The sequence below is a fragment of the Trichogramma pretiosum genome, unplaced genomic scaffold (genome assembly GCF_000599845.2).
Source record: "Trichogramma pretiosum strain Unisexual culture from Peru unplaced genomic scaffold, Tpre_2.0 scaffold26, whole genome shotgun sequence".
Classification (NCBI taxonomy): domain Eukaryota; kingdom Metazoa; phylum Arthropoda; class Insecta; order Hymenoptera; family Trichogrammatidae; genus Trichogramma; species Trichogramma pretiosum.
This window is the reverse complement of record NW_019641640.1, coordinates 2,039,583-2,111,671: the sequence shown is the minus strand read 5'-3', so window position 1 is coordinate 2,111,671 and position 72,089 is coordinate 2,039,583. Positions and strand designations below refer to the sequence as shown.

The following is a 72,089-nucleotide window of genomic DNA, read 5'->3' as shown; positions in this document are numbered from 1 at the left end:
TGAGACGCACGCATGTGAACGTGTACACTGTATCAGCTAACCTTCCTTATATAATAAATATATATATACACTAATTCTTCTCTGTGTACTCATTCACAATAGGTTATGGGCCCAGTCCCGCACTAAAGTGTATAAAGTATCGTGTATAAAGTGTCGTAAAATTTTTCTCTCATTTTGTATAATCAGCCAGCCTTGTGCAAAAGTGCAAAAGTGTTATCAAAATGGAGAGTGGTGACTTGTTGAAAGTTGCAAAGCTGAAAAACGCTGACAATTGGAGCACGCGGAAATTTCAATTACGTGTGATACTAACTTCACAAGAGGTATACGATGTAGTGACTGGTGAGACACAAAAACCGAGTGCACTTGCTGCAGATGCAACAGCGACAGATCGTACATCATTTGAAACCAAGCAAAAAGAATTCATGAAGAAGGATGGAATAGCGCAGAAATTTATCGTTACATCAATGGAGAAGCAACCGATGATGCTTATTTTAAATTGTGAAACAGCGAAAGAGATGTGGGATAAACTTCAAGCTGTTCACGAAAGTAAAAATGAACTGAGTATGCATGCATTGCAACAAAAGTGGTTCAGCTTGAAAAAAGATCCATCAGATGACATAGCTACGCATATAGCCAAAATCGAAGATTTGTGCTGTTCACTCAAAGCCATGAACGAGCCTGTTTCAAGTAGCATGATGTTAACGAAAATAATAATGACTCTACCTAAAGAGTATAATCATTTTGTATCAGCATGGGAGTCCGTGACTAATGAACAAAAAACGATTGAAAACTTAACATCTAGGTTAATCATGGAAGAGGTACGGCTCACCGAAACAAATGCTGAAAGTAATGCGCTGATGTCGCACCATAAGCATTCGAAGAAACGTTCGAATTCCGGAAATGCTTCGAAGAGCCACCGACAAAATAATAAAGGTGGCTGTTGGAATTGTGGCAAAGCAGGACATAAGCAGCGCGACTGTTGGAGTAAGCCGAAACAACGTTCCACAGAAGCATCAAGCAAAACTCCAAGTGAAGGAAACGCGCTTATTGGAAGCCTACTGACATCAACGGACACAGCAGCGTACACATCGAGCGATGTTTGCCCCGAAAGTTGGCTGCTAGACTCAGGCGCTTCGCAGCACATGACAAGCAGACGCGAATGGTTTTCCAGCTACACCAGGTTCGACAACAAACACTCTATACAGCTCGGCGACAGACGCATTCTTACTGCAGAGGGCAAAGGCAGCATCGATGTAAACGTTTCTGATGGAAAGAAATGGACTTCTAAGTATTTATCTGATGTATTATACGTACCGGGTATATATTTTAATTTGTTTTCGATGGGCGCCGCTCTAGCCAAAGATCTTAGTTTCAAATGTAACAATACAGAATGCTATTTTTATCGCGACTGTAAGAATTTTGAACCAGTAGTTGTCGGAAGAAAACGTGAAAATGAAAAGATTTTTAAAATGAAAATTGAGGTTATCAATCCGGAGAAATCTTTGATTGCACAAAATAATAATACGAATGGTATTAATTCACTAAGACTTTGGCATGAGCGATTAGCTCACCAAAACATTGCGCATACTAAACAATTTTTGCGCGAAAATAATATTGAATGCTCCGAAAAGGTGTACGAGTGCGATCCATGTACACTCGGTAAAATGCACCGTTTGCCATTCCCGAACAGCACAAGTTGCACGACTAGAGTCGGTGAAATCGTCCACTCAGATCTTTGTGGTCCCATGGAAATAACGTCGATCGGTAAATCGAGATACTTTTTACTTTTTAAAGATGACTTCTCGGGATATGTCTCCTTGTATTTTCTTAAAAATAAATCGGAAGTCAAAGACTGTTTTATTAATTACTTGCAACGATTGGAAAAAGAGACTAAAGAAACTATCAATATATTGCGAACCGATAACGGGCTTGAATTTGTGAATAGAGATCTGAGTTACGTGCTGTTCAAGAAAGGCATCAAGCATCAACGTACGTGCGTGTACACACCGCAGCAAAATGCCAAGGCCGAACGAGAGAATAGAACTCTGGTCGAGGCGGCGCGTACGATGCTTCTGGCTAAAAATCTTTCAAAGAATTTGTGGGCTGAAGCTGTAAACACAGCCGGCTATATACTTAATCGCTCGAGAAAAACTCACGTATCTAATACGACACCGTATGAACTGTGGCATAAGCAGAAGCCTGCCGTGAAATACTTTCGTACATTTGGTTGTGATGTATATGCATTTATCCACAAAAATCAAAGAAAAAAATGGGATGCAAAATCCAAGTTAGGTAAATTTGTTGGTTATGATGAGAATACTAAAGGCTATAAAATTCTTTGCTCGAATACTAAAATAGAAATTCACCGCGATGTTTCATTTAAAAATGAGTTACACGTTGACGAGAATACGCAACAAAATGCGAACGATTTTGAATTTGTCATATTTAATACTACCTCTATACAGAATGAACCGATAAATTATATTGTTAATACAAATGTAAGCGAATTAAATCACACGAATGAAAGTGGAAATGAATTAGTAAACAATAATGATAGAAATAATGAGAATGAACAGATTGATGAATTTGATGAGCAAAACGATAGTCCCGAAAATGGATTGAGTGATGCTGATGTTGGGTCGCAGAATGAATTACCTAATGTGAATTATGAGCCACGGTACAATTTACGAAATAGACAAAAGCTTAATCCTCCTGATCGAGGAGATACTGTAAACAATTTTATTTTTGATTCAGAAAATTTTGAGGATGTTCTTTTGTATGCTTACAATGACACGCCTAGTAATTATTCAGAAGCAACCCAATCAAAATTTCATAAGGAATGGAAGAGTGCGATGCGTGATGAGATTTTAGCTCTTAACAAAAATGAAACGTGGGTCAAAGTGAAACCTCCTGCAAATGTAAAAATTTTATCCAATAGATGGGTGTTCAAAACTAAAAATGATCCTGTCACTAACAAAATAAAATACCGAGCACGTTTGGTTATAAAAGGTTTTTTGCAAAGAAAAGACATTGACTACAAAGATATATTTAGTCCCGTCGCACGGTATAATTCAATTCGAGCTTTTCTGGCTATATCAGCTGCACATAAATTAAAAATTAAACAATTCGATGTCAAGTCCGCCTTTTTAAATGGCGATTTAAAAAAAAATATTTACATGCAGCAGCCAGAAGGGTTCGATGATGACTCGGGTATGATTTGTCATTTAAAAAAGAGCTTATATGGATTAAAACAATCGGCAAGATGTTGGAATGAGAAATTTGTTGAGTGTTTGAGAAAATTCGATTTACATTCATCTGATGCCGACCCGTGTGTGTTTACAAGTAATAAAAATGGAGAAATATTAATGTTGATTATCTATGTCGACGACGGTGCTATTGCATGTAACGATGAAAGTAGAATTTCAGAATTATTAGCACATATTAGTCAAAATTTTGAAATCACAAGCAGCATAATGAAATCCTTTTTGGGCATTGAAATAGATTTTTTGTCTGACGGATCAATGATCATACATCAAAAAACTTATGCTGAAAAGATAATTGAGAGATTTGGCATGCAGTCAGCAAACCAAGTAGAAATACCTATTGATCCAAACACTATAAAGACAATTTTTGAAAAACACGGGGAGAATAGTGTGTTAAATGTGCCTTATAAAGAAGTAATTGGGAGCTTGATGTTTTTAGCCAATATTACTCGTCCTGATTTATCTTTTTCAGTGGGAGTTGCTGCATAGGCAAAGGAGTCGTGCAGAGCCTGGGTTCGAGCAGCTTTATAAGTAAGCACACGTGGAGGCTGCCTGCGAACCGCGCAATGGTGACGTCGATTTGCTTAGAACGTGAATAGATTGGCCAGCAGCCTGGGTGGCTGGCGTGTTATGAGGTTGACAGCGAGGACAATGATGTTCTCATCACGTTGCCTTTGCGCTGACAACCAACCCAACGCCAGGTGATAGGGGGTGACATGAGCTCTGTGTGGTATGGGTTACCGACTATTCAACCTTTTGACAAATCAACCCGACAATTCATCCGGGATATTTCAACCCGAAGACAATTCATCCTATGACAATTCATCCGGACGACAAATCATCCCGAAAAAAAAATTGTGAATAAGTACAAATAAATGTTGAATACAAAAATTTTTGAAAGTATACAAAAAAATTCACTAATTTTCAAGTTCATGAATTTTTTTCTCGAGAAACATCAACTTTAGGAAAAAATTACCAAGAACAAAAAAATTTTAGAATTGCCCAAAGAATACACTGGAATTTTTTCAGAATTTTTCGAGCAATTTTTAAAGTTTTGCAAAATTATGCAAATTGCGAAATTGTAAAAATGGCTCGAAAAATTCTGAAAAAATTCCAAAAGAGGCAAAAAACATTGGTAGTAAATAGAACAGGGCTTTTGAATATGCAGCTTTTGGTCTGCGATAAACTATTGCAAGTAAAAGTTTAGCGTGTGTTGTTGTAACTGAGTAGAAGACATACATAGGTTTATTCGAGAAGCGCGGGTTAAAAGCTTCTAAAGCTTTGATGAGAAGGTCATTCCGGGCGTAGAGAGGAATTCCGCCACCTTTTTTGCCTATCCTATCGTGATGGTGAAATGAATTAATAGCCAGGTATGGAGAAAATATAAATGTGCTATCGTACTTACATAGCAGGCGAGAGAGAGATTGATTGAAGTTTATCACAGTGAAATCATCGCTCTCCATCAGATGCAATTAGGGGATTCTTGTGTCAACTCTAAAATATTGGTAGTGAAGGCAACTCAATTTTATCCGGCGAAAGCCTATTCCATATTCCTACCATGGACATTCTACGAACGAAGCTTGCATTTGGTGACGATGGTTGAAGTTGCGGCAGCCACTCACGTACACGTACAACGTGCTGACGCAGTCGAGATTGATTCAGTGCTCCGAGTAATGTAGCCACAGTCTTAAGGTTGACTGGTGCGCTTAGCGGCAACCCACGGTATCGCACTTTGAAAGAGTCTATATCATCCGGGTGTGAGAGGCCAGCACTCACAGTATTATTTGGTGAAATGAGTTCACTGAGGCTCTGGATCTGGGACGATAGCTGCATCATCGAAATCGTCAATTTTGTCGTCAGTAGTCAACGTGAGCAACGACTCAGATGACGAGAGCGTATCAGCATTGACAGACACGATGTTATCCCCACTAACGCCGAGACCCCTGCGTGCGTCCCCACTCAAACGACGTGCACTGTTGCACTCATCCCCACCTCGCGGCATCAGCCAATCAGCGCGTGGTCGCTGTGTATATAAGCGAGCCACTTGGGCCGACTAGAGACAGTCGTCTCTCGGCAGCCAGCCAGAGCACATCGACTCTCGTCTTCGCGTTCGCGTCGACGAGCACCCGAGAGTTTTGACCTAGGGCCACTTCTCAATAGTGAACTTTGTTAATTTCAAAATACTCGCCTCATTATTTCAATACCTTTCCCCACCTTTTGACTTTCAAACTTCCGACTCGGCCGCCGAGTGGCGCTTCGCCATTGAAAAGTCGTGTCTGCAAGAGGAAAGGTCGAGTTCAGAGTACTAGTATAAGTGCCTTTCGACTAGCTTCAATCAGCTTTTGACTGTTCGACTTGTTACAAGTGAGAATAGAAAAGTGATTGGACTTTTGTCTTTTGACTTTTGACTGTTCAACTTTACAAGTTGGACAGAAAAGTGATCGGCATTTGAGTCACTCCACTCTCACGAGTCATGAGACAGCCAAGCAGCCCCAGCCGACAACGACGTCATCGCTCATCCGACCATCCCCTCCATGACGGTCAACATCGGTCACAGCCGGTCAACGTCGGTCATAGCTGGTCACCGCTGGTCACAGCCAGTCCTTCTGCACAAATCAACAGCCTGCATCAAAACTAGTCCTTCTCAGGACTAAACGTAGAGTTTGCGAAACTTGTAAACTAAGAGGCAACAAATAACATCGACCCTCCTCAGGGTCACTTGTCATACTCCAGTCTGGTGACTGTCAAGAGTATTTCTACTCTGTCTGAGTAAACGTGTACGATGTCGGCGAAACTCTGCAAAAACTCGCAGACTTGCTCAAATTCGTCTCCTCCACAATCCATTGTACAACAATGAGCTTACTAGTAATAGTCGCCAAATGACTGCAAATTGAATTTGCATTCGTGTGCAGTGCTCGCAAGCTCGAGCGCGAATTCACGGACGCAGACTGCAGTCGGGGAAGATCCTCCTCAAGTCATGCCATGGAGTCCAGGTCAGGCCTCGTAATCATTTCAATGTGTTTGCCACCACGACTCTTACGAGCGTAAATACGTCCGTCATCTTGCAAGCTTGCAGCTTCAACGCACATTGAGCTTCAGGCATCGAGATTTAATGCACATCTTGCCTCTGCCATCGAGCTCCAAAGTACATCAAGCCTAAGTCATCGAGCTCTAAAGCACATCAAGCTTCAGTTATCGAGCTCCAACACGCAACCAGCTTCAGTATTCGAGCTTCACCACATCTCCGGTTCCACACTACAGGCATTTTTCTTATATTACGTTCATTCATATGCATTGTACACCTTCTGAGTTGTATGAGTAATGTGTGAGTTTGATAAATTCTTGAACATTAGTCAGTATACAACGTTATAACTTGAATTGTCGCGTATCGAGTGTGAGCGTGTAATTATCGGTCAGTGGATTGTCTTGGCTGTTCTGGTCGCGCAGATCGTTTCGGGGTGGTCTCGCGTTGTTCCCTCTTTAGTTTCATAATTTTTTACTTCTCGCTTCTCATTTGAACATGGCCGAGTTTAAGAATTTGTACAATGAGCATAAGATCTAAGCTACCAAGGTCCAAAATGCGTACATAAATTTTACAAAGCTTGGTCAAAGCAAGATGACCCGTGGTCAGGCCAGGGGCCGTCTCGGTCAATTTGAACAGACATATCTTCGAGCCAAGGAGATTAACCGGGCTATTTTGTCTTTGGACTCAGCTCAAATCAATCTTCAATACTACTACTTCACAAAGGATAAATGGGGCCAACTCGAAGAAAAATACTATGAGAAATGGGATTAGTTTGATCAATATCTTTCGAACACCGCTTCAGAGCTGGTTAAGGAGACACACCTGTGTTTATGCATATAAATAAAAAACATGAAAATTAAGAATTACTATTAAAAGTTTTTGTTTCTGATGTAAAAATATGTTTTTATAGGTCTTTTTACAACAAAAAATATGTGTGTGGTTCCTCTTATCATTAAAAATCATCCATCAAACATGCATATTGACTTGTGATTTCTTAGTCATTGACCGCATGATTTTGAATGCAATTTTTCATCAATTCAGATCCTTGTGGTCTCAAAAGTTTTGTAATAAAATTCCTTTACACTTAAGTGTAGCAGATTTTTTTTTAGTTTTTTTTTTTAATCTACTAATCTCCAAATATAGCAATAAGCGTTATTAAAATAGCTATTTTTGTCATTTTTTTTTGTACTTGAGAATGAAAAAAATTTTCCATGCCCTTTATTTAAATTCTGTTACACTTAAATGAAAAAAAATTTAATACAAAACTTTTGAGACAGCAGGAATCAGGATTGGTAAAAAATTGCATTCAAAATCATATGGTCAATGACTTATAAATCACAATTAAATATACTTTTTTGATGGATGATTTTCAATAATAAGAGGAACAAGGGACATATTTTTTGTTGTAAAAGGACCTATAAAAACATATTTTTACATCAGAAACAAAAAATTATAATAGTAATCCTTAATTTTCATGTTTTTTATTTATAGGTATTAACATAGGTGTGTCCCCTTAAAGCGCACGAAGCTACCCTTGCTACTTCTTCTGACGCTCCCACCTCTTTAGCTGAATTCATGCCCCAATGGTTGAATATGTCTTCATTACCTACAGTCAACTTGCCTAAATTTTCTGGCAATTTTGATGACTGGGAAAACTTCAGAGATACCTTTAAGGCTATCGTTCATGATAGGAAGGAGCTGCCACTTATATGAATTAATCAAGGGCATTTCAATTGCCGAAGGAGGATATCCTCTCGCATGGACCACCCTTTCCGACTTTTACGACAATAAACGTCGTTTGGTTGCTACTCATGTTACATCCCGTAGTCGAGATTTAACAATAAACTATTTATTTCTTAGACTTGTTGCCGAGTTGGAGTGATAATAAAGAAAGACTTAATTATTTTGGTTGAAGTTAATATATTATTTTGATAGTGAGATGGTTTGCCATAATAATAATTATTGATATTTAACAAGCAGCATGGTTCGCTACAGATCACACACGCATACTCATACTCATACTGTTTGCGTCCTAGCTGCTTGGAGTCGTTGGCTGCCTGCGATGTCGCTTGCCTGGTGACGTCGTTGGCTGCCTGCGATACTCCTTGTCTGGTTGAAGTCTGGATGATGGCTGGATCGCGCAGATGCACTTGCCCGTGCGGTTACGATATTTTTAATCGCACGTCACACCCGTTGAATAGAACAATATTTTATATCTCATTGCTGACTATCTGCCTGAGCAGAAGTACAGCGTTGGATGGTACTTTTCGTCGAAAGACTATGAACGTTTAATCACATTTTCGAAAGATTCAAAATCTAAGAGTCTACAGCAACGAATGGCGACTGACTGTACGCCGTATAAGAAATCGGAAATGACAGAGCTCACGATACGTGGTGTGCGATTTCGTAGATATGAAGGAGAGCTGATCCTCTTTTACTGATGCTTATATACACCTAAAGTTGCCCCCGCTTCAGCGGTTGCAGCGCATGTAGCGAGCTCGATATGGGTCAATAATTGACACATATCCTGCACGCGCGTGTATATTAGTAGACCCGGGCCCGCTTTCTTCCCGAAATTTGTGAAGTCGCGGTCACCGCAGTTTTACAGCTTTTCTCAGATATTCATTCACACTCGCGGCCGCCCGTGTTCATTTCTTTGCCGTGCGAATTATATTTTCGCAAGAGTTTAATAGCAGAGGCCTAATAAATAGGTAATGGATTTTAGGCCGCTCAATTCGGCATTGTTTACGCTGGCTGGTCGTGTCCAAAATGATGTTACTTTCTGTCGTGTGTGTCATCGAAATTATGCATAGAAGATGCGCGAGATACATTGAATTGTAATACATGTGTGGCTGCTCGCTAGCTGCTTCTCACAGTTTTATTGGTTTCTTTTATAATTATTTTTTATAGTAAAAGGTTGCATCACAGGCTGTAACACTCACACTAAAGCTGTACTCAGTTGCTAGACCATGAAAAACAACTCGTACATTGAACTCAAACGAGTCTCTCGAGAGATATTTGGCCCTTACGACTCTCTCGCCTCTCTTGGTCACCAGTTCGGTGATGGGGACTTTTTTGTCGCCGCAGTCACCAGCAAATTTGAAAATCAGACTAGCAAAGATTGGCAGCGTCATCTTGAAAGCGCTAAAGCCCACCCACTGTCGAAAAATTACGCGGATTTGTGACCACTCAGATTATTACTTTAGAAGTTTGCTCTAATAAATTGGCCCCTCCTTGGGATAATACTTAACAAAGTTCGCATAATAAGCCGATCAAAGCTGATTGATCATCTCATGTAAGTACCACCACTACCAATGGCGCTGCAAAATGTTCTTTGTGCCCTGAGAAGCATGCCTTGCACTTTTGTGACGCCTTCAAAGCCAAATCATAGGACGATAAGAGAGCTTTTCTCCAATCTTAAAAATTGTGCTTCAATTGTTTCGGTCCACATCTCTCCAAGGACTGTACATCTAGGTTTTCTTGCTCAAATTTCAAGCAAAAGCATCACACCCTATTGCATCGTAAAAACGTATCGGTGACTAATGTATCTACTACAGTAGATGATCACACCGTTCAAGATCTTGAAAATGTTCACATAGATAAAAATGATGTGAGCATCATCGTACAAGTTCAGGCACCTTTGTCAAATCAGCGCTTAGCGTCTGCCCTCTTGGCAACGGCCAGAGTCTATGTAAAGGGACCGAGCGGTGATCGTACCCTTGTTCGAGCATTAATTGATCAATGCTCACAATCTTCAATCAATTCTCACAAAAGCTCTCGCAAAGGCAAGCTCCGACGATCCAAAAGCTTTCGTGAGCTTACCAGGCGCCAGCAAGATCAAAAAGTTGGCACCTAGTTTGGTTGATAAGCTCATACGAGTTGGCGGTAGATTGCGCAATTCTCTGCTAGACTCGTACGCAAAAAATTCTCTTATTTTGGCAGTAAAGGATCATCTAACCAACCTTTTAATCGATCATTACACCATAAATCATATCTCCACGGCGGAGCGCAGTTGATACGAATCTCTATGCGCCAATCTTACTGGCCGTTACGTGGTGGATTTACTGTTCGTACCGTGGTCAATCGATGCCACCTATGCCTTCGATACAGAGGTCGACCTCTTGGCCAAATAATGGGCAATTTACCTGTCTCTCGTGTTTCGCATTGTCCACCCTTTGAACGCACGGGAGTTGACGCTGGCCCTCTCGCTGTGCGTTTGTCCAAGACTCGCGGCAGAGGAACCTTGAAAGGCTATATTGTAGTTTTTGTCTGCATGGTAATTTGAGCTGTGCAATTGGAGGTCGTAGTGGACTACACGTCAGATTCGTTCTTGGCAGCTTTCCATCACTTCACTTCTCGACGCGGTCATTGCAGGAACTTATACTGCGTGGGGGCAGAATCTGAATTGAGAAGATTGTGGAAAACCATGGGCTCGTCAGACTCCTTTCATCAGAGTTTGAGCTCTATTGGCACTCAATGGCCCTTTAACCCTCCTGCGGCGCCTCACTTTGACGGGCTGTGGGAGAGTGCCGGGAAATCGGCCAAATTTTATCTCAAGCGAGTTATAGGCGAGCAAGTTATCACGTTTGTTGAGCTTTCGACACTCTTGTGTGGAAAAGAAGCATGCCTCAATTCACGCCCACTCGCCAGTCTTAATGACGATCCTAATGACTTGACCCCTCTAACACCAGCTCACTTTTTAATCGCTAGACTCTCATTTTTGGTGGCCGAGCCAGATGTCCTACACGAGAACATCTCAACCTTAAAACGTTGGAGATTGCTGACAGCGTTCGCTAGCTGTGGGCGACTTCGTTCTAATTAAGGGTGAAATTACAAGTCCAAGCAAATGGCCTCTGGGCTTGGTGGAGGAGATTTATAGCGATCAAAATTCTCTTGTGAAAGTGGTGCATGTACGGACTGCAAGCTCTCCATTTATTCACCCTATTCATCGATTGATACTATTGCGCGACACCGCGGATCTTGACTCCGGTTCAATTTAGCGGGCCCAGTTCAGCCAAGAAAAAATTTGATGAATTTCGCAAGCTCTGATGCATCAACACCGGGAGTATGTTCAGTGCGATGCCATCTTTGCAAGCTATGTACGAGTGTATGTGTGTGTGTGGGGGGGATAACGCCACCAAATTCCTGTGCGCGCTCTCTGTAAATCAGTTGGCTGCTATCGGCTGAGAGAGACGTGTCGTTTCAACGAACTACGCAAAATTGTACTAGCGAAAATTAAACGCAAAATACCACGCGTCTTTATCAACATTTTCCTTATCTAATTATTATTCAAAATTTCATTATTCATACAATTACTTAAAGTGTACTACTTATTGTATTACTTGATTTTGTCTGGGTAAGCTGTGTATAAATCTTCGTTGATTTGAATAAGAAAAATCTTCATCGATAGATTTCCCTTTGCCAAATACTCTTTAATGTCAGAAACGAACACTTGGAAAACCCAGTCTTTAAAATTAAACTTCGTAATAGTCTTATTAGATGGCGAAAATACAGGTCAAAATTATTAGTCTTTTTTTCAAAGCTCATGAATTTTCTGAACGATAAACTAGCATTGGCTTACATATGTAAGTTTCAGTGGCATTCGCACATAATAATGAAGTTAATCCATCTTCTTATGCTATATTAGTTCGAGGAGGCAGTCTTTTCCAATAACCACCCGGTTTCATTGCAATTAAAAATTTGTTTCGAATCATCAACTTTTTCTCGAATTATTAGTCGAACTTCAGAAGGAAATTTATTGGCAGCATTAATCTGTAAAAGCCCCTCAACCTTGAAATTTTTAATAAAAACTTTAATCGATTAAGCTTGGTTCAAGTTCTATGTATAAATATTATTGACACCTGTGAATTTAACAATATCAAGATGGAAGCGGGTTTTAAATTTCGTAGGACTCTCATTTTCATGGTGATTATAATTACGAGGGCTTGATCTCATATAGTATTGATTAGAATAATTTTATAGCACTGCGTTGCATAAGTTCACATTTATGTCACGCTTTTCTATGATATAAGTTGCATATTCTGGCAACGGCAGCGTTCGCATCACGCTCGCATACGCTCGTGAGTTAACCTCAATTTGCGGTACTAGAAAGTGCGACTCATGGTTTGCAAAAGGGGGCATAAATGTAAACTTGGCACAGTACTATAAAATGTTGTACGATACTCGGGTCATAGGGGAAACTTTTCGGCCCAGCTATTAGGACCCTTGCTGTGCTCGGGCCCTAAACTATGCCGCGCCAAAAAGTGTTACTTATGGCACTATTATCGTAAATTAATATTATGGAACAGATGTTGTAGCCACATCAATATCGTTTCTTTCGATTTTGTAAGGTTGAGATTTTTCACGCCATGATCCGACTACGTAGACCGGCAGATAGTAACCGATAATAAGTGCTGATTTTTACACTTATGCCTTTGAAATGTCTGTAAGTTATATCTATAACAAACTCAAGAAACGGAATATTATGCCATATTAGCGTGGCAATATATTTAAAAGTGAATATCGATTTTTAACAAATTTTTGCTTTGTGCCCTCATTTTTTATCTTATGCCATTATTAATAGATGATAGTGTGACGGTGCAAATTGGCCTTATCGGGTAAGGCCCAGCTCAAATGCCGTCGACAAGAATTTTATTATTGGGACCTCTTGAACTCACGCTGACTTCTCCGAGGAGGTTCTGGGCCTATCGCCGAGTTTGGGCCGAGCTGTTGGCCCCAGTGACTCACCTTTCGAATTGGCCGAGGAAATCTCGATCTGTCGCGAACTCCGCGAAAATCCGTACAATTCGGCAAAATTACTCTACTCTCTGAAAGAAGGAATCTGGGAAATTTACAGCACGAGGGTGAATTAATTATGACTCGCGATATCAATTTCAAAATCTAGTCACTTTTATTCAACTTTCAACAGTGGCCACCAGGTGCGCTGGTGGCGTTCTTGTTTGCCTTCCGTGGCCGAACCTTTGTCACGCGACAATAGGTTACGTCGTGATTTTCTTCTACTGCTAGGCCAAAATGGCCGTCACTGTGGGGTAGTGATTTCTCAATTCATGCCTTTGAAATTGCTTGAGAATAACAACAAATTGAATACTTTTTTCGATTGGCATAACGAATGGAGGTATCTGCATTGAAGGCATGAGTCATTTATGTGTAAGAAAATTGATAGGTAGTGTTCTGATTTATACACTTATGCCTTTTTGCATAATTGTAAAAAACTTTGAAACAGATTTATTTTGAAAAGGGCATAAGTGACAAGCGTAGATGAAACACTCGAAAGTATGATGGGATATTAATTTAATATGAAATTTAGCTCCTGCGCTGGTATATTTGAATTTTTAATAGTTTTTGATGTTTGCGAACAGCATAAATTCTAGGTTGTACTCAGGTTAGTTTTCGTAAGCTAAAATATGAGTTTTGATAGTAGTCAACATTAATTTCGTAAAAAAAGTAAGAAAATATTACGATGTATGTAAAATCCATGGATATATATTTAGAAAAACGATCAAAAATCATGAAATGACAATAGTGTCTCCAATAGTCTCTAAATATTTCAAGGGTTGATACATAGCAAAATTTAGCACGATTTGTTTGAGTTTGGCCTGAAGTTTTAACCACTTCATTTTTGGGGCAACCTTGAATCTTCGACCACGCGATAACTCGACCAAAGCAATTTCAGGGTCACCCTGTTCCTTGACCATCTCACGGACCAAGCTGAAAAGTCAGGATGATTTTTCCCCATTAAAAGCTGAAACCGATTATGCCAGTCTTCAGACACATTATTGATTTTCGCTTGTCTCTTTAACACAGCGTCGTAGTGATTCCAAACTTGAATGGGATAACGTTGAGTAGCAGCTACTCTTCTACTTCGAGCTTTTGTCCTTTTTACATAAGTTGTCTTAAAATATATGCAATGTCAGCTATTTGAGGTTGTTCAGTGGGAGCCTTATTTTTCAATTCACCGAAATAATTGATGACGTCAACAGGAACGAATGCTAAAGCTGCCAACTGATGCGTAAACTTTTTTATGCTTCTATTATCCGGGTTATTGTAAGCAGCTTGTAATTTTTCATCTTGGATATTCTTGTATAAGCTTTGCTGGAAATGAAAGTAGCATCCCGAATATGGTGCATTGGGAAATACATCTCTGCAGACATTTGAAATGGCCAAGTTCAAAGTCGCTCATCACTTGATCTTGCACGCAATCAGCTATTCTATACTCACCGCATTTATCAAGTACCACTTTTAGTACCTTGAAATATTGAACGGTCTCTTTGGAAGATAGCTTTTAAGTATCGGTATAAGTTTTCGATGATTCCATTTGATCATCGTCATACATATGGTAAATATGAAACATAACATACAATCAATCAGATATATTATTCTTACAATAACAGATCCAAACGACGTATGTATTCTCATGAGCGAAAAGCATCATTTATTTGTGTATTGATCATGCGATACACGTAAAGTTTATTAAAATATATATCATTACTATTACAAAAGAGCCGATTATCATTGCTCACGCGCTTGGCAAACAATATGCTGCCGCATCACTGCATCAGGGGGGGGGGGGCTATGGCGACTAATTATGAAAATTTTCAACTTTAATTAAAAATAAATGATATCTCATAATCAGTGGATTTTCGAGATTTGTGGCTATGATAATTTTTGCTCAGGAAATCAAAATCTATCTCCTGAAAAAGTTTGATCAAAACTAACGAAGAACTACAAACCCATATGAGATTTGCAGAGTCCTTTGAAATCACATTAAATTTTACATTAAAAATTGTGATTAGATTTTTAATATTCACTCCAGCAAAGCAGAATAACAAGCTTAGTAACGTCAAAAAATTAAAATTTAACTTTTAGCCCCTGTATATCCACGAACAATGAACCTGAAGGGCTGAAATTTTTAGAATTTTCATTGTTGAATGTACTCTTTAAAAGTTAAACATTTTTCTGAATTTCATGGCTTTTTAACTAAAGTTCTTACGTGTTTTTTTGGAGATTCAAGAAAGTTATTGAATCACCATATCCTGTGAAGGCGTCTTCAGATACGACAGATATATTATTTGCTCTCAAATCAAGATGCCTTAAGCGATGTAGTCGTCGCAAAGCATCGCTTGGGATTTGATGTAAATCGTTATCTCCTAATTTTAAGTATTGCAGATTTTCTGAAAAAATTTTTAAAAGTATTGTTTATGATACCATTTTAAAAGTATAATTATAACACATAAAAAAATTACGATTATGGCAGTAAAATTTGTTTTGAAAGACAAAATTTAAATTATGGTGAATTTAACTTTACTTGTGACTCTAATTTCCCGGCTGTCGCGATGAAATTCAAAATGATCACTCTTTACAACTATAATAAAAATTTACAATAAAATTAATGAGCTTAAATGAAAATTTATAGCTATTTTCCCAAAAGAATTCCTTGAAATTTATAGAGTACGTGATATTGTAGGGTCTGTATAAAATTTGATCCAGGCAGCCGGACGGGTAGGGTCATAAATAAAGTTAAGCTTACTATAATTCTTATAAACAATATAATTAATTATTAAATTATCGTATTAAAAACTTGGCAGTGTGGTTATAGATTGAAAAATAAAAATTTCAGTTATGCTGAAAGTATATTAGTGGTAACGATCGTTGCATCAAGCTGAGCATTTATATTACGCATTATTTCTAATATTAATTAGCATAATATTAATTAGCATTTGTAATAAATATAAAAATTTATTTTTTAATTTAAATGCACTCACAAGGAGACCTTCTCACCTTCGGGTCATGGATTTGGCACAAACTTTTTCTGGTGATTCAGAACAGTTAGAAAACATACCCTGTTATGTAAGGTTGTGTGAATATGCTCTATAAGCGTTAGATAAAAAATAAACGTTAAAATAATAAAAATAATTATATTAAGCGCAATTAATATTCAATTCCTATCCTCAAAGTAATTTAGGTTACTTATTTTAGACACCTGGATCTTGAAAACATTATATTTTATTTTTAAGAAGTTGTTGGATCTCACTCGTGACCCAAAACATTGCAATATTGCACAAAGGCATGGCATGAGATCATGGCAAATAGTGGCCTTATGTGCAAATATTATTCACCTCGTCATATCATTGATAAAATTCAACTCTGCGTAGGTACTTGAAGTGTTGAATTAGTCAGTGAAAAGTGTTTTGATAAGAACTTGTAAAATCTCCAGTGCTTGTATTAAAATAATAATTATTTTAAGCGTTTGAGGCCATAAGTATTGATAGTAAACACTTTAATTTGACAATATTGCAATGTTTTGGGTCGTGCGTGAGATCCAAGAACTTCTTAACAATGAAATCTAATATTTTCAAGAACCAGGTGTCTAAAATGAGTAACAAAAATAGTTTGAGGGTAATAAAGGAATATTTATTGCGCTTTATATGTTTATTTTTATTATTTTAACGTTTATTTTTTATCTAACGCTTCTAGGGCATATTCACACAACCTAACATAACAGGGCATGTTTTCTACCTGTCCTGAATCACCAGAAAAAGTTTGGGCCAAATACATGACCTAAAGGTGAGAAGGTCTCCTGTCAGTACTTCTTGCCACTCGCGCAACAGCGTTTTTGAGCGAAATTGCTAAATTTCTAACTCGCTCTAAAAGTACCTACACGAACCTGGGAAAAATACCTAACCAGTGATTTCGATTGAAAATTTGCTTAGCTTTTCGATGGTAGGGTTTGATTTTCCGGAATTTCCCATTTTCACCTCGGAAAATGGAAGTAAACTACCTCTTAAAAAAACCTAAAAAGGAAGTAAAAAAACCTCTGCTTTCCATTAAAACGATAAAAAACGCTAAAAACGACGCATTTTGAGATATTCGAGTTTGAAAGTTTACTTGCATTTTCCGAGGTGAAAATGGAAAATTCCGAAATATCAAACCTCACCTTCGAAAAGCTAAGCAAATTCCCAATCGAAAGCACTTGTAACTTATTTTCCAGGTTCGCTTAGGTACTTTTAGAGTGAGTTAGAAATGAAATTTCGTTCAAAAACGCTGTTGCGCAAGTCGCTAGGAGTTTTGAGAAATTTCGCCCCATATGTTTAATTGTTTCAACAAATCTGAGATCCCATAAACTCTTTTTTTTAAAAGAACATGTATCAGCAATTATCTCCGTCTTATTCTTATATTTTTGTGTTCCTCAACAATTCAATTGTTAATCTCAAATCGTAAATGATAATCAATATTTTGGCTATAATATTAATGAAATCAAATAAACTCTGTCCAGTATTAAACAAACTAACAATTTTTTGTTTCAAACTTATAGCCTACTGAAATGTTTACAAGAAAATAATTCAAAACCGTCGTAATACTTTTTTCAAAAGTTTAAATAGGGGCAAGTATGACAGTCTGATTCTTTTCATTTGAACTTAAATTTAAAATCCTTTTGTTTTTCAAATTGTTTAAACTCTTAATCTCAATCCACCATTTATTAATTACTTAGCTATGATAGTATGAAGTCAAATATTTTAAGAAAAGTACTCACGCAGATGTAATATTTTGCTTCCTCATAACGGAAGGCTCGAAAACGAGATTTTGAACCAGACCTCGTAGGAAAATTTGGTTTACATTTTTGTAAGTTTATATTTCGAACATGTCTTTGAATCAAAATATAAAAATGAAATACGAAGGTTCCCTTTCATAACCAAACCCTTTCATTAATATGATTTTTTATCAGGAAGCTTTTTGCCAATAAATTAGTTGCGATTTTATTTCTTAAACCATAACGATACTGCAAAGTCGTAACACTGTATAAAATTGTACCCACTGTATACACTGTACATTATATGCAATTGTAAATTGAATAATAGTTATTATGAATTTTAGCAATTATATTAATTAATTGTTTTATTGAATTATTCTATCACAAACTTTGCATTGTCGTTATGGTTTAAGAAATAAAAATATTACATCTGCGTGAGTACTTATCTTAATATATTTGATTTCATTACTACCATAGCTGAGTAATGAATAAATGATTGATTGAGATTAAGAGTTTAAACAACTTGAAAAACAAAAGGATTTTAAATTTAAGTTCAAATGAAAAGAATCAGACTGTCATACTTGCCCCTATTTAAACTTTTAAAAAAAGTATTAACACGTTTTTGAATTATTCTATTGTAAACATTCCAGTAGGCTATTAGTTTGAAACAAAAAATTATTAGTTTGTTCAATACTTGACGGAATTTATTTGATTTCAATAATTTCATAGCCAAGAAATTGATTATAATTTAAGATTTCAGATTAACAATTGAATTGTTTAGGAACATATCTTAAAACAAAGATATAAGAATAAGACGCATGTACTTTCTCATACATGTTCTTTTAAAATAAAAAATACATGGGATTTCAGATTATTCTGGATTTAATGTTAGTATGCTTATTGCTTATGCTACACGTAGAAAATTTAAAAAGACATATTGACGATATTAAAAAGTAAAAATACATATTGATGATATTCGTGCCAAAACATCGCAACTTCCCGGAGAAAGTCATCGCCAAGCACGGGTGTTGACCTTAGTGCGCCAAGCGGATTACGCGAAGTGATATTTCTGCCGCTAAATCGCAGCGTCCTGGATAAAGTCGTCGTCGATTCTGGATAACAACCTAAGGCTCTGAGCGGCCTTTCTAGGGTTATATTTTTGCGTGAAAACCGTATTTCGTGGAGTTAGTCACTTTCAAGTTTTGAGTTCGACCTGTTGCCCTGACCGGGCTACCCAGGGTAACTGCGAGTATCTTGATAAACATGTACATTGTTCAAAATACATACAAATCAAATGAATGCGAAGCGTCTATAGGTAGATATATTTGGCCTAATGAATCCATCAAATCGATGATATGAAATTGGCAGTGAGACTGCGTTTTGCGTGAGACCGTTTTTTCGTTGGGGAATTTTTCTTTTATCACTTGTATTCAGTCAATACTGCGTTTTTTGGAGACAATGAATACATTATTTTGTGTCACTTATTACGAGGAATCGATTTACCGAATCAGAATTATCGTATCTTTCATAGATTTCAAATGATAACGTTAGGTTGTTTTCGCGGGTCCTCAAATTGTGATTCTCGTATATATGAGGAGCGTGGAGTAACGCTGCTAACGTCTGCCATACTTGTCATTCGGAGCACGACACGCGCTCCTCGATAAAATATAAATATATGGATAAGACTCAGAATTGTTTAAATAAACCTGCGCTCGTATGTCACTGATCTTGACGCGCTTTTGGTATGTTATATTACATGATACAAACCGCTGCCAATTTTTTGGCAAAGAGCTTCCTCATAAAAAATTATATTAATAAAAGAGATCAGTTATTAAAGTAAAAAGCCGTATTTAAATTTTGATTCACTATTTAGGGCCCTAACTACCATATGTACACACACACACACACACACACACAGACACACACACACACACCATTCGCGCTCGGACCAGAAGACAGGCAGGACGTGTGTTGCTCGCGCTCCTGCTTCTCCTCGATTTCTAGTGCGGTTTTACGTAGTGCCGAAGTGTCTTTGTGTGCGCCAAGTGCGCAGCTTGACGCGCGGCGTCGATACATGCGTGTACAGTCTTGTAGCTGTGCGTGCACGGCTGTAGTGGTGCCTTTTTTACTCTGCCCAGTGTTTTCCCGCTTACCGAGTTGTCGGTGTGAGCACCGCGTGCTAGTGTGAGTGCTTGCCTGGCACTGTGGTGCGAACACAGAAGGCGCGTGTAACTCGCGGCATGTCAGCAGCCGCTAACGTCTCCTTACACAATGGTGAAGGCGATTACGGCGAAAATAAACGTCGCTCCTTTGCAGTGCAAGGAAAAGGATGCCAAGCTCCCGTCTCTCGCGGAATTCGCGACCGGGACCTTGAAGGACAAGCTGGAGCGGATGGACATCCTTATACGCGGTCTTGGCCAGTTCATCAAAGGCAAGTCCAATCTTCATAAGGAGGTGATCAGCTATCAGCTGAGCCTTGTGATGGCCTTCTCAGCGCTGGAGAAGTTATTGGCGAGCCAATTGCCACCTCGCCCTCCCGTAGCAGACAAGGCGGTTTGCTCTTCCCCTCTGTTCTCGGCCAGTGCAACCAGTAAGCGGCCTGCAACGTCACCGCTAGCGTCACTCTCAACACCTTAGCGCCATGTCGTAACAGCCGCATCCAAGCAGCATGACAAGAACAACAACGAGGTCGGAGACAAAGACGAATTCGTACTTGTCGACCGCCGACGTCATCACCGGCGTAATCAGACGGCAAAAACATCTGAAAATGTCCACTTCCGACAACAGCCGAAGCCATGACCAGCGCAGCGTAGAGCGCACCACCGACCAGACGCAATCGTCATCAACACGAAGGATGCAACTAAGTACGCGGACATCCTGCGATCTCTCAAGTCAGACCCGACGTTGCAGCAGAAAGTCGGCAGCAGTGGGCATGGCTTCTTTAAACACCATAGCCGACGCTACGACCACAATCAAAGCGCGCAATGCCCGGTCTGCCCCTCACCCATCGGGAATGCGGAGCACGTATTTTATCACTGCCCGAGGTTCAGCGACGAAAGAGAGAGACTACACTCCCTGATCCACGAAGCCATGACGCCGGAAAACACCACCAGGCTCATGCTCGCGAGCGAGCCGAACTGGCTCGTGGTTGAAGACACCATCTTAATCAAGCCTTCACGAAGCGCATAACGCCAACCCCTCCATCCCCGTGAAGTAATGCCTAACGGCGGTTTCCGCGGGGATGGAACAAAGGGAACTTGATGTGGATGTATTTACATAGTCTATGTACCCTTAAGCAATATGTTTCATTCTCACTTCTATTGATACATTTTACCTAATGTAAACTTCTATTTCCACTTTCTGCTAAATAAAATATATTAATACATCCAAAAAAAAACATCGGCCTCCTTGGCTTAGTGGGTATAGTGCTTGCCTGCTGATACAAGGTACGCCGTAGGGCGTGGGTTAGATCCCCACCAGACGAATTTTCGAGGTTCGTTTTTTCGCCTGGTGTGGAGCCCGTGCCCGAGGTAGAGAGGGTACCATTCTGGAAGAAGACCCGGGCTATGTCATCAGCCTCCGAAGCGGTAAAAAACCCCGATCACTGTGCGAGCTGGAAGCGATAGGATAACCATAAGTAGGAGCCCGAAGCGAGGACTCACAAGGCTGGCAATAGATGGAGCACAACACTCCCATGATAAAGTTGGAAACGAGAACCACACTCACAAGTGGGCGCCGGATGCGAGAGCCAAGGCTCTGCTGGAGCGCATGATGGCGCCTAAAGCGAGAACCACACTCACAAGACGACAACAGAAAAGGAGGAGTATCTAAAACTCACGGAGACTCACAGGGTAGCGCCGGAAGCGAGAACCACACTCACAAGATGGCACTAGACAGCGAGTTCTAAAAAGACGTCTAACTCAGGAGGAGATGCCAACAATGTGTGACCACTCTGAAAAAAGGAAATACGACAATCGACGATGGCATCGTGCAGGATCGGAGGTTCACCAAGCAGAAAGAAGATGAGTCCCTGAACCCCTAAAGGTCGCATATCACTATATGCGACGGATGGGGGATGTATGAAAACAACGACTAACATAGAAGTAGCAGAAATGCTCAACTAACCCCGGCCTCATATATGTAAAAATTGGTTTTAATGATTTAAATAAAATATTCAAAGCTTATTTGGCACAATTCATTAAGGGGTAACACCACTCTAGGATTTTGGAAAATTGCTTAAATTTACGAATTTTTTGTGGGGGCCACGATGAATATTTTAATTTGAGGTTTTGAGGACTAATAATACATGCAAAGAACTAATCACATAGCCAGTACTAATCGTCGATTAATATCGTATCCTTTTTCGATGAAAGGGCAGCTAGGAATTTCAATAGCGACACAATTATTGCAAGAAATCACAAGTTTGAAACCCAAGCCTCGCTTAGATGATTCCGTGAATTTGATATCAGACTTGCATTTCTTACAGATAAGGACGTTTGATATAGTATTAAATACTGATAAAAAACACAAAATTCTGTATCCAAAGCTTTCGACCACTTTAATATCACCCGATTGGGCTGCTAAAATCTTCTTGGCTGACGCACTAAAGCTGTTGCCCAAACTCGGGGTTTCCAACTCATCTATTCAGTGGTCGTCGGGTTCCGATTTTGCGTCTTTTATTATACCCGATGTCTCCATGAGAGCCTTTTTTACTCTGGTAAGGGCGCTTTTTGTTACTCATTATCACAGTATATCGCACGAATTACGAGAGTATAATTATTAGATAATTTTCCAACACGTGGTACTCTCAAAAATCATTTATAACTACTGACAAGGAAAGCCTTTCATCTGCGGATCACAGATCCTTACCAAACTTGTGTAGGGATCTTCTTGTACATAATAATGAAGCCCCCTATAGTTACTTTATTCCAATGAGCCCTGGAAACCCCTATAAAGCACCATAAAGAATATATTATAATATAATGTATAAAATACCATATATTAACGTATAATAATATCAGGTTTACACAGTCAAGTCTAACTGATTGAGAAGTATTTATACTTGGAGTTTTTAAAGTCCAAAACACCTTTTCAATCAATAAATAATTTAACTCAATTGGTTTACTGAAATTCTCAAAGAGCGAATCAATTCAAGCTAAAATTTATGCATTTATCAACTAATATTTATATTAAATCATGTAAAAATGTTTTCATTTATAAAACTTACTGTTCTTTCTTTATCACCTATTTCTGGCCCTCAAAACATATGTAAATTCACTCCAGATGAGTGTCAGGAATAGGTGAAGAGAAGGGAGTTGTACAAATAAAAAACATTTTCATATTATTTACATCAATATTTATTGTTTGGTACGTTAATTTTAGCTCAAATTGGTGCGCTCTTTCAAACATACACAGCAAACCAATTGAGTTCAATTGTTTATTATTTGCAAAAGTATTTAGAATCCATAAAGGTTCATGTAAAAATATTTTTGAGACAGTTAGACTTGACCGTACAAGGCCTGATACCAATCAGTGGTATTTTAAACATTATATTATATTATATATACTTTATGTGGCTTTATAATGGTTTCCAGGGCCCATTGGAATGAAGTAACCGTAGGGGGTTTCATTATTATGTACAAGAAGACCCCCAAACAAGTTTGGTAAGGATCTGTGACCCGCACATGAAAGGCTCTCCTTGTGAGTTGGCTAGTGAAAATTCATAGTATTGGAGAAAAAATTGCGACCTCTACAGGTCGTTTTACATATTAAAAGCTACTTTTCACTCGTACAATAATGTACTTACATGAAATTTTAGCGGCAGTGTTTAAATAGAAAAAATTTATTGAAATTCACTGATTTTTCGAAAATATGATCGTAAAGACCCTTTCACTCAAATTGAAAACTAAGCATCTTATAACTTCGTCTCCCTTATAAAACTAATTAGGCATCATTCTACACACCCTAAGGGAGCTTTTTATGCAAAAAAAAATCGATTTTTTGAAAATCCTAGAGTGGTGTTACCCCTCAAGAATTAACTCCTACATTATCATTTATTCAATTGACGAACCTAGAATCTATTCATTTTTACAATCATTCATATAGATAAATCGACACTAGATAGCGAACAAGTATTTTTTAGCGGAACTCGCAAGTGGCAGTGAATTTTTCAGATTGCTATTGTCACTGGGAACCGCGAAGCATCAGCATGCTTATTGCTGACTTCGCGCCTCGTGACTTCCTTTCTTCGCGACCGGCTCAAGTGGCAATTGGCCACCTATGCCGACAGCCCAGGCAGTTCTCGTTTAAGGTTCGAAGTCGATGCATGAGCTCTCTCTTCCCCTTTTTGGCCATTTAACCAGTAATTCCTCCAGCATTTATTATTTATTATTCACCCTCTCCTATCCCCCACGTAACACTATATATACGATATTTTTACGTAACCTCTCCATAAGCGTTTAGATAGGCAGAAATTAGTACGTAGGTTTACTAACAAAGTATCATTAGGTTGTAGCGTTCAGGTGGCAAAGTCTAAAACAAGCGTGCGTCTAGATATACTAAGTCTTGCGAATTAGGTTTCTTAATGAAATATACATATGGTTCAAAATAATACTTTTGCCTCACGTTTTTAAACTTTAAAAATATATCGAGACCGGTTCCCGTTACTTTTTGGGCTTCCTGGGCACGGCTTTTTTCATGTCAAACCCTAAACTTTAAGCTCAGCCTTGAGCCCAGGCAATACCAAAACTTTTTGCAAAAACGGCACGGTCTAATATATATATGGGTCAAAATAATACATTTTTACAAAACCGTGCGCACGTATGTCACCGATCATGACGCGCTTTTGGTATGTTCTAGTACATGGTAAAAAGGTCCCAAAAACAAAATTTTAGACCCCCTCCCCCCTCCTACCCCACACTTCCGGTATAAACGTCCATTTTCGATCTATTTTTTTTCTGAGGACATGTAGTAATTATAAAATCTGAAAAAATTCACAAAAATACTTTTCAACAATCCAAACAACCTTAAATTTTTTCGGTTTTTTTGAGTGCTTCAGGCCTTCAGATAAAATCATTAAAAATTCTGAAAATCGAGATACGGTGATATGAGCCGATATAGTAAACAAAAATTTTTTCAGTTTTTTATCGCATTGAAAAACATTTCCTCAATTTTTTTCAGATTTTTTCAAATGACCTAACGCACTTTTTGAAGCCAAAAACCGCTTTTTTCAACGAAAATAATTATTTTAGGACGGTACGGAGCTCAGATTTTTTAATTGAAGGCGATAGCTTCTAGGGCTGAAAAATGCTATTTTTAACAAAAAACAGTTCCTAGAACCCGATGGTTCCGTTTACTAATTTTCGTTTACTATATCGGCTCATATCGCCGTATCTCGATTTTCAGAATTTTTAATGATTTTATCTGAAGGCCTGAAGCACTTGTGTTGTTTGGATTGTTGAAAAGTATTTTTATGAATTTTTTCAGATTTTTGAATCACTTTATGTCCTCAGAAAAAATAGATCTAAAGTGGACGTTTATACCGGAAGTGGGGGCAGGAGGGGGGAGGGGGTCTAAAATTTTTTTTTTTGACCTTTTTACCATGTACTATAACATACGAAAAGCACGTCAAGATCGGTGACATACGTGCGCACGGTTTTGTAAAAAAGTATTATTTTGACACATATATATGGGCTAAGCCATAGTTAGCGTGATGGTAAAAAAAAATTGTTTCTCAAATTATGTACTTTTAAAAAGTACATTGAAAAGTGAATATCCAGAATATTGATATATTTTTAAAGTTTAAAAACGTGAGGCGAAATTATGTGGAGATCGTAAGCTCGACGATAGCTTGCCAGTTATAGTTGTATCGCTATGATTAATTTAGACAATACATTTTCTTATGTATTTTCGCCTTCAGAATTCACTGGTCACGTCAGTTGAGCGATTTGATTACATCTAAGCACATAAAATTTTCGTAAATTCTCTTTAAAACCGATAAGAAAACGGGTATAAGAAATGCTAAAGATATGCAGGTTACGTTAAAATTTAGGTTTTTTTAGTACAGTCGAGTGAGAATATTAGTTTTAGTCTAAAAAATTATTTTAATTGATGAAATCGCAAGTTTTCGATTTTTTTTCTAAAAATCATCCTAAAATTGACGATTATTCGCTTGCGAAGCAGCGAATGAAAAATTCGATTTTTTTGTACACACTATTAAATAAACGAATCATAAAGAGTCTCAAGGATTATTTTCTCATGCTGAAATAATTTCAAATGTCTCACGCCGTGCCGCGTGCTGCAGTCACATGCCACGACCGGAAGACTAATCACGCGTCGCCTGTCTCTTTTGATAGCTTGGCTTCGAGGTTATAGCAACATCTTCCTTGGCACAAGTTGTGAATTAAAAGTTCATTGAAGTTAAAGGTTTTTAATTTATACAAACATTTTGGATTCAGATTTTGGATTAAGGCATTGAAATGATTCGAGAAGTTATTGATCAGATAAGTTCTATTTATGACTTCTAGTCTCTACAAGTAGAGAATTGTACTTTATATAAGAAAATTTACTTGGTGTTAATTTTTTTCAAATTCAAAATGGAAATTTACAAAACGTTATTGCAAGAACATAAAGTTATTTACAGCTGTATTATGAGCAGGGTGTACTTTTTCTGTTAAAAAAACCATTTAACAATAGTTTTTGCCATTGGTCAGGATCTTGTGTCAAAGAATCAACAAACTTACTACACAGCGCAACCGCACGTTCTGCTACATCATTTACAACTTGCAATTTTTTACAAAGATCTTGTCTATTTATATAATCTTTATTTTGGGCCCACGTACTCGGATGTTCATTGAGGAATGATGGTGAAATTCCAGTGATATTGAAAAAATTCATACTCTTTTCAGTAATACATTGAGACAAGGTGAGTTGTTGAATACTTTTCTTGTCAGTTGTAGCCTTTAATTGTCGTTCACTATCATTTTTAATTTTAAAATTTTTAACCATTTTTTCTTTTTCTACACATTCAATATTCTCATTGAAAAGTGAAATATATATGAGATCTTTAGAAATATACCATAAGTGTTTTCTGAACTTGTCTATCATCTTTGTTGCTAATTTTGAGTTAATTTTTTTAAAACCATCTAGTTTTTTTAGAAGTTTTATATTACTCACAGCAGCTTCGAGCGGTAATCTAGTTTTATACCAATAGGGGATGTAAATAAAAACTATAAAAAGGGACATGTTTTCCAGGTTTGTGTTATCTTCAGCTGTCAATAATAACTGCTTGCGAAAGAGAAACAGCTTCAATGTATATAGAGCTTTAGCCATCCACCAAGCTCGATGCAGACCTCCTGGTATTTTGAAAGCTTTCAAACATCCATGTCCAAAAAAAGTATTGGCAAGTTGAAGAAGCTCTCGGGGTGGGTTTTTTCTGCAGGATAGAGGAGGAGGGTGTAGTGCATAAGCACTTACGTATACACCCAGGTTTCCCTTGCTCCACAGGTCCTTGGGCCTGGGCAAATGCGAGACAGTAGGGGGAGGGGGTTAGTAAAAATCTCAACTGCGCACGGGCCATATAGCCTCCTGCAGGACTTCTTAGGAAGTGAAAGAGAGAGAAAAAAAAATTTTACTGAGAAAATCGTTGAAAAATTTTATTATAATAATTGTTGATACGGGTCCGCCATTGATTAACTTAGCCTTATGAATTGAGATCTTACCTTCTAATCCAATAAATGCATCTGAATCAATGAAATTTATCATATTTCCTTCCAATTCAAGTGAATTTAGCTGAGTCATACGAGCAAAAGCCCGAGCTGGTACTTTTTGGATTTTATTATGAGCAAGAACCAAAGAATCTAAATTTGTAAGACCTGGAAAAGTAACAGTTGACTTTTAAATCAGACCTATATATGCCAAAATATTTCAGCAATAATATATTTCCCTACGGCGGAATTATATTTTTAAACTATACAGGCAATAATGACCATCCGATGACGTCCTGCAATATGATCGAGCAATCACTTATACTTTTGTCCAGGATCTCTACATAAATTACAAACGAGATAGAGGTTCTTTATGATTTGCATGTTACAGCTATTATTAGAATTTAATAGACTTGCTCTGTCATCCTGAAATTCAACAGCACGCATCCGCGTAATCACCTTTGCGACAAGTACAGATTTCCCAAACATAAAAAAAAATGTATAATTTTTTAAATCGCCATATCAAAGCTGAAAAATGCCGTTCCACAGAGCAGAAAGATTCTATTTCACGCTCTAAACAAAAAGATGCCACTTCGACTCTCTGTAATGAAGAAAGAGCAAAGATTTATTTAAAGAATTAAGGGAATGGCTTTTTTCCAGATTTTGTTATAGTCTCAGGACCAAAAAAATTTTTTTGAAATTTTTTGAAGGATATAAAAAAATAAAGAAAAAAGTGTGTTGAGTATTTATTTAATCAATTTTTTAATGATTCCATTAAGTTAAAAATATTAAATCATATGATAAACTGGAAAAAGTTTTTTTTTAATTTAAAAAAAAAATGTATTTTTTCAAAATTTTTTTCTCCGTTAGTTGAAAAAAAATTTTATGAGCTTTATCATGGATACATTCGACAAAAAATAAAATTTAATTCAACACGATTCACCGAACCCTTTTCTAGATAATGCTCTACACACACACACACACACACTCATCGGCCTCCTTGGCTCAGTGGGTATAGTTCTTGCCTGCTGATACAAGGTACGCCGTAGGGCGTGGGTTCGATCCCCACCGGACGAATTTTCGAGGTTCGTTTTTTCGCCTGGTGTGGTCGAGCCTGTGCCTGAGGTGGAGCGGGTACCACTCAAAAAGAAGACCCGGGCTATGTCATCAGCCTCCGAAGCGGTAAAAAACCCCGATCACTGTGCGAGCTGGAAGCGATAGGACAACCATAAGTAGGAGCCCGAGGCGAGGACTCACAATGCTGGCAATAGATGGAGCACACCACTCCCATGATGAAGTCGGAAGCGAGAACTACACTCACAAGAGGGCGCCGGATGCGAGACCCAAGGCTCTGGTGGAGCGCATGACGGCGCCTGAAGCGAGAACCACACTCACAAGACGACAACAGAAAAAGGAGGAGCACTCACAGGGTAGCGCCGGAAAGCGAGAACCACACTCACAAGATGGCACTTGACAGCGAGTCCTAAGAAGAGAGGCCCAAATCAGGAGGAGATGCCAGCGATGCGTGACCACGCAGACGGCTCTGAAAAAAGGGGTACGACAATCGCTGACGGCATCGTGCAGGATCGGAGGTTCACCAAGAAGATAAAGATGAGTCCCTGAACCCCTAATCGTCGCATATCACTATATGCGACGGATGGGGGATGTATGAAAACAACGACTAACAGGAGTAGCAGAAATGCTCAACTAACCCCGGCCTCACCGAAGCAATGCCTAACGGCGGATACCGGTGAGTGTCCGAATGGGGTGGAGTAGAAAAAAAAAAAAAAAAAAAAAAAAACACACACACACACACACACACACACAAGCTAGGACGCATAAGCTGGGGCGCATCCGGATCGGATGGGTCAACTGCCGCATCCGCGAAAAGAGCATGGTTCGCCGATGCTACCGGTGTTGGGAGCCGGGGCACATGGCAGCTCGATCCCCGGGCCCAGACCGCAGGTCGTGTTGCCACCGGTGTGGTCAGTGTGGCGTCGTGTCATAATGCTTCGCCTCTGCGCCGGTAGGCGCGCGCGGCGCGAACCCCCTCTCGCTGCCGGGCCGCTGCGTCGGGCCGCGCAGCGAGAGGCCAGACAGTATCCGACCACTGAAGCGAGCGCACGGCCTAGCCTCTCTCTGCCCGTTCGCTCCAATTGTATCATCGTCAGCCGAACAATAAATCGAGTCACTCAGTACTTTGTTGTTCGTTCGGGTTTTTCTTTCCTTCTCCTGCCCAATATTTCTCTCGCTCGTTCGCTCTCTGCCACGCGGACATCGAGAACACGCAACGTTGCGACGAGAGTGTGGACTCGTCGCCCCCCAGGAACTGCTGGAGTCAGCCGGGGTATTTCATCGAGTACTCTTCCACACTGGTGATCAGCCGACATCCGCGAGGTTATCTTCGAGCTCCGAGGGTGAGAAATCGCTACTTTTTCAAGTTGACGGGCGACATCGAGAGGAGAAAATCTCGCAAGAGCGGGCTCGGTCGGAGGCTTGTTCGGCGCAGCGGCCTAAATTTTTTTTCCCGTTCAGGCGCTGTGTCTTTTCCTCGCATCACATCTTTGCGAGTTGTGCTCTGCGTCCTGCAGCAGGCCTTGGCGACGAGGCGGACGACTTCCTAACGGACACAACTTCGACCACAGCAGCAGCAGCAGCTACAGCTACATCAGCGGCCATCTTGTCATCGTGCCGGTAGCAGCGCGGGTCGAAGTTTCGCTGGCAACGACAACACCAGTCCGGCTTGCTCCGAGAGGACGTCGTCGACCAGCATCTGCACAGCATCGCGCAGCAGCGACCGGATGGAGCACCTTTACCAGGCCAACATCGAGGACTACACCTACGAGGAGTGGAGAGCATTCGCGCGACCGTAAGATTTTATTATTTTCCCGGCTGCAACCATCGCGTACTTTGCGTACTAAAAATATCGATACGATACGCATCACGACTCCGAAATTTTCACTTTTATTGCCTTTCATATTTTTGATCTTGGTGGCAAGTTTCTTCTCGACGGTGGCGATCGTGATACTGCATTGCATTGTTGACGCCCTGAGTTCGGGTCGAGATTTTGTCGCCGAGTTAGCCTAGCTTCGGAGTCGTGAGCGCGTTGATAATTTCATGTAATGCGTAACTAACACCTGCGTGTTACACGTCCGGGTTTACGCGTCTCGCGTGTCGCTGCCGACAGTCCTCGTGGACGACGTCGTCCGATATATTTAGAGTGTGTATGTGTGCGTGTCCGGGTGATTTCGCGTTGTAAATCCGGAGTTCTCGCGAATTATTGTTCGGTCACGTCGCATTGTGTGCCGCTCGGGTATTATCATTTTATTTTAACCGCTATCTCTGTACATGATTTCAATTCACACAGAGTTTCGCTTCGGTAACTTGCTAATTTTAGTATTGTCAATCGCTGAAATTAGAGGATACTTCTCATTAAATTATTTGAAATTAACATCGCGAAATAATTACGCGATTCAATTCTTCGAAATAGCAACGGATTTTAAGATTCGAGAAAATTCGAACATTTCAAACAGTTCGTTAGACCTTTGTTTACGTTTCGTAACGTCGAAGCAACGATTGTGATCGGGCAGCGCTTCGTGGAATTTGATCGCTGGCATGCGCAGGCCAGTGTTGTGATTTTGCGCGCGCTGACTTGCTCCAAAGTCGCCGTATCTGCTTGCAACAGGTTCGGCGCGAAGTAAACAAAGATTCCCCTTTGTGTTCGTTCTCGACGTATACGACTCTGACTTATAACATCATAACGGCCTTTGTCGCCGATTGTTATTTTTCGTATTCATTGTTATTGGCCTAACCTGCCATTTTTGTTTTGAATTCTGCCCTTCGTGGCACATGTTATCGACATACGTGACTTTGTTATCTGTAATTATATTTGACAAACACGATACCAGTATACATAAGAATATTTCATAGATTATACAGATTTTTGTCAAGCAGATTAAACTCGCCCAAGTAGCTTTTACGCTCGCGGCACACATAAGTAATTCGGCCCAAGCAGCTTTCACGCTCGCGGCGTATTCAATTAATTTAGCACTAGTAATTTTTACGCGCGTGGCGCATATATTTTTCCTTTTTTTATTTTTGGGCCCACACAGCTCATCGCTGACGAGGCACACCTTACTCTCGCCTACGCAGCAGGGCTATCGCGGCCGAACATCGAGTCTTGAACGGACTGTGTTGTGCTTTTTTCCTCGCAGTGAAGCAGTACTCTTCGCTCGAGAATTGCGGGTGCATATCACTCCCTGTAGAGGCTCGATCATTTTTTTTTTTTTTTTTACGCCGTTCTCGGTGTTATTTGCCTTGGGCCGATTCGCCCTATTTACAGGCTTATTTACACGATTCAATTAACTATTATTTTTTTATAGAAATCTGTAGTTGCGCAGCTTACGCACTACAGACTTACTCCGAAACAGACTGCTGTATGATCTAGTTATCTGAGGATATTGTGCAGAGTTTTGTTTCTCTCTCTTAATCATCGCTAGCATTTGGCAGCAAATTTATACATCGCATCCCTTGTTCGTTCCCCGTCTCGCGGCAAATTTTAGGTGTTTTTCTTACACGCTCTTTACGTGTTAGCGCTGCGCAGACACCGGCAGTCGCTTGAGCGTGCGTTGATTAATTTTGTGTTTCGCAGCGCGCGATTTGCGCGTAGTGCACGCGTGCATTTTTGATTGCGCTGATATTTTCACCAGGAAGCACATCAACGACGCCTGAGTTTTAGAGAAACACTTGCCGTGTAGGGTGGGTCCGAATTTTTGCCTTGCGATTGTACACCCAGCATTTAGCTGTGGCTAAACTTAAATTATTCAATCGACAGGTCAGCGTAGTTTTGCAATTAATTGAGTAGCTTTCTCTCTACCGTATAGTTTTGATTTTTTATGCTGCCTTATCAGAACCGCGTTTCGACGTTGCGTTTTTATACATTGTACGCGTTCTTTTCATTAGTGTAGAGTCACCGTCGTGTGAGTCGACGCCGGTTCCTGCGGTTCCGTGCGGTCGCATGTCTGTTGAGTGGAGTGTATGTTACGCTATAACTATTGTAAATAGCGTCTGTACGACCAAGGTCGTTAATTAATTTTAAGATCGAGATTTGGGTTTGAACTTATTGATAGGAATCATTATTTTTCATTTCATTCATTTATTCTTGCTTTTTTTCTCATTGCAAAAATTCATACGCTGAAGGCTTCGTCCTGTCGGCGCGCGACCTTGCTTCGCTTGGTTTTCAGGCCGCATCCATTTAAATCATTTTTTCCCTCTTTCCCTTTTATTCCCTCATCATTACAATAGACCTCTTTTTTTCATAATCATTTCTTCTGTACCTTCAATCCTTGTTCTTTCCTCTTACTGAACAGACTGTGACATGACTCCCCCAGACGCGCCCTCGGTCCCGCCGCAGATCGACCCTGCTAATTCCGCGTCGGCGCATATTATGGATACCGCGGTCCCTGTTGTCGCTGCTGTGAGCAGCGCAGCTGCACCAACCCTTATCGATTTAATTAATACTCATTGCGTAAATCAGCAGCCCATGAGCTGCTCTCGAGTAACCTTGCAGGTTAACTCTTTACAATCTTCTACTCCTGAAGACTTGTCCCCAGCTTCGTCTTATCGAGGTTTTACCGCCCTGCCTCAAAGTGGTGCTTGCCAACCCCAGCAGACCTCTCAGGTTTTGCCGCCGCTTTCGAGTTTCGACCCGTTGGAGAATCGCGATCGACCGTCGAGCCAGGCCGGTTCAGATAATTTTAATCCCCCAAGCAGGTCAAGTTTTTTCCCCTCGCTTACTTCATCTTTTACCTCGAATAAATCGTTTTCGTTTGCGGCCTTTTGGAGAAAACAGCCAGAGCTTTGGCTGGACACTATCGAGCAAAAATTGAACGCGTGCGGCATTTTCTCTGATCATGATAAATTTATTCACACACTAGCTTCCTTGGGCAGCGATGTTATCGCGGAGCTTGGTGATTCGATGCGTGGCCTGCCGAGCAACAATAAATATGAGGCACTTCGATCGCTCTTATTGAGGAAATATGTCGAGCATGAAAAGACCAGGTTCCTAAGATTTCGCGACGGCTCGTTGGGTGCGCGAAATCAGCTGCCGTCGGATTACCTTGATTCTCTCGTTGGATCGGGTGATAAATTGTTTAATAGAAACGCGATTTTAAAATGGTGGTCTTTGACGCTTCCACCGCACATTGCCGTTCACCTTGACTCGGAAGTAACGATTGAAAACGAGAGGGACAATGTCAAGCGCGCTGACGAGATATATTATAGACTGCAGGGGGCGGACAAGGTGTTTCCGTCGGTTCATAAAATTGACGCTGGCCCGAATAGTTTTACTTCCTCGGCGCAAGAAAACGCGATTCTTGCGGGGCTTCAGAAGTCCATTGACACTCTTACTCAGGTCATGCTAAATGATAGAAGGTCGCGCACATCTATTAATGATGGCGCTTGTAATGATAATCTCCAGATGTCGGCGTTTCCCACCGGCGGCGATGGCCGCGCGGGCCCCGGCAGTCGTTGCGCTCTTGGTCGAGGTAATTTTCCTCGTAATCATAATAAAAGAAACTTTAATTCATACAATCGCGCATATCAGCATCAAAATTTTTCTCAGTCTCAAAACTCAAATGGTCCGGGTTTTAATAATCAAAATAACCATAATTTTAACAATGCAAATTTTTTAAATAATCAGAACAGCCAAAATTTTAATAATGCAAATTTCCTTAATAGTCAGAACAGTCAAAATTCAAATAACGCAAATTTCTGTAGCAATCAAAATAGTCAAAATTTTAGTAACGCGAGTTTTTTCAATAGTCAAGATAGATTCAACAATAATAATTATTCGAATGGACACAATAGTCAAAATTACTTCAATAATCAGTCAAATTTCCATAATCAAGTTTCGGCAAACAGCCAAGTTGGCTTAATTAACCCGAATGTCGCTAATAATAATCACAAGCAAAACTCTGTAAATAATTTTAATAATAATTCAAATAACGTTTTCGTCCAGGATGGAGCCACGACTGTCGCCGGCCCGGGTGTTCCGGCTGCTGGTGTTTCTGCGCCTACCCCTGGAGTTTCCGATGACCCTATGCCGCGAGGCCTTTTATGCGTATACCACGCAAAGTTCGACGTTCAGGCTAGAAAATGCGTACGCCCCTGTCCGTTGGAGCATCTGGTCTACCCAAAAAACTAGTTTCCGGGCCAATCGTGGGGTGCATTGACCCGGGCCTTTCTATTGATGCCACTACAGCCCCATCTTCCCCGTGTGTAAATAGTTTACCCCTTGTATCTAAAAGACTCTATGTTTTTGACAAATGCAGTAATTTAAGCCTGCTGATTGACTCCGGTGCGGATGTATCGGTTATACCCCGCGAACTGGTAGAGTCTGCGACCGAGTCGAGCCTTAGGCTCTATGCAGCTGATGCATCGCCTCTGAAGACCTACGGTTCGCATGATCTGACGCTGCAGTTTAACCAGCCCGAGACGTTCGTGCATACCTTTGTGGCTACTCACGTTCCGTACCCTATTCTCGGAGCTGATTTCATTTGCGATTTTAAACTCTTGATCGATTTGGCCGGCAAGCGGTTGCTTCGTCGCGACGGCACGGTTTTCGCGTCCGGCGATTGCATCCGGTCCCCAAATTTTTCTTTATCATTATTATCGCCCGACCAGAAATATCGCGATCTTTTGTTGCGTTTTCCCACTTTATACGATGCAAAGCACAGAAAACCGCTTGAGGAATCAAAGGTTTGCCACATGATTGTTACCACAGGTCGTCCAGTTTCAGAGTCCTGTCGCAAGCTTTCGCCGGAGAAGCTGAAGGCGGCGCAGGAATTTTTCCAGGATCTCGTTGATCAGGATTTGGCGGAGCGCTCGAATAGCGCGTGGGCGTCCCCGATCCACTTAGTGGAAAAGAAAGACGGTTCCTGGAGGGTCTGTGGCGACTACCGTAAATTAAATAGTGTAACTGTTCCCGACAAATATCCGGTAAAACGTTTGCAGGATTTTTCGACCATTTTGTTTAACGCTACCGTTTTTAGCACGCTGGATCTTGAGAAGGCCTTCATGCAAATTCCGCTCAGGTCGGAGGATCGTCCCAAGACGGCACTCATTACTCCGTTTGGACTCTTTGAATTCAAGGTAATGACCTTCGGGATGCGCAACGCGGCGCAGACTTTTCAGAGATACGCGGATTCGGTATTGGGCGACCTCCCGTTTACTTACGTGTACATAGATGATATCCTTATCGCTTCTCCCGACGTCGAGACGCACCGCAAGCATGTTGAAATTGTTTTCGAGAGACTTAGAAAGGCCGCTTTGCAATTAAATTTAAATAAGTGCGTTTTCGAGTCGAGTCAGGTCGAGTTCCTCGGATTTTTAATTGATTGTAACGGTTATAAACCCTTGCCGGCCAAGGTAGAGAAAATTAATAATTTCCCGCGCCCACAAACTGTCGAGCAGTTGCGCCGCTTCCTGGGCATGATTAATTTTTACCATCACTGCATGCCGGGAAGCGCGCAGTTGCAGATAGAGTTGAACGGCCTTTTAACTTCACAGAAAAAACGCGATAAGACCCCTATCAATTGGAATTCTAAAGCTGTAGAGTCGTTCGAGCAACTTAAGAAGAGCCTCGCGGCCGCGGCTTACCTCGCTTTCCCGCAGGACGGTGCCCCGTTACGAGTGTGTACGGACGCGTCGGACTCCGCGATGGGTGCTGTCCTTGAACAACAGACTGCGGACCAGTGGAAGCCTTTAGCCTTTTTCTCTCGCAAGTTCGATCGCGCGCAGAGAGGTTATTCTACTTTCGATAGAGAGCTGACGGCGATAGTCGGCGCGGTGAAGCACTTTATGCACTACCTTGAAGGTGTCACTTTCGTCGTGTGCACCGATCATAAGCCCCTGCTTTCGATTTTGACTCAGCCTTTGGATACCGCCTTGGCTCGACGTAGAAGACAGGTGGAGTTCTTATCAATGTTCGATCTGACACTCGAATATCTGCCGGGCTCGGAGAACGCGGTGGCTGACGCTTTGTCGCGACTCGATGAGGCAGAGCCGCAATCGGTTGCATGTTCGGAGTCCGCGGATCCCTCGACTTGGGTAAGCGCTATCTCCCTACCCCTAAAACTCCCGTTAAATGAATTGACAGCTGCACAAGCGAATGATGACGAGCTCAGAGGGCTCCTTAAGGATCCGGCTCCTCCCTTCAAGCTGTGCAAGGTTGTCTGGCAGCCCTCGAATCAGCAAATCTTCGCAGAGGTTTCAACCGAGCGCATTCGACCTTATGTTCCCGGTCCCTTGCGTTTTAAAGTTTTTGACATTTTCCACGGACTAGCACACCCCGGCCCTAGAATTACGGATAAATTGATACGAAAATTTTATATTTGGCCCTCCATGTCACGTGACATAGCATTGTTTTGTAAAGCTTGCATGCCTTGCCAACAGTCCAAGGTAACTCGACATAACCGTCCGGCGCCGATGCACTTTGAGGCGCCAGACGCACGTTTCCAGCATGTACACATTGACTTGGTCGGCCCTCTCCCAGAGTGCCGAGGGTTTCATTATTTATTAACTATGATTGATCGCTTTTCGCGGTGGCCTGAGGCAGTTCCCTTACAAGATATCACTGCTGAAACTGTTGCACGCGCTTTTGTTAAGCATTGGGTGTCACGTTTTGGTGCCCCTTCGATTCTTACTACAGATCAAGGTGGCCAGTTTGAGTCAAAGCTTTTTGAGGAGGTCTCTCGCGCGTTGGGAATCGAGAAGATCCACACTACCCCGTATCATCCCCAGGCGAACGGGATGATCGAGCGTTTCCACAGAGACATCAAAGCAGCTTTCATGTGTCGAAGTGAAACTGGAGATTGGCTCGACGCGTTGCCGACGATAATGCTCGGGTTGAGAACCAGACCGATCCTCGATACCGATTTGAGCCCTGCCGAAATGTTGTATGGGAGAGCTTTGCGCATCCCTGGTATATTTTGCGAATACGACGATGACGATTATGACTCACGTGCTTTTAAAGAAACCTTTTTGCGCCATATGATTAGCTTGAAGCCGCTGCCAGTGAAGCATAAAGACACTACTAGACCTTTTTATTATGCCGACTTGGACACTTGTTCCCACGTTTTTAAAATAATTAAGAGTGGTAAGCGCTCCCTGGAGAGACCTTACACAGGTCCGCATCGAGTTATTTCGCGCGACCCGTCTAAGAAACATATGGAGATTCAGGTCGATAACAGAATTGTCAGGGTCTCGGTAGATCAGCTGAAACCAGCTCATTTTCTTGATGAAGCTCTGGCCCATCAGGCCGGAGTTGATGCCACGCCACCTCCAGGTCCCCTTGAGGCCGGTGCTGCCGCGTCGCACCCAATTCCCTCTACCTCGACTGGCGCACCAGCGCACACTGTGTCTATCGATATGCCTGGCTCGTCCACCGCTGTGACGGCATCGGTGCCTGCCCCAAATAATAAACAGATCTCATCTCAAGTCCCTACGAACGCGAATGCGGCCGACATTGACGACGCCTTGTTACCTGATTATCCTGAGCTTACTGCCGGTGGAGCGGCTGATGTTCCTCTTCCTCTTGAACAACCCTCATTTTCATCTGAATACTCTCACGCTGGCACGCCTCAAGCCAACGGCAAGAGAAAAGCGCGCTCAAACAGCAGACAGCCTAGAAAGAGAGGCAAAACGGTTTCTCATCCCCCCTTAAACTCTTCTTTTACAGGAAGCTAGTGGAGGCGTTCGACCACCTACGCCATGAGACCGAGGCAGCTATCAACCGCTTTCCGCATATTGCCGAGCTTTCTGAGGGCGTGATGGAAGAGATCACCAGCATGGAGACGTCGAAGTATAGGGACGATATCCAGCATCGTTTAAGGCCGGCCCGCTTCGGTCGGACTCGTGCCGACTCGGCAGCTTTTGAGCCTTTGCCAGATTTGCCCCGTCTCATTGTGGAGGACAAGCCAGTCCTCAGGCTTTATTTTTTCGGAGTCTGTAGGAGGATGAATCGGAGCGAGGTCCTTCGACTGATAGAGCCTTTCGCCGCTCCGCCATCCTGCACAGTCACGCGCCCGAAGCACCCACCCACACCTCGCGGCAAGAACCCGACTTCTTGGTGCCACATTAATTGCGTGGATTTGCTCACATCGCTTCGCTTGCAAGGTGCCGGGCTGTCAGCGTTGCTGGACGTTGGTTTTTATAGCCCCAAACAAAATAAATATATGCCTTGTTATGCACAAATTAAACCCGATAAGTACTATTATAAGTTGACGCCTGCGGACGCGGAACGGACCCCTCCGCTTTCGAGCTCTTTAAACGCGCACCCTCTCATTGTTTATACCCCGGTATTGTCTGGCATTTTTGAGTACCTTAACTCTAGTGACGCCTATAAACTGACGTACGCTCTCTACAATCATCCCATCGCTGTCACGCTCCTCTGCCTCAACTATTTTGATCCTTCATGGCCTTTCTTCGATTATGGTAATATTTCACGTATCATTAAGAATCACATCAAAAAGTACAAACCTAAATCTATAATATTTGGCGATCGCGATTCTTTATTTAGTAATAGTTCGGTTAAGGATGCGTTGTTGGCGTTGCGAGAATCTGGTTGCAGCCGGGAAGACGCGTGCGCGTTGCGAGATGTGAAAACGATCGACCTACGGGCGATCAAAACTAATCATAAGTTAATTGATTTTTTATCGAGTAGTTTTAAGATTAAGACGTGTTTGCTGGGCAATTGTACGGCCCCTATTGATACACACGTCGCCAAAATTGTTGTACATCGGCTCGAGATTAGCGAAAATTATCAGCTTACCGGTGCTTTTCTCTCCGAATCTACCGCCGAGTGTGTCAAGTTGTCCTTTTGCTGGCAGCTTAGCTTCGCAGCTTTGGCCCGCGCCATTGTCTCAAATACGCGTGTAAGAATTTTACAGCTGCACAATGTGATGGCGTTCGACGCCGATCAGCAACTCGGTGGTTTGCTGGATGCTCTGTTTTCGAACAGTAATGCACTTACCGCGATTATTTTTTCTTCGGTAAAGCCAAGACTAATTCTCGAGCCCGGTGTCGATCTTGCGTTGTCATTGAACATTTGCCCTAATATTAGATTTTTGGATTTTTCAAATTCACTTTTTGTCGAACCACGCCTACAGGAGATTCTCCTTTGTGTGCCGAACGTTATAGATTTGAAGTTGATTAATATTAAATTTAACGACGCTGTCGATTTTTCACACCTGTCTAAATTAAAGAGTTTGACCGTAAGCTGGAATGAGGATACACCTAACTTGGCCAAGCGTTTGCTGTTGCCGCAACTTCGCTTTTTGGTCGTGTTCAATGACAACGTCAAGAATAGTCTCGCCCTGGACCTACAAGGTCTTTTGCCGATTATTGAGAGCGGCGCGCGTCTTGTATTAAGAAATTATGTACTTCAGCGGAAGTGCCCGCCTTGGCTGTACGCGGCTCGTAGAGCCAAACAAATCGAAACTGATGTACGCGGAAATGATGTTTATTTTTTCAAGAAGATGGCTTAAGATAATACTTAAATTAACCACTGTTACAATGATCAGTGCCTGGAGCACATACGTTTGCGTTTTAATCAACGAAAATTTAATAATGTTATTTATGTAGTTTAACTACCATTTCCTTCAGTTACCTCGCATTTAAGCGAATTCATATTTTTTATTTCTAATAAATAATTATTATACTTATTTTTTGTTAAGCTATAAAGAATTTCTGTTAAACCAAAGGTGTATCAGCGTACAATTACAAGTTATGTTAAATATTATTGATCGGCATAGCTGCCATGGCGCCGTTAGTTAATTTAAATAATTGTTTTAACTGTAATTACAGTCTAACGTACTAAGCATTGTACCAAAGTAGCCAAAAATAATAGCTTTAATAGCGCTCCTTGTTTTTTGTAATAAATTTATACATTTTTGTATTCAACATGTTGTATTTATAACTCAATATTTATTCGAAAATGCCATTTGTATTTTTTTAAAATTATTGTACAGGAGAATTAAAAATGGTCTTTTTGGGAGGGGAGTATTGTGGCGTCGTGTCATAATGCTTCGCCTCTGCGCCGGTAGGCGCGCGCGGCGCGAACCCCCTCTCGCTGCCGGGCCGCTGCGTCGGGCCGCGCAGCGAGAGGCCAGACAGTATCCGACCGTTGAAGCGAGCGCACGGCCTAGTCTCTCTCTGCCCGTTCGCTCCAATTGTATCATCGTCAGCCGAACAATAAATCGAGTCACTCAGTACTTTGTTGTTCGTTCGGGTTTTTCTTTCTTTCTCCTGCCCAATATTTCTCTCGCTCGTTCGCTCTCTGCCACGCGGACGACCGGAACACGCAACGTTGCGACGAGAGTGTGGACTCGTCGCCCCCCAGGAACTGCTGGAGTCAGCCGGGGTATTTCATCGAGTACTCTTCCACACTAATGACTACAGGGGCTCGTTATTTCTGGCAAAGTAGCCGAATCCCGAAGTATAAAACAATGAGAAAGGATGTGTCTTACAGGATGACGCTGCATCTACTTGTCTAACTTTTCCCTTTCGGTGCATAACTGCAGCATTATCAAGGCCTTTTAATGACTTAGAATCACGTGTAATTGAAAAATCATATAAGGCTCTATTTTCATTTGATTTTTTAATTAGACATTTTAAAGTTTTCAAATAGTAATGTGTTTGAAATAAAAAAATAATCTAATTGAACGTAGATTTAATAAATACTAAAAATTATTTTAGCTACTTTACGTCAACACCTATGATAATTCATAAACTGGGAAAAATTGATTTAGAATTTTTGTTAAAAAATTTCATTCATCCCTACTACAAAATTACTTAAGGATTTTTTTTATCAATCAATAAACCAACATGTAACGCAAAAGCTCTTAATATCGAGTCAAGAGAATGTCTCCCGTGTCTCGTAGAAAGCAATGGGTAACGATTGTACCGCTCACAGACTTCGACCGCGGGGAGAACGAAATGCGCATTTTCAATTTGCGTGACGCAAGATCACTTGACTATTATGGAAGAGTATTCGCATGTGTCCCGCACTTGAGGTACATGTAATATGTATTTTATATATAAATGTTATAACGTAGATCTAATATCAATTGACTCGTGGTCAAACGCAGTAGGTAGGCCGAGGTCAGTAGGTAAGAGATACAGGTATGCTCCCTGTCCCTCAATCACGCGATGTATTGAATATATTCAATACTTTGATTAATTTTCACTCTTTCGTACATGTCTTTAGAAGAGCAACTAGTTATTGAAGAGATCTGATTTCAGATGCATAATGCATATACGTTATACGTTAGATATAAAAAATTAATTATTCAATGATAACTAATCAAACATTTCTATTTTCTTATGTTTTACAGCAATTTCTTTTCTTTGCTATTTTACCCAGTATATTTTGTGAAGTCTAATTCCTCATACCGATCTAATATTATGATACCGTATTCAACAATTTACACTACATACAACAGCAAGTAATTGAGACTTTTATAAAAAAATTCAACAAGAGCTCAGATTTTGAGTAAATTATTATGTTATTGGCAACAAGAATAGTATAAGAAAAGAAAATTACACTCCTGGCCGATACAATCTGTATGGAATTAAATGCGGCGCTGTACTTGCGTACACCACACCTTAAGCGTTAAATTAGCCATATGGCAATTTGTGTTTTGACCGTACTAAACTTCAAATAAACAAGAATACATTTAAAATATTTCAAACCCTTCACGCTTACGATTTTTATAAACGTGTAAAACAATGTTCAGGGTGAAAAAATGGAAATTCTTCATTAATATTGTAAGATTAATTGTGAAAATTTTCCTAAATACATAAATAGCTTTTTTCATCATCGAGTGCAGGAAGTCGATTTTAAGATTTTCCCGCACGCCGCGCCGTGCGGGAAATAGCACTTCCCGCACTCAGTGATGAAAATAAGTTTTACCTTTCGTCGCTTTGATGGCTATAATAGGACTATAACGTGTTTAATTTAAGATTCTTTTTCATTTTTGTAAACGGTAATGATTGGTTTGAAAGAATTTTTTGTTATTTAGTGGTTAGCACATAGAAGTATTGTTCAATTTGTGCTTTATTTGTAAAAATAATCAGCAAAAGATACTGTGTTTAACAAATCTTAAGTTATGTTCATAAAAAAGTAAGCAATCAATCGTTCTACATGTACCATTACTGAAAGTCATTTGTACAAAAAGTGCACATTATCTAGATTGTGCTGTAATGCTAACAAAAAGTGTAAAAATTCTTTTAAAACCCGTTTATAAAACAATCCATGTTCTCGATATTCACGTTATCTCCTGTCATTAGAAAGAAGGCCACTTATATATCGTTTCAGGTAATGAATAAAATATTATTTTACAATCAACATAGTCTATGCGTTAGAAAAACTAAGTAAGTACATAATAAAGAGACTGGAATGCACCAATTACAACATTTTATGGCATAAAAATCGATTGATAACCGGAAGTTGAACGAGTTCAATTGCTAACTACCTCAATTCGTTCGCTTTGATAAATGATATTATAACTGTCATGCTAAGTCATGACATTGGCGAAGGTATGCTTATACTATACTTTTAATCACTGTATCAAATATACAAATATCATTATAAGTATATCTAAAGTATAGTTTTGCTCGTATGAGTTTGAAAATGAAAACTACTTGACGTCAATAATCAAGGCCAGTTATGCAGTGTCGCAGATTTAGCTCTGGTTTCTGTATGAATTTACGTTTCAAATCTGAGGAAGTGCCGACAGTTCTATGAGTTTCGAGCGCACAATTTTGTATGCATAATGCAACATTATTATCTCTAGACGTTATAAGATAATGGATAAAGTCGACTTAAAATCTTAACTCCTCTTGATCGCTTGCATGGTAAAATAATTTACACGCGCTAGAAAAACTATATTCTCATACGGAGATATATAGAATATTCGTAATGTTATACATGACTTAAAGCGCCGGACGCTATAAAGTTTTATCACTGCATGAATGCGAATGAAAGCACGAGCGAATTATTGTTACGCTTATACGCGAGCTGATGTTAAAAATTTGCTTTTTATTACTTGGTTAAAGACGTCATCGCAACAATTCTTACGATACTTAAATTTTGAACATTAAATTTTCAAATGATAATTAATAATGGGAGTCTTTTGATAAACTTGTAATGTATAATTTATTATGAAATGACGATTATTCAAAAAAAGGATCAGATCATTTATGCAAAAAAGAATCTACTTATAAATATAATAAAATTTTTCATGTGTTTAAATCAGACAAATAACTTACTTTTATTTTCAAATTACAAAACTTTTATTCGTGTAAACTGTAAATTACAATATATTTTTATAACTATAGTTGTTTAAACTTTACTGTTTAAATTCTTCATTAGGTGTGGGTTTATTTATAGTACCCCAGAACCATATGGCTTTAGTTTGTTCATTTCTGATAAGGAACAAAAATGGTTTATTGAAATAAACATAGCGAGAGTCGTCACCGAATCGGTTTCCGAGGTCCATGCCGGATGCAGCTGCAGCTTCTGTACCTTTTTCGTTAACTTTCATTGTGACTTTGTGAACTACATTGCCAACATTCAGATCTGGCCGACTAAGATCTCCTGAATTTTTCAGCTCATCGGTACCGAAAGTCGAACGGTAAGCCTGGCTGCGACCTCTACGGACCCTTTGGGTCGATTCTCCTTTTCCTGGAGACAGTACGCTGAAATCAGCTTCGGGACCGAACATAGAAGTAACTCCCATAGTTTTGAGAGCTTCGTTCAAATTTAAGTTGCCAGTCAAATCCATTTTAGGGAAAGCAATGGATAAAAGCTCGCTGTTTGCCTTGCTAATAAGCTCATCGACAATTTCTGGAGTTAAGCGAGCTTTTAAATCTTTGACAGCTTGTGTACCTTCCCCGATAGGTAAAAATGCCCACATTACAGTCTGAAAAAGAGGACAATTTAATTCAGCTATATCTATCAGTAAGCAAATAATATAAGATATAAAAAAGAAATTAATATACATCTTGTCCTTCGTAAGGAATGCCAACGAGTCTCACGCCTAATTTTGTATCTTCATAGAATGAATAGTTGTTATTGTTGAACATTGATTCAACGACAACTTTATTGTCAGGATTCACAGTAAATATGCTCCTAAAAAAATATTTAAAACTCATTAGTACCTTACTTCGTTATAATAAACTTCTAAATACTTTAAGTTTACGAACTTTTCAGTATTTTCCGGATTAAATTCCATCGCCCATTGGCCATTGAAATACAATGCAGATGCCAAAACAACACGAGTGTCAGAATCTGGAGCCTGGTCGAATAATGTTTTGATATTCCCCTTTGTTTTTTCACTAACCCAGTTGTTGATGGTTTCAAAAGCTTTTTGACCATCACTATACTCTACGTTTATAATATCACTTTTGTATAATACTTCAATGAGAGCTCTGAACTCTTGACGTATTGGATAGCCCTCCTATGTTAAAAAGTTAATCACAGAAAAAATATAAATCAGATTTGAAAAAGAAAAGATTATTAACCATATATTAAAATATTGAATTGCTACGTACTTGCACAAACATACTTGTTGCCAACTCAGTTTTGGGTCCATTTTCTTGCTTCTGAGCATCTAACATTTTAGAAAATAATTGAGAATATATGAAATGAATGGCTTCTGACTTCTCACGAATAGGTTTTGAAGGTTCGAAACCCATAACTTTCACAATCTCATCAAATGTTTGACCATTCGACCCAGCTAAAGCCATAGCCAATAGATATGTTAAGCTTACTGGCGAAAATAGAATATTATCTTCATCGTTTTCAGAGTTTTTTTGTAGAACTTCATCTAAATTGAAACTGAATTTAGTGATTTTTTCAGCCGCCGCCAATACGTACTGCAAAAGATGACATCGTAGTAAATTGAGATTTAAGATTTTTGAGGTTTAATTCCTATAATAATTGATGAGGACTATTTTACCGGTGAAAGATTATTTTCCAATGCTATTCTATTCTTGAAAGCAGGAGGCGCAGCGGGCTGATCGTCGTCTCGAAACAAAATTCGATCGTCAGCCCAGCATACTCCAATGAAAAGTATGGAGATATATAAAAACTTCATATTTTGTTCGAAATTAATATTGCTACTAAAATTTAGCACTGGTCACTTCTACTTCACAAGAACTGAACCACTGACTATTGTTAAGTGTCGTCCGACGTTGGTATATATAGACACTTTCAAATGTGTTTTTCGTGTCACAATTAAGCTCACGAGTCATTTTGTATTTTTATTTTTCTCTGTTAAAATGATATCGTTCGCAGAAATTTTTATCTGCAATTATATGTTTGCTTAAAAATTGAAAAAAATGGATTATCTATCGTGCGAGTCGATTACTTCATTATAAACCCACGTGCAGAATCGAATAGATTAAAAACGTACATTTTACGATAATTAATTCTCTCAACTTTCGTCCAAGTATATTACAATTTATCTTTGGATCGCGTACATATAAATACTCGAATTAAAGTGTTTTCTCAAACATATCTGATTGATCTTGGGTTCGTTTCTTTACACTGATATGATGATTCATTGCACACAAAATTAATCATCGTTCAGTTAAAATTAACGTTTTTGTAGCACTCAGAATAAAAAATTAAAATGATAGCATGATTTTGCTGAATTTTCTTTGTAATATTAAAACAACTTTTGGTTCATTGTCTATTACAATACTATAAATTATTTAAATTGAATTGAACCAAAAGTTGTTTTAATATTGCAAAGAAAAATTCAGCAAAATCCAATAGACAAATGTACTTTCATTATCTTTCAGGGAAAAGGTTCACGAAAAGTAGTACCAACTTAACTGCATGTAAGGTATCGGAGTAATTTAATTTCCATTCATATAATAGAAGCACGCCCAACTAAAAATTAATTTTCAAAATTTTTAATTTAGATTTATTAGTAGAAAAATTGTTGTTAATTAAAATTTAATCGATTTTTCTTAATTTCATTTATTTTAGATGAGTAGAATCAAAGTTTAACCATAAATTACAATGAAAATGATGTGTTTTGAAGATTTTTTGCTACATCAATAAAAAATATCTTTAATAAGTTTTGTAAATGTTGTATTTTCTTCACGGGAAGAAGAACGAATCTGGTCCCTTCAGGTAAGTACATTTTGTAAACATCCAAGCTAGTTCACAAGGATCGTCCGATGAAACTAAGGTGAAATCATGAAATCATTCGCTAAGTATAATAATTTAATTTTAATTGTCAAACAATATTACATTTATTTACGTACCTTCGTCGTAGCAGGTTTTTGCTCCTTCGATTAATTTTTTACCAATCGTTGATGGAGTCATTATGCTAATTTGTTTCACCAAAACATCGATATCTATTGTACCTTGCTTAGTGAACTAAAAACAAATTTCGAATTTATTTATTCAGGCAAAAATTGAGTAATTATGTACTTACAGTTTTCATAAGGCCCATAACGCATTTTATGTAACATCGCGCTCCAGGGGAATCTACAAAATTTCCACCTCGAATTCCTTCAATATCAGCTGAACATAAAAAATACATGGTGGATATTTTTATCAAGATTCACAAACAAAGCAGATCATTTCTCAATACCAGTTGTGATGCCCAATTTATTAACACATGTTCTGCGTAAGCCATTTGACATACTTTCCATTTGTTCTTGAGTTGCTGCCTGCATTAATTTATTTGTTCTGATAATTTTTCTTTTACTTATGCAAATTTTATGATACTTACGGAAAATACTTCACCCGTGCAGACAATACAAAAAATACAAAAACCAATAAAAAATGTGTTCTTCATCTCGATCTTAAATGCACCAAACACTATGTACGAAACTCCAAAATCATAACTGCCAATTCTTCTGTTTGACGGAGACTTAAATACATCAAGTCAGTCAATTTATTTTAAAGTCTAAGTAGTCAGTTGGTGAATTGATAACATACAATTAGATTCTTGCACATCCTAGGTGTATTCCTGTATGATCAAAAACATCTCTTGTTGTTCTTGTCTTGCGGAAGCTCAAAGTATGATATTAAGCTCCTCGTCACGAGGAAAATACGTTAGACAATGCTTTGTCATAGTTCATCATGATTCTTTTGACAACTCATAGTACAGTAGCAATCACCTTGTTAATCAAGAGAAAATTTACGAAAATCACAACTCAATTTTGTTCAATTTCCAGTGTATACTGGATTATTTAAAATGAATAATATTTTTATAAATGTCGCATGATTATTTATTTTCAAGAGCACGTGCATTTATTTTAAGCTATCGAACGTGTTTTCAATTAAAAATCACACGAATTAATCCATGAATAATTATTGCTCTTTGCACATGCGATACACGTAATTTTGCAGTGAAAGCCAAAAAATTAATCCTCAAGATAGTAAAAAATATTTGAAATGATTGAAATCAGAGAAATGAAATTCAGGCAAGTAGTTTCCAGTAGACAGAATTGAAAAACCAATGAAGAAAAGAAATACTTTGTATGAAACCAGAAAGATTTTTCAATTGTATATTATTTGTAACGTCGAAAGAATAAAGCTGCACTGCAACGAGCTAATGTTGATACTTTCCTCGTTGCATTTATAGATGCGAAAAAACAGTATATCTGCGTGAGTTATATCACAAACATTTTGCCTCTCACGTATAATACGTTCGAATATCATCGCTTTCACTCGATCTTTTATATTTATTGCTGCTCTCATTTTTCTCTCACTACTCATCTCGTTCACAATCTCATTTTTCTAAACATCATAAAGGCCATGTCCACGCGGTAGCTTAACCGTATACTTTCATATCCGTCTCGACTTCTATAATTGTTGCAATAAATTTTTATTCTTTTCATACACATGTTTATATGCATGAAACAGTAACTAACAGAGACTAACGACCGACCTCTCGATTACCGGTTAAGTCATTGCTATTACATAAGGCAGATTCTTTCGTTATGCGACCTTACGTCTCTTCATACTTATACTCTCGATATTTTTTTGTACGCAATTTTTCAGATTTTTCCACTTTTTGGCTTTTGCTAAAAATAAACGTAAGAGAAACATTTTCGAAGTAAGATGCTTTCAGAAGTAGAAAACGCGAAATTAAAGAATTCAATTCAATGACAATTGAAAACGATTTTTTGTTTAAAAATTGATTTTATTAAAACCACAGGAACGAATCGATGAAAGGTCGATCATCGTGTTTAAGAGTTTAAAAGGCAGCAATAATGCTAATTTTTGATCATTGAGCAAGGATGTCTGTTTTTGAAAGATAAAAAACGAGAAATTTATATCGATGAATTCTCAAGCACCATTCTTTTTTTTAATATTCGAAAATTCTCATATTTTTTAAGTATAAACGCATATATTTAGCAAATAAGAATTTATATATAATCCAATACCGAACAAAAATCCAGAAAAATCGTGATAGATCCGTACTTACAAGTTGACCTTCATTGATTTTTTGGTTGAACTTCAACGAAATCTTGTCTTGTACGTTACATTCGATGAAGAAATATATCTTACCTTTTGTAGTTGAATTTTCATCCGCCAAAAATGAAGATTCTTTTTTCAAAGAGAGAAAGAGAGATAAAGAGAAAGACAGATAGACCTAGCAAGGTCGCATGTAAATACACGTGTAAAAAGTCTACCTATCCAGCATCAATCGAAAACAAGGTTTCAATGAAATAACTTTTACATCATGAAATTGAATGACTGCCCGACAATTCGTAAATAAACAAATTATTACAGCTTTAAATAAATTAAGATTCTGATTTTCATGGCTCAACTTTATGAAATATATTATTCTTAATCGCGACTCAGTGGCTAAAATGAAGATTAATCGTATTGGCAATTAGCACTTGATTATTTTAGCGATTATTTTTTTGGCAAAACAAAAAACCATAGCTCGCTCGAACGCTTACTCAATTTAGCATGTGATGTACAGTTGGCAACTGCAGGAGAGCACTACCACCAGCGAGCAATCAATTAAGTGGCGTATGACAAATGCGTAAGCGCGAATTCGCAGCGTGCATGACATATTGATACTATTTCATTGTATATACACCATATAGTTATAAGTGCGCGCGTATATACATCATAATATAGTCATATCACGATGTTGAAATCGATTAATTTACAAATAAAAATCGAACTGGGTTTGATAAATTTTATGTAACCCGCGTGTGCGTGTGCAGCGGTGCACTGCACGTCGCGCATAGCTGAGACAGCAGCGGGGCGTTACATAATATTTTGTGCGTTTGACTTTCTCAGCTGAATAATCATGCAGCGGTAATCAAACAATTTATCCCAGACGTCTTTATATTGTATCGAGATCATACGTTACAATAATTAACTTACGTGCATAGAAGAGAGAGACCCGAGAAGTGGCGACGAGATCGCGGCGCGGACCAGCCGGGAAAAATGATCGGTTATAAATGAAACTATCCGCACACGCGTCTGATTAACAAACGAGAATTAAGTTTCCTGGGTCAAGTCGCGCGCGCGAAAGCAGCGGCCGCAAGACTTTTTCAAAGGCCATTTAATGCTTAATAACCGTTATAAAAGCCAATATGGATTTGCAAGCGCGAGACCGTACGAGCGAGTATTTGTGCATTGAATGTGCGTGTAAGTTGCGGTCGACCATAGGCCGATAGATAGCCACGCTATAATATATAGAATAACAAACGATTTTCCATTACTTATTAAAACGGTGCTGCTGCTGCGCGTTCAATCCGTAATGGCATATGGGCAATGCCATTATGAGCCATATAATATGTCGATCGATGTGTGGGTTTTAACGTTATAACAACCGAATGAGCAAATCGAAAGTCGCTGTATATGTAAATGCACAACAAACCTATGGCTAAAAATTTATTGATGTCGCTTTGTCTGCGCGCGCGAGCGCGGCAGATCTTTTAATGAAATTTAAAAGTATCTACGATGCTATGTTATTGTGTTTCATGCTTCGCATTCATCATAGAGCCTGAGAAAAAATTTACATCCATAATGACACGCCGCACACAACGCGCGCGTATATGATATATTTGTTCACTCGAACGGCCGCAAGTAAAATATTTACTTATAAATATGCAAAATTATAGCGTAAAATATATTGCACCGGAATTTAATTCCCGTATTTTTATTACAGCTCCGCTACTTCGTTTGAGCCTTTTTATACGTAATAAATATAAATAAATATAGCAGGTGAAATTGTTAATATCCAACTGGAATAATAGTGATCGGATTTCTCCTCGATGACTCGAATAAAAAATTTTGATTTTCTGCCTCGCGACCTTGCATATTTCACGACATTTTTTCCTTGCATATTGAAAGAACGTCATCGATGATCGGCGACTTTGAGCGAAGGTAAATATTATTAAAAAGGCTGTATAATCATTCGGCTTATCAATTCTTTTTATATATCTCCATCTCATCGTGCGAATAAATCGAGTTGAAAATGTATGACGCGGGCATGATGTACACAAGTATATTCATATATCGAGTCAAGTACGCAGGATATATGTATACCGGCGCGGCACGAGCTTTCAACGGGCTATATCTCAACGTAAACATATCAATGGCTCGCTCACTTTCATAGGTCATTCGTCTCAAATGTTGGCTAAGAGAGAGAGAGAGAGAGAGACATCGGCAATAACACGCACGTGTACAGCAGGTAGTGTACGCGATCGGGCCCGAGTCATACACACAGCCGAGAGAGCAATGAGTGCATGACGCTGTGTACGCGCCACACGCATATAAGTAGCACTCGTGTGTGTCGCTGTCGCTCTGACGCGCGTTCCGCGATGTTCACCTTCGCGATCTCGCTGTGCGCGGCTTCACCTTGACCGAGGTTTAACTTTTATGGCTGTACATAAACTTTCTTATGGATGACACTTTTTTTTATGCCCATGTTCTAAGCAGTACATCGAGTGTCGTGAGCAATAAAAAAATGATTGATTACGATGAATATGCGATTAGTGTATTGTATTTAACGTTCGCGTGTACGCGATGTGCGATTTATGCCCCGTGAAGCCGTATCGCACTTCAACGCTTTGATCCCACTTACAAAAGTAAAAAACAACACGTAAATTTACTTGAGATAAAAAAGATAGAGTCAGTAAAAGTGTTGTATATGATTAGCGATAGACACGTGCGTGTATTTACTTAATCAAATAAATCGTTAATCTTTACCATGAAGTAGCCCGTAATGTGCCATTTAGGCATTGTTCAAATTCATTCAAATGTTAAATATGTCACACGAGTCTCTCCTCTGTTAACTTGCAATAACACGTTTAATTTCACCAGCTCGCAGGAACCAAAGGCTGCAGACTGCATTGAAAACTATCCATCGCCTTATCCGTTATAAGCGTGTTACGTTGTTGTAAAAAATTCTAATTCTAGTGTTACCGCGTGGATATTTCACCAATCGTCTGCTAAATGGTAGAAAAATATACGTCTTGCACCCATCGTTTCAAGTTTTGCTTAACTTCACGAATTGCTCGGATGACTTTCGAGCTTATACATATATACCGATCTTTAGCGCAGAAAACATCCATACAAGCTTACACTCGCCGCTTATATGTAGATGGAAAGTTAGATTTATCAATCTCAAGGCACGAACAAATCCATCGAGCCTTAGAGCAACGAACAAATCACCACTCATAAAAGCAACTTAATAAAAATGCATCCGCGCGATTATGTATACATAAATTAAACGTGTCGATTTAAAGTATTCTTGTAACACACGCGTTATGTACCGTAAGACAAACCGCTGCTGCAGCTCGAGCTGCGGCCTATGGTCAAGCCACACGACTATATACGTATATAATATAATATTCCCTTTTCATTCTCACCAGCTCCGCGTGCACACTGCTCGGCAAGAAAGAAAAATATCTGATAATAACGATCGAACATTTGAACTTTATATAAGTGAGTTCTCTAATAACTTTTTTCTCCTTTTTTGACCAAGTGTCAGCGCGGCAGTGCCTAAAAATTTTCGCCCGAGGTGGAAATACTTTCACATTGTGCAATTGCGCTGCGCGCCAAGCGCGGCAAAAAAAAAGAAAAAAAGCATAATGGCATATTATATACAGATTTATATATTGTAACTGCTGGCCAAATTGTGCAGTGTGCAAAAGGGACAAGAAAATAATTGTGCACTTGGCGCACGGCAACTTTCAATCTCGCGCCGACCGAGCGCGCAGTCGCGTATTCGCGCGCGCACGCGGGGGAAATGTTTATAAATAATCTGCAAATCAAACAAACATTAAGAAGCCGCTCGCGCGACTCCGTCGACTTTTTTGCCTGTTGCTGCTCGCAGTGACTCCTTGCAACGATTTCTGCAGCAGAGCAGAGCTGAAAGAGAGAGAGAAAAACCGTCTACAAAGCATAATCGTGTGTTTGTGTATCGGTATTCATCGAATCGTTATTTATCATTGGGAAAACGAAACGTGCTGAAACTATCTGCTCCGACGATCGGTTTGCTTTTCTCTCTCTCTCTCTCTCTGTCTTTCTTGCTCGCGCTGCTCTCTCGCTCGCTCACTTATATCGAGTACCCATAGCTTTATGGAATCGTGCATTCTTATCCTAAGGGCAGGTGCGCGCAACGGCGTGCATACCTCAGCGCGCGAGTGTGACTATATGCGCTGTATGCGCGCGCGGATCTTATACGTGCGAAAAATTTACGTTCCGTTTGTTTTTGTAAACATACTCGCTAGCGCGGCTACATGCAAAGAGAGATAGAGACGAGTCTTTTTCCTTTCCTTCGCTGCGCAGACGAGATACTGCTCAATACGAGCCATAACAACACTGAAATTATGCAAAGGGTTACATGAGGTGAAAATTTGCCACATATATTTCGATTAGAAAACAAGAGAAGTATCTCGACGCGCTTATAGCTCGTTCAAACATGTATTACACAAGTTCATGAATTATTGAAGCTTGTACCTTAATTCATTAAATCGAGCCGGGTTGATTGAACTGGCTGAGAATAATTATTTTCCTGGCCAGAAAGAAGTTTTATCAATTACGCGTAGTAATATATTTTAAATATGCGTTAATGATGAGGTATTATTAGATTTCAAATTATCGCGAGCTATTATGTCTACACACGTGGCGCGCGTGCAGCTTATTTTGTTTAATGTTCAAATTCATTTTCATAAGGCAGTATGTGGGAAATCAGTGACGAGAGAAAAGAGAATTAGCTGTTTGTTCAGTATTATGCCATGTGTGCGAGGGTTTTATTTCTTGCAATACAAAAAATTCTAAATTTTTGGAGAGAAGAGAATGCAACGTTGTGAAAAATTATAACAAAAGATTGTATATTATTGTATTGGTGTTATAAACGAAATAAACTGAATATGAATATGTCGGAATGAAAAACTTATGCGTGGGATTACTTCTAATTTTACTACAATTTAAACTTAAATGAGTAATTAATTATTTTACTTGCAAATCATTGTTTTTAGATAAATTTGATACACCTATACTTTCACTGATGAAAAAAAGGATTATGTAAAGTTGTTTGGACAAGAAGCTTTTTCTTAACTATACGATCAAACATGACGTGACAGAATTGTAACGGACTGACACGATTATAACTAGTCTATGCAAAAATAAAAACTGAATGTTGGTTTAGCAATCAGAGTCTGCTTTTACAATGAATGATAAATAATTGTTTCGGCATCTTGAGAAGCTTAACGCGATAAGTACGGTTCAATAATTTTTAATGACGAGTGTGACATAATACGTACAAACGATAAAGTCAATTTACAAAAGAAAAGGACTTCAGAAAAGTTGCATCTTTACAAGAAAATTTTGTAACCTCCAGAAATTTCAGTTATACATTTTATTTCTCGGAGAATATATCACTCGCCGCCACGAGGCACAAGCATGCTAGCATGGGTTGATACTGCCTGTGTATACGACTGTACATGTATATACGAATGTGCTCAGACGCTCGCGCAAATGCAGCATATAATACGTATGCAACTCGTTTTGTGAGATGCAGATTTCGTAATGTAACTCGTTCATCCGATACACTCAACGTCCTCACGTGGAATCTCGAATATATGTCACACGCACATGTTTATTTTATACCGCACGCACGACGATTAGCTTTGACAGATAATCTCTATTTCATGTGCGAATATTCTGAAAAAATGCAAGTGCGAAACGAACATATGAAAGGCGCAACATGTGTGTGTATATATATTTGTTCATTAGTGTTTACAAGTCATAGAGAATCTTTATATGATCGTGTTATTATTTTATGCTGTAATTTTATGAGCTTTTAAAGCTGGTATTTGCATCCATTGTTAGTCGTATAATGTAGAAAATATTTATTTTAAAGGTAATGTAAAAGTGGAGGAAGTTTTTTTCATCGTTTTTATCACATTCATTTTCATGTGAATCGTTAAAATTTATGTGATTTGAATTATATTTATACTTTAAACATTAATCTCTCTTTATATTTAATTTTGCTATCTTTAATTCTCTACTTGAAATGTAAGATGCCAATTTAATGAATTTTTTAATATTTAATGGGATTCAAAACCTTCTCATGTTCTGTAGGTTAGAATAACTGATTTAAAATTATTCATGTACTTCTTGAAAACCCTGCTTTGACTTACACAATTATGTCTACTTTGCTACTTGCAGATTTACAGATGGAAATACTCGCCATCTAGTGGTGAAAGTTGGTATTAATTACCATTAAATTTTCATACTTTTTTGATTAATCAACTCAAAAGTACACGTATCACCGATGCATGCACATATGCACCGATACATTTTACATTGAGTTATGTATAAGATTAAATTTTCCTGCATTTTTTGCGTAGTTATTGTGTGAAAAAATACGTCAATACTTATAAATTGATTTTCAACGAAGATTTCATGCAAGAGTACCTTAAATAAAATTCAGTTTCGATTACTTCCATTTTAATTATGATTTGAGGTTTAAGATTATTTAATTTGCGTACGGTTGCCATTTCGAAAAAAAGAGATAAAACGAGGTGCGATTGTTCGTAGAGAATGCTACCGAGGATTGAAAATTATCCAAGACGATTAATATGAACAGTGATTGATTTGAATCTTCCGGACGTGGAGATTCTGGACTTTATAACTGAGAAAACGATGATAAATTTATGTCAAGGTAATTGACTTTATGTACGCTTGTACACCTATAATACATATTGTGAAAGACTGAAGAGCAAAACATGAATGAAGCTCACAATTCCGTGAACTGTCATTCTATACCGAAACATCACAATGGCAGTAGCGTACGACAAGCTCATAATACACGCGTGTTTGCTAGTACATATTCCGGCTTATTATAATTTTTTGTCACTGCTAAAATGCGTAGCCTATGACGACGAGTTTGTGTGTGCACGTGTAGTGTCTGTGTACACAAAATACGTATGTACATACAGTACATGTACGAGGACTCATGTGCCGATGGCCGTTTTAATACAGTGAAAACATTTAATTATAGATAAAAATCGCCTATTGAAAAGTTTTGCGCGCGCGAGAATTATATGCGCGCAGCGTGCGACCTCTCCGCGCGCGCGTGCGCGCCCAGGAGTCAATGCACTTGCGGGTTTATTCATTCAAGTGTGCATGATTCAGAAAAAGAGAGGGACACAACGGCGCAGCAACACTGCATATATACAGCGGGCATGAAAATACTTCCGCAAAGGACTTTATAACTGTATCATTACGACTCCAGAACACAAATAAGATACTCATAATGCTGCCGCGCGCCGGTGAGAAAATTTACGCCCGATTTATGGATAAGGTGCACAACGGCGACGACGACGACATGCCATTGAATAAGTCGAATGTAAAATGTTGGGATATAAATTTTCGAGCCTTTTGATTTTGTTATTTGTGCGTTACATTGATTGCTTGCTCGTAAGACTTTTCGGGTGTTTCGAACAGCTTTAATCACGCATTTTATTGACTCGGCATAATGTGCGAAAAATTTTTACTTATTTACGTACGTAACGTAAAATGATTTTTTTTTAATTTTAGAATTATCAATGAACCATAAAACAACAATTAGTTTAACTATCATTCAAGCATATTGATGTATGCCGAAAATTAAAATAAACTTTTTTTTATTGTTGCAATTAGTGCAACATTAGTATTGAGCAATTAGACATAAACTTTTGTTATTTTTCATGAGGAATTTTCAAAAAAAAAGAAAACAATTGGAATTTGATCGAGTATAGAGGTAAATAATAAACATCATGATTCAGATTCAAAGTTGAATAAAACATGGATGCAAACAATAGATTGTAGGATACCATGAAACTGACGAATCACTCAATTGGATTTTCACATATACCGTGTATGTCTGCCTACTCCAGGACTCGAGTTTGATCTTGTAAATGCGTGCGGGGTATGGTAGCAATTAATCATTATAAATAACTAATTTGGCAAATTCCGCCATCGGCAATAAAACGCTGCACCGCGCGCGGAGTTTTGTAATCCCAATTTTTATCAATTAGAGGAAATTACTTTTTGCTGCAAAAAAAAGCTCGATCGTCCATTTTATCCGATATCTTTTTTCCAGCTAAATTATCGGCGCAAAATTATCCTCACAGTGTATACGTGCGCGCGATTCTACCCTGAAAAATGTGTGTGTGTGTAACGTTCATCGGTGGAAGCTGTGCAATTAAATTGTTTTTTGTCCGATGAAATCATAAATCTAAATCACGTATAATCCAACTTCTCAACTCCGAAGGAAAACATCTAATTTACTAGCTGCAGATCAATTTTATTACTTTTCCCATGGCTGCGTATGACTGCATACAATAAGTTATATTGGCCGTTACAGTGGCAGCCGGCCGTCCGAAGCGTTTCGTAAAAATATATAAACGCGCGCGAAAAAATTGCCCGTGGGACTCGGCGCTCCTCGAGTCCGGGCGTGAAAGTCTTCGACGTATAAAGTGTAGGCGACACCGCGCGCGATGCCATAGTTGAAGCAGCTCGCTGCTGCGACTGCTGCCGACGACGATTTTTTTTCCCTGGAAGTGGCAATTTCACCAAAGACAGCAGTGGCAGCAAGCCTAGTCAACGGCATTATTATTCCGTAAAAAGGAGCATTTATCGCTCGTCGTCTCTACCGGGATGCAGCTTATTATTCTCAAGCGAGCAATTAGCTCGTGTACTTCAAGTAACAGTGATTATGTGCTATATACGTCTTGATCTCGCGCGTTCTCGCGTGTAATGCGTCTTGTATACGAAAGCCGAGGAATGCCTGACACGCTGCCGTTGATTAAAATGGCCTGCGTTCTTATTTCTGCCGGGGCAGCCTCAAAAATCGATGTTTTTCTCGCTTTTACGCAGCGACGATCGCCACTCGCTCGATCGACGACGAAATTTTTCGTATTTCTAATTAACTAATTAAACCGTCAGCTCGGTTGCGCGCGAGCTGACGTTTAATCTGCACATTCGAATTATGAATTTTATCGATAATTATTTCATCTCATTCAGCAGGTCGTCCATTAAACGCTCAATTTGCATAATAAAATTTTCACCTGCCGTCGAGATTACGGTAATGGGCGCGCAAGCAGCGTCGGAGGCATAATATGATCGATCGATTCCTTCTAGAAGGCATATACGTACGATCAATGACCATAAATCGCGCTCTACACACGGCCGAATTGTGGAGAATTTTGCAGGCCTAGGCGCGCGCGCGCAGATATTAGCGGTGTAACTGGGTAGCAGCTATTCCAGCAGTTGCAAAATAATTGACCGGTTCGACGAACTGTATACCGCTGCAAACTACTCGTGCGTAACGCCGCACTACTACTAGTATTACTGCTACTGCCAGCACTAGTCGAAACGCACCTTGTCTCGCACGCCTGATGTGTACAAATAAAGCGATAGATATTTCATAGCAGATAGGCTAATTATTAATCACTCCCTCGTGAGCGCGAAGACACACTTGCGATTTTATACACGCGTCGATTATATTCTCTTGATAATAAATTACCGCCGGTTATTGGCGTTTAAGCGCTCGTTCGTTCGTTGGCGCGCGCGCATAATTCCAAAAACGTGGACGAGACGTGATTTTTTGTGCTGCCCATGATCGCGCGCCGAGAGAGGCTGGAATATTTCTGATCGGTATCTCATTAAAATAACTATATAGGTATGTATCTCGGCTTCGGCGCGATTTGATACTAGTTGAAGCTATTTTGCTAGTCTATGACTGCCGCGCGATTGAATTCGATATTACGCGCGCGGGGCAAGATTTCAAGGTAGAAAAAACAACTTTCTTAAGTGGACGAGGAGAGCAGCGCTTGAGGTAATGCTGGGATTTTCTTAAAATTTGTACAGGCACTTGGTAGGAATTTTATTTTAGCGTTTTTTTAGCGCCAACGCTGATTTTTTTACCCCCTAACTCGAATTTGACGCATTAACTCCTACGTAGAAAAACTACTTCTAGAGTCTGACGATTAAAACTACTTTAATCGTTTGCATCGGCTGTCTATTCCTTCTCTTTGGATATGCCAAAGTCCAAAGACCGAGCATAGATGTAAAATTACTCAATTCCAAAGTACATATAGTCGACTAAAAGGTTCTATACTATATATCTATCTCATTGTTCCATTTTTTAAGTTATATATGCTCTTTGAACACATACTTTACGAGCAAGTTATAGAGATATATGTATATGACCAAACGATACAACCGCGCGCACTGTTGTTATTATCATCGTGCAGCTACATCGGCGCCGTCAAATTGCCTGGCGTTGCTCGGCTGTCACTGCGCCACAGTCGTGACGCACTTCGCATGAGTTACGGCGAACGAGGAATGCGCGCAAAGAATCCGAATATCATACGTGTACGTATCGATACGTATACGCGAGGCTGAAATCGAAAGAATATAAGAGACACAGCTGATGGAGTCAAATAATTTAGTAATGGGGCTCGATTATGCACCTGCGCGGATTGCACTGGAGTACCGAAATAAAAAAAACTGTTTCGATGCTGGTACAGACTAATGGAGGTGTGATTTTTCGAGAAATAAATTTACTCAAGCACCGCAAGTTGTGCACTTTAACCGCTGCATCCTACATACGTAACATACAATGTAACCGGAATAGGATAAAATTGTATGTGATATTTGATTTTTCTTTGTAATTATTCGCGATGTAATTTCGGCCGCTGCATATTAAACAGTCGCGACTCTCTCACAATAAAGCGATGCATTTTTTTCATACCGCAAGTTCAAATTTACTTCAGTTACATGCATGGGACATAACTTATGCAATTCGTTTTTACATTGAAGTTGACGTAAATTTTGAGTTTTAATATGTGCGTGGAAAAAGCCAATTTTAGCCGAGCGTAATTGTTAATACACTAGTTACTGGTCACCGATATTATGCTTTTATGATATAATGTGCAATGGTTTACATAAAAAAAAAGATTCAAGCCAAAGCTCATTGAAAGCATTTATACGCAGCAGTGAATGTGTTGGCTGAGCACGGCATGTCGACAAAAAAAAATTTCATCAACTTCGCTCATAAAGGTCTGGGTAATGCGTCTGTACACCCACGATACTCAGCGCGCGACTTCCTCTTTGCGCAAAATTGACGAGCCTTTAAAAGACGCGCAAAAAAGCTTTTATGCAGAAATTATTATTTTTTTCTCTTGTTTTTGTTCCTCTTAGGCCTCGTTGAATATAACCAAACCTACTACGATTAATCTTGCTGTATATATATAGGAGAGGCTTCTATTTCGAGCGCGACTTATCTACGGCCCGCAAAGGAGAGAAACACTTTCCGCGCCGTTTCACATTCCGGAAGTATTTCGCGCGCTCTAAAAGAATAAAAGGATATATCCCCGGCAGCTTGCATTATTATGACGTTGCGCATATATCCTACGCCTTGGAAATTAAGCCGAAGTGAAAACTGAAAATGACGATTTTTAACGCCCCGAGGCTGCCCCCGATATACTTGCCAGCCGAGACATTTCAATTTCGAGATACATTTCGCAGGCTCAATTTGATCTATTTTTCTCTAAAATTTTGAGAAATGCAGTTTTGCCTACATTTATCTTATGATGCACGCGATTCTCGTGTACTTTTCCACTGTCTTTGTGTGTTAAAATTGTGCATTCCACCGTAACGACTTTTTACGTACAATTTTGTTACCGACGCGATTAAACCAGAAAATTGGATGATTTTCAAAAAGACTCCAATCAAATTCCTGCCTACATCATGGACTTGACTATGCAAATCTATCGATAATTGAAACGCAGATTTAATCAATCTCACTCAAAACTTACACCAATCATCATAAAATTTGTGTAATTTTTCTGTTTCCATACTTGTAGACGTACTTGCAGTTTCTGCATAACAACCTTAAGACAAAGAAAAATATCAGGCAAACTTTTTTAAGAAAAATCCATGCGTACGTGGTAACACGTGAAAACATTATTATTCTCAATATTTCCCTACTTTGATGAAATATTTACAATAAAGTACCCGCGGCATCGCTAAAGTTTCGCGGATTAATTTTATTTCACACACGATGAGTTGGAGGTTTTATGCACGCGATCAATTTCGCAAGGATCGTAAAAATTTTCCTTTTTCATTTATGAAATACTTCCGCGAAATAGTTTTGTTTTCACTTGTAAACGCATCTGCCCAGTCATTTCTCAGTTTAATAAACATGGCCTGGGAATAAATACTCCTTTCGATAGATTTTTTTTCATTTCAGTACGTTGTTGGATCAAATTGCCAAAGAATAACCCGATCAGCATGATTTCTGAGATGGTTTCAAAGGCATAAGGAGCGACTGTTATGGGTAAAATATTTAGCTTCAAACATAGGTCAACTTCGTTGTAGCGACACAATAAATAGGTGCCGGCTAAATAGTATTAATTACTGATTTAGCAGGATTGCGACAAAGTTTATAAGAATTTCCAGAATGCGCGAAATCCAGAATAGTTTTCCCTCGATCGTTTCCACTTTTCAACATAAATATCTAATTCTTGCGCTAAATAGTAGGCTATTCACATGTACATACAATCTTTTTTATTTTTACTAATTAAGTAGTACAAAAACCCTAACCAATACGAAAATCAATGGAGAATCTTTCTCTTGCGATATTTCAAATTGAAAAAAAAATTCGATTGCGAAATGTTGAAAAAGTAAAACTTGAAAAAAAGAAGTAAAAAATTATTTGAATTCATCCACGTACGGGAATTTAAAATGCTGTAACGATGACTTCAGACAAACTTTCGATTCGGTACCTGTTGCATGCTCACTTATGTATATATATCTGTGTGGCTTGCTCCTTTAAGCGGCCGAATCAAAGTTTGCCGACGCACGGTTGGGTAAGAAAGGTCATTCGGCCTACCAAGGTGGTTCGGATTTTTTTTCCTTTTTTTTTTTTACGTATACATCTCGCTCGAGATGAATTTTGTGCCCTCATTAACGCGCATGGCGCTGTGCTAAACTGGGCGGCTAAAATAAGCACTCGAACGCGTTCTAAAACCGAGGCCTATAATAGCAATCGAGTCGCGAGCGCGGTGGCAAAAGCCACACATTTTTTCGCTTTCGATTTCCGACTTGTTCTGCATTATAAAATTTAAAATAAACAAATGACGGCGAACTATCGATGATATAATACGGTAATTATTAATAAAAGGTGCTCCTCGTCTCAGTTTCACTTATTTTATCGTGCCAGCACGTATTAGGTAAGAGTCGCGAAGGTGCGTTTAAAAAAGCAATTGTACGCGCCGAGTAACGTCAAGACGTAGATGATACATAAGATTGTGGCCAAAATCAAAGAGTAACTACGTATGTTTATAAGGAAACTTGAATGGAAGCAAATACCTTCTGCGAAATTTATTTTCTCCATTGATATTTTTAAATATTTCGCGCATTCAGCGCGAGCGAGACGAACGAACGATCTTTGAAAATGAAACCGAGCGATGTACCTTACATAATTGCGCAAATAAAAAAAAAAGGACGCGAAAGATACAAGAGATGAGTCAAAATAATTCAAAGAATAAATCGGTAGAAATCGTAAGGTCAAAAGATTCATCGATCAAAAGATGTTGTAACCCCCTCGGTAGTCGCATATATAACTTTACATGCAGGTATAGGTTTACGCATGTATAAGTGCCTGCATACGTACCCGAGCGAAGATGTGTAGTGTATATACGTCGCTGCATGTGTGTACACGTTGTGCATGTGCGTGCGTGTATACATATAGGAGAAAAACTAATGTACAAGGAAGAGAAAGGAAGAAGTTTATATAGAAAGAGAAAGGCTTTGCACGCAAACTATATATACGTACACACGTACACACTCGTGCACATATACATATAATCGTATATGGGTGATTCTTGCTGAAACGATACGTTTTCAACCCGTGTTGAAAAAGAAAAACCAAACAAAAAGTAAATCTATCGACGCAGCTTATTATGTTCAACAGGATATACCATTTCATATATGTAGTGCAACAGTAAGAAAGAAAAGAATCACTCTTGCCGAAAATTCATGTAGAGCTTGTACCTACACATCGTAGACGGCGGGCGTACACGCAAATTTCGTGGGTCAGCGCGCGGATCGATTAATCGCGCATGAATTATAATAGCTTCGGGACGGCCCCCGCTGGTACACCTGAAAACTGACTCGGGATTTTTTTCTGCTTTCGTCACAACGTACTATTGTCATACACAATTGGCCGGTGCGCACTATATACACGTAATGTATGATACAACATAAAAAATAATAGCGACAAGTGCGTCATTTGCGTATCTCTTTCTCTCTTTCTCGACGCGACGAGATCTTTATCGCGTACACACAGTCGCGTTCTGATATGTATAAGTGCTACGTATAAGCCATGTGCTCCGTTGGAGTAAGTACACGGTGTAAGGCGTCTAATGTCGAGAAGTGTGCAATGCACGACACTTGCGGCCTATACGTGTATAACTTTTCAGCTGGACAGGTTCGCGTATATATGCACCATAGGTGCCTCGTCACGTCGTTGTCGTCGTCGTCGTCGTCCTTTGAGTCATCTATCTCGAGACGCGGACGAGCGAGAAGTACATACACACACTTTTCTCCGACTAGCGAGTGGCCGATTTAGCTCGGATAACGAGCCATTTTCAATTTGGAAGTTGAAAAATTGTCTTGGCAACTCCTCGGGCGATCTTTGATGAATGCATAATTAACGAGCTCGCAGCAGTGCGCACGGCCAAAATTGAGCGAGGAAAATTTCGCTTTTAAAAGGCAACCGCGTCTATTTTCCCTTTGCGCAATGGAGGTGCACATATAGAATAATCGAAATTGGTAATACGGTACGAAATCGCCATTGTTAAACTCTCAGTAGTAGTAGTAGCAGTAATAAAGCTTATTTGAATAATTTCAGCATATACGCGGCGCGCGTCTTGTAATACATGAAAGTTGGCGTTGGAATTTCTCGTCCGATGTGCGTTTAAGTTTCAACGAGCTCGACTCGTCGCGCGTTGCACACAGCAGCAGCAGCGTGCAAAATGCACTATACGCGCCGAGCCGGGGCTATCTGCGCGAGGCAATCGTTCTATTTAAATGGCCGGTCGTGAGGCTCGCTCGTACTCGCGCGCTCATCATCGCCATCATCGTCAGCAGCAGCAGCAGCAGCATCGCCGTCATCGTCGTCGCTTGCATAAATCACGCGAATGCAATAGGAATTACCGGCGCGACGGGCCGCGCGTAATATATAATAATACGTATACCTATAGTGGCGCGTCGCGACGGTGGCAATGCGCGAATCGATTGATAAATCGAGCCGCGCGCGATTATGCGAGCGCGAAAATGCCTGAAAAGTGCCGTAAGAAGAGTCGGGGAAGACGCGATGCGTCAATCATCGCGCGGCCTCTCGGTGCATGCCTCGTGCGTGTATAAGCTACACTCGCCATCAGATGCTGGAACTTTCCTGTAATCTTTCTTACGGCGGGAAGTCTAGCGCCTGTAATATACCCTGGTGTTTGTGTGAGTGTGTGTGTGACAAAGAGGCTCTCGCGTGCCCGAGCCCACCCGCGCGTAGGCCGACTCTTAACTCGTCAACGACGGATTCTCTGCGTGACTCATTTTACGGCTAGTATACGCGCGTGCCGCATAGCCGCGTGGCTATGCACGAGCGACCGTATGCATGTATGATGCACCGAACGTCGATGTGCGCGCCGCCTCGATGATGTATGGGCGAGTTGTCGAGCAGCCCGTAGGATTCAGTACGCGAGTCGGGCGGAAGATTTTCATCGTCCAAGAGGAATATACCATCGAATTCGCTAGAGCGATATACAATAACAACAACAACATCTCTACGCGTATCGCGTGCTGTTTTTCTTTTCCGGCGCGATCCGAGCTCGGATACAGCTCGATTCGTGTGCGTGTATAGAGTGTGCGTATTGAACGCCACGCAATGTTTGCGGAAAACTGCCTTAGCGCGATTCATCATACAGCGCTCGCCCGTAGGCATTAAATAATAAAATAATCCTATTCGCAGCTCGTATTATTATTACATATATACTTTTTCTCTTACATTTATAGCTTTCAATTTACCTTCCGTTTGTAGCTTATAATTTTCCACTTTATATACGCGAATTTTTGTCACGAATTTTTTTACGTACGTCCGATTTCGGAGCAGTCGCGCGTCGTCGTTCTTTTTCTTTCCACTCGTAATTGCGGAAATAGCTCGTGAGCTGCCTTTTATATTCCTCGGCTGTACCTGCTAAAATGAATATTATAATTTCTGGCGCGCGAACGCCCCGCGAAGTAGTATGATATAAAATCGCCGCGGCGAAAAGCACGGCCCGCGTGCATAATAATCTTGTCATCGGGCCGATAAAAATGGTAATCGCGCATTGAAAATCGCTTGTTTCCCTTTTCTGCGCACACAGTGTCTTGCGTGACATTTACCGCCCGAAGGCTCGAGCAGCCCAATCAGCGAGTAAGCAGCAGATCATGCTAAACGGACAACGATATTTAGCTCGAGCTCAGCCCCCGCCTACCGAGATCGATGCATATTAACTTTATCAGTGCTGCTGCTGCTGTATGCAGAATTTCAATTATTTACCAACTCGATGAAATAGCTCGTTTTTCAGTTTCGAACGAACCATTCGCGTTGTCGTAATATGGTATACAAGAGAGACAAAATGAGAAACATAGAGAGAAAGAAAGATTTTTTCCTCGAACTCGACGAGCTGTAATTCTATAATTGAAAGTGCAACAGCACTGGCGGCCGCTACCTGTCTAATACAGCGTATGCTGATTGCCATAGCTAAACTCGCGCCGGCTTGGAAACCGAAAAATTGCATTCCTCGCGGGCCTCTTTTCCGCGCGGCGGCGGCAAATATTTTACAGAATCCATTCATTTCGAGAATTTCCATTGTAATTAAGACGACAAGACAGGAAAATTCGCGCCATTCCAGCAATGCCGCGCGCGGCAGAAAATCACGGCAGAAAGGAGCGTTACACGCTGCTGCTATTACGGGCTGCTCCTTTATACGTATATACCTACACTTGTACGCTAATAAGACGTCGGATTCTTTCGCATACATGTGTGGCAGTTGCTGCTGCGCGCGTGCATTTGAAATAATTACGGAAAATGTTATTTGTATTGTGTTCTCGCTTGATACGTAGGATATACAATATGCAGGACGTGTAAGAAAGTCGATTGACGACAGACACATTGGCGAATTAATTTACTCTCTCTCTAACTTCGGCTTGTTTGCGGTTCTTGCCGATTGCCACCCGCGCACGCCTCTAGGCGCTTCGAGCAAAGCGCGCACAAAAGAGAGATATACATACGTTTTGAAAACGTCGCGCGACACGAAAACCCAATTGTACGTGGTATTATACCTGTATGCATATACGTATGCAATACGCAGACCATGGCGCGTGCACGTAACAGAAACGCGCGCGGCTTCGCAGCTATTAAAGCTCGCGCGGAGTCGCACGAATCGGGGGGAGCTCCCACGTCGAACATATACGTAGCGAGTCGCTGCCTTTGCGCTCTACACAGCTTTTACACGGCTCCGACGGATGTTAACATTGATTAAACTAGCATCGCGATGCGCCAACTCACTCGAGCGTATAGTACATTCGAAGGCGTATGTGTATAATGTTGTAAAAGGTATAATACGGCGTAAGGTGCCGGCACAGCTGCCCGAGCTCATAGACTCATGCTTGCCGACGTCGCCGACGACGACGAAGGAGGATATTATAGCTTTTTTTCAAGCTGAGATACGGCCAAGGACTCGCTTTTGTTTTGTCAGTCTCCGATGGCGAGTGAGCCGCGGCTGAACACAATGCCCACGAGGGAGGGAGAGAGAGATGTATATACCTGCGCGCACACACGAGATGTACGACGACGATGACGCGCCTCGGACGGCCCGATGAAAGGCAAGCTCACAAGCTGCACTCCCTGCTGATATGCTCCGCTATCCGCGCAATGAACCAACTTGTTTGTTGTAACGCCTCGGCACAAGTGCGCGCCGCGTCCAACGCCGCCACGCAGCTTTTTCTCGTCGAAAGCGAGCGTGTATAAGCCGCGCACTTCGTGTTCCGTCGATCATCGATCGAATCGATATTCGTCGCTGCCATATATATAATATACACCAGCGTCGGTGAACTTACGCAATTTGTGCGTGTTATCGAAATCCACGCACGGATTTCAATGCACCGCGTGATTTTAACCTTGTTGCAAGGTCTTGAATACGTATGCGCACAGAGCAGCACGCGCGCACGCGGCTACGTAAGCTTTGTGGCGCATTATGTTTTGGAAAGGAGCAACGGACGAATATACGCTTATCTCTCGATATATACACTCTCGTGCACACACAATGTAATATAATGCATTATATTGTTATAAAAGGTACAACACTTACCCTGCAGGAAAAGTACATGCAGCGCGAGGTTCATGGCAATGAAATGCTTGACTTCTCCTTGCTGAAACATACAAACGAAATCCCATATTAATTTTATCGATCACAGAGTTGCCATTTAGACGTTGAATTATTCGATCTATTTTTTTTCAATTTCACTGACAATTTCAACGAAGCATCTTCGCAGCCTAGCGCTACGCTATGATCCTTCGATAATAAGCGGAATTTTGTATACGCAGCGAGATATTTCATTCGGAATCTTCGTTATCCCGGCGATACGATAGCGATGTATACATGTGCGTGCGTATTTGTAAAAAGTGTGCGTATACAGAATATGTGTGGATATACGCGGGCGCACTCGATCCTACGTGCGTGCTCTTGTGCGCGGCCTATACACACGTATTTCTCGAAACCGCAGAGCTCCTGCGCCTGAAAGTATTTTCACCTTATGTAAACGCGGGCGCCGCGGCCGCGCGCACTGCACGCGGCACGTTTTCATGAGCTCTGTATGTGTGTGTGTGTGTGTGCAATATGCGCTGCCTCGCGCGCTCATGCTCGCGTGAAAAAAGGTGTAAGTGCTTTCCCCGATTCGCAATTCGTATCGTCCGATCGAGCAGCAGCGGCACACAACCACGCCCGCGCAATATTTCGCTGCTCGTTTCATGCCCCGCGCGTACTGTGCTGCAGCGCTCATTTGCATATCCGGACATACTCGTGTATGTGTGCGCGCGCGCATATATGTACGCGCGCGAATACTCATTATAAATTGGAAGTTTGTCGAAGCTTTCGGCGTATTACATATATACCGCGCGCGCTGGAAAACAATGTTTGTTTTTGCCCGTGCTCGAGCCTCGCTGCGGATCGTGGGTAAAACTTTTTTTCGTCCACAAACTTAAAAAACGCGCGATGACGCATTGTAGTGCGCGGTGCAATGCGAGCACGGGGTGAAAGCGATAAGGCGCGCTGTACCTATGTACGAGCAAACACATAGCCCGATAATATAATGATGACTCGAGCGCGCGCCCGGTACTGTTTGCTGGAAATGGAGTGATCATGCGCGCGCGCGCGCGAGTGTAACTGTGTGGGAAGTACCGATTTCTCTGATAAAACAAGCGATGCCTTTTTTGCACTTTATAATTTATCCCGGGCGGCCTCGCGGGTGAAATTTATGCGCTAATTTTCTTCGTTTTGATATAGCTGTAGATCCTTTGCGGCCACGAATCACACACACACACACACACACACACACACACATAGCAACGCTGTCGCTGCCGCTGATGCAATTACATGCCAATTTGCGTCTAGTGTGTGTATGAACTTTTCGAGAGTCGAGAGCACAGATATCACACGTGAAGCTCTTAATGGCTTTAATTGCAAACTTTGTACTGTACGAGGAATAAAAATGTAAGGCACCTCGTATCGGTTGATTTATTTTAATCATAGAGCATCGACGCACACATTTGAATTTAAAGCCGCGATCCTACTCGATAATTTTCATCGTTCAAGCATGAACTTTCCTGTCGTTCGCGCGGTGCTTTACTTCAGCTTTTACTTTTTAATTGCTGCCGCGCAAATGCTTGACCTTGAAAAATATATCAACCGAAAAACTTTACATTATTGCATACGAACAGGTAATTCTCTCATTCGATACACCTCAAATCATCATGGAATATATCACGGGAACATAAAAAATTAAAAAACATAGAAAGCATTAAATAAACCTTATTTGGAAGTACAAAACTTATAGTTTTTTGTGAATGCACTGTCCTACATATTTTAGTTTAGACGATCGAACTCCTCGACCAAATAAGTCGCAGATGCCGATAAAGAAGATCTTTTGGTTATAATTGGAATCAACTTTATTGAAATTCAATTCTAACTCTTTTTTGGTGAGCTTCGTGCACCGTAAATTCATAATTGTTTCGTTTTATATTTCTTCGAGACAAAATATCGTTTTTAGTTAATATATTTTTTATTGATCATTAGACTCACAGGAAGAAATCAACAATTTAATTGTTTCAATAATATTTATAAATTTTGTCATGCTCTGTTTACATTTGTCCGTGTAAACGGTCAAACTGTGAACTTGTAAATATAATTAAATTTCATTGAAGGTAGTTATTTTGATATTTAACACTATTAGCGAATAGAATATTTAGTGTTAAATTAAATTTCAAGTAAGATGGAATCGAGCGAAGAATTTAACGGTGCTGTCAGGTAATTTTTATTTTTTAAAAATAAAAGTATTGAAATATTATGAAATTATACTCAATGTTTTTGCAATTTTTTTTGCAGGGTAAAAGTGGAACCTGGAAACGAGTCACATATTCATGATGATTTTAATATTATTCACAAGATACCTGATATCCAAAATGTTCAATCTCAACAAAAAAATTCAGTAAGGGTTAATAACTATATAAATAATTCATACAGGCAATATTTTCAACCGCATAATTATCATATAAATCATATTTTATTACAGATTTGTGTGCTTCGAATATTAGACGAAACTCATGAAAGTGAGCTTGACAATATAAAAATCGAATTCGAATGTAAAGACGAGAAGCTCAGCATAAATTCATTAGTAGACAATAAAATTGAAGATTATTCTCGAAATTGCTTGCATAATATAAAATACAACAATGATTATAAACCTCTGACCGCAGTTAAAATAGAAGCTGTGGACGAAGTGAAAAAAGAATTGAACTTGAATTTCAGCAATGAATGTATCTATGCATGTAAGACTTGTGAAAAAACATTTACTCGTAAAATTCATCTAAAGAGACACATCAAATTATCGCATCATAGTATCGGCTATGCGTGTGATACATTTGTGAAAAAATACTCAAGGAACGTTAATCTTAAGAGACATATGGATTCGATGCATAAGGGTATTACCTACACCTGTGAAACATGCGGGAAGAATTTCGCAACGAAAAGCTCTCTCAAACTTCACATCAAGACTGTGCATAATGGTATCACCCACACCTGTGAAACATGTGGTAAGACATTTTCACAAAAAGGTAATCTCAAAATCCACACGGAGGCTATGCATAAAGGTATCACCCACACATGTAGCACATGTGGGAAGACATTTTCACATAAGTATAGTCTCAAAATCCATACCGAGGCTATGCATAAAGGTATTACCCACACCTGTGAAACATGCGGGAAGAAATTCGCAGCGAAAAGCTCTCTCAAAATCCACATCGAGGCTGAGCATAATGGTATCGACCACACCTGTGAAACATGTGGGAAGAAATTTTCATATAAGGGTTATCTCAAAATCCACATCGACTCTTTGCATAAGCGTATCACCCACACCTGTGATACATGTGGGAAGACATTTTCACAAAAGGGTAATCTCAAAATCCACACGGAGGCTATGCATAAAGGTATCACCCACACATGTGGCACATGTGGGAAGAAATTCAGAACGAAAGGTTCTCTCAAAACCCATATTGGTAGGTTACATAATAATATCAGATATTAATGCGTTAGATGTGGAAAGATATTCATAGAAAAGAGACGTTTTCAAATCCATATCGATACGGCACATTCCTGTCGCATCATGAATTAATCGATCTTCTTTTATAATAACATCACAGATTCTTCTTATGATTGTGTTACTTTTTTATATAAACATATAACGTCTAAAAGAGTTAAAAAAATAAATACATTTTTGAACGAAACTGAAACACTGAAAGGTCCCAATGGTCAATTTGTGGCACGAGATTTTGTGAAAATTTAATGATCAGTAATCGGCACTTAAATGCACGTGCTTGCACCCGCAACTGAACTACAGACAAATCAGTTTTATTTGATGCAGAAACATCAAGAAATTACTCACAATTCTATAATATTAATGCATTGTTTAATTTCAACAAAACTATTATTAAAATAACAATATACATCCACAAGCTTATTGAGTTGTTCATATTATAAATTCCAAAGTAAAGACAGAAATTGCTAATGCGTGACCACCCAATAATAATGAAAATATGAAATTCATTTCTTCCAAACCTAATACTATTTGTTGTTTTTCGTCTGCACGATGATGAATAAAAATTGAATCATAATACTTTGCTGTTATTCCTGTCTCGAAAAATCGCAAAAATATGTTATTGAACTTTGGTTTTAAAAACCAATCCTGTCTTGTCAGAAAAACCACAACACGCATGTGCAATAGTGGCTCCGAGATATGAATCAATTTGGACTCGTAAATACCATGAGATTTGAGAGATGTCGTCCCTCCTATGCATATTACATGATCTTGTTCCAAAATTTTATTCATGCATTCGTCGTAGTGTAAAAAGCGTATCACATTCCTTCCCGTGGTTTTGGCAATAGGAGTCATTAATGATCTGTATGCAAAAATCGTCAATTTCGTATCATTTTTTATGTCTTCAATGGTCTCGATGTCTGACATAAAATTTTCCTCTGTATTGACGGCGCTAAACAAACCGACAAAATATGCACTCGAGTATGATACTAGTAAGATGATAATACACATCAATATTCTCTCAGATGAAAAACGAGCTTTTTCAAAGACTCGTTGGTTCATGGAATGCGTGAACACTTGT

At 39.8% G+C, this 72,089-nt stretch overlaps 4 protein-coding genes across 4 annotated transcripts in view; 1 reads left to right on the top strand and 3 right to left on the bottom strand.

The window, feature by feature from the left end:
- The window catches only part of LOC106656782 (leucine-rich repeat-containing G-protein coupled receptor 4-like), a 48,106-nt gene extending 17,528 nt beyond the window's left edge, over positions 1–30,578 (bottom strand). Inside the window, exons 1-3 of the mRNA XM_023459619.1 lie at positions 30,450–30,578; positions 27,556–27,727; positions 15,299–15,479 (exon numbers count right to left, since the gene is read on the bottom strand). Coding sequence (XP_023315387.1) covers positions 15,299–15,479; positions 27,556–27,727; positions 30,450–30,578 — 482 coding nt within the window. The remainder of the gene's footprint in view (positions 1–15,298; positions 15,480–27,555; positions 27,728–30,449) is intronic.
- Positions 30,579–43,914: 13,336 nt separating this feature from the next.
- Positions 43,915–45,723, bottom strand: LOC106652390 (neuroserpin-like). The gene is made up of 5 exons (XM_014371317.2): positions 45,561–45,723; positions 45,154–45,477; positions 44,806–45,059; positions 44,602–44,731; positions 43,915–44,522 (listed from the first exon to the last, which is right to left on the bottom strand). Exons 1-5 carry the CDS (start codon positions 45,696–45,698, stop codon positions 43,950–43,952), a joined length of 1,419 nt encoding a protein of 472 aa, XP_014226803.1. The 5' UTR covers positions 45,699–45,723; the 3' UTR covers positions 43,915–43,949.
- An 849-nt stretch (positions 45,724–46,572) lies between these two features.
- On the bottom strand, positions 46,573–47,473 carry LOC106652558. The gene is made up of 5 exons (XM_014371570.1): positions 47,352–47,473; positions 47,211–47,289; positions 47,052–47,140; positions 46,879–46,993; positions 46,573–46,797 (listed from the first exon to the last, which is right to left on the bottom strand). Exons 1-5 carry the CDS (start codon positions 47,415–47,417, stop codon positions 46,712–46,714), a joined length of 435 nt encoding a protein of 144 aa, XP_014227056.1. The 5' UTR covers positions 47,418–47,473; the 3' UTR covers positions 46,573–46,711.
- Positions 47,474–69,683: 22,210 nt separating this feature from the next.
- On the top strand, positions 69,684–71,251 carry LOC106652538 (telomere zinc finger-associated protein-like). The gene is made up of 3 exons (XM_014371546.1): positions 69,684–69,723; positions 69,802–69,904; positions 69,989–71,251. Exons 1-3 carry the CDS (start codon positions 69,689–69,691, stop codon positions 70,997–70,999), a joined length of 1,149 nt encoding a protein of 382 aa, XP_014227032.1. The 5' UTR covers positions 69,684–69,688; the 3' UTR covers positions 71,000–71,251.
- The last annotated feature ends 838 nt before the right edge of the window (positions 71,252–72,089 follow it).

What these genes read in the sequence shown, in the direction of transcription:
- LOC106652558 (XM_014371570.1), bottom strand. Translation starts at nt 47,417, where the DNA reads ATGAAGAACACATTTTTTATTGGTTTTTGTATTTTTTGTATTGTCTGC. An exon ending in TAAATTGGGCATCACAACTG is followed by an intron (nt 47,141 to 47,210) that starts GTATTGAGAAAT and finishes TTTTATGTTCAG; the next exon opens with CTGATATTGAAGGAATTCGA. An exon ending in AAAAACCTGCTACGACGAAG is followed by an intron (nt 46,798 to 46,878) that starts GTACGTAAATAA and finishes ATTTCACCTTAG; the next exon opens with TTTCATCGGACGATCCTTGT.
- LOC106652538 (XM_014371546.1), top strand. Translation starts at nt 69,689, where the DNA reads ATGGAATCGAGCGAAGAATTTAACGGTGCTGTCAG. An exon ending in GAATTTAACGGTGCTGTCAG is followed by an intron (nt 69,724 to 69,801) that starts GTAATTTTTATT and finishes TTTTTTTTGCAG; the next exon opens with GGTAAAAGTGGAACCTGGAA. An exon ending in AATCTCAACAAAAAAATTCA is followed by an intron (nt 69,905 to 69,988) that starts GTAAGGGTTAAT and finishes ATTTTATTACAG; the next exon opens with ATTTGTGTGCTTCGAATATT.
- LOC106652390 (XM_014371317.2), bottom strand. Translation starts at nt 45,698, where the DNA reads ATGAAGTTTTTATATATCTCCATACTTTTCATTGGAGTATGCTGGGCT. An exon ending in TGGAAAATAATCTTTCACCG is followed by an intron (nt 45,478 to 45,560) that starts GTAAAATAGTCC and finishes CATCTTTTGCAG; the next exon opens with TACGTATTGGCGGCGGCTGA. An exon ending in AATCCGGAAAATACTGAAAA is followed by an intron (nt 44,732 to 44,805) that starts GTTCGTAAACTT and finishes ATATTTTTTTAG; the next exon opens with GAGCATATTTACTGTGAATC.